Source organism: Psammomys obesus, unplaced genomic scaffold (genome assembly GCF_907164565.1).
Source record: "Psammomys obesus unplaced genomic scaffold, mPsaObe1.curated_primary_1811, whole genome shotgun sequence".
Lineage (NCBI taxonomy): Eukaryota > Metazoa > Chordata > Mammalia > Rodentia > Muridae > Psammomys > Psammomys obesus.
The window spans coordinates 15099605-15152316 of record NW_026596091.1 but is presented as its reverse complement, the minus strand read 5'-3'; the positions used below and the strand labels follow the sequence as shown (position 1 = coordinate 15152316).

At 38.0% G+C, this 52712-nt stretch overlaps 1 pseudogene; it reads right to left on the bottom strand.

Moving 5' to 3' along the window:
- Positions 1–1090: 1090 nt before the first annotated feature.
- On the bottom strand, positions 1091–30327 carry LOC129691654 (60S ribosomal protein L5-like; annotated as a pseudogene).
- Positions 30328–52712: the final 22385 nt, after the last annotated feature.

The window sequence follows — 52712 nt, the reverse complement described above, 5'->3', positions numbered from 1 at the left end:
ATCTATCTATCTATCTATCTATCTATCTATCTATCTATCTATCTATCTATCTATCTATCACAATTTATTCACCTTGTATTCCAGATGCAACCACCTCCCATCTCCTCCCAGTTCCACCCTCCCATCCTCTTCTTCCCCTTTGCTCCTCCCCTAGTCCACGGATAGGGGCAGTCCTCCTCCCCTACTATCTGACCCTAGCCTATCAGGTCTCATCAGAGCTGGCTGCATCATCTTCCTCTGTGGCCTTGCAAAGCTGCACCCCCTAGGGAGAGGTGATCTAAGAGCCAGCCACTGAGTTCATGTCAGAAACAGCCTGTGATGCCCTTACTAGGGAACCCACTTGGAGACTGAGCAGCCTATGGGCTTCATCTGAGCACGGGGTCCAGTTCCTCTCCACACATGGTCCTTGGTTGGAGTATTGGTCTCTGCAGGCCTCCCTGGGCCCAGGTATTTTGGCTCTGTTGGTCATAAAGGACCACAAAATTCACCACAGTTCTGGTAATCAGTTTATACAAGCTGATACTTGATGTCTGTTCCGAAACGCTGCTCTCTTCTATTTGTATTTAAAGTTATGTACACTCTAAGGAACAGAAATCTCATTGCTTAATTGTACTTGCCCATGATTACTTTTTAAAAGAAAAAAAATGGTGAGTTTGTCCTGGTGAGATTGTCCTCATCTTGTTTATCAGGCTTTGCAGAGGGATTAGAGCTTTGTTGCTTTGATTCCATGTTTCTCTCAAATGAATAACCTGACTGGTAGGGGGTTTTGAGTTGACAACTATCAGTGTTATGTAGCATTACTAACTACTTAGATCTGACTTGTTAGTCAGAATGAATTACCTCTGTGACCTTACAGGTGTACTTAAAATTAAACCCCCAGAGCTTTCTGATATGTGAGCTCATTTGATCTGTCTACTCTGATTGCAAATCCCATTCGCTGATACATGTATTTGTGTATATGTATGTGTAATTGCTTTTGTAACTTCATGCTATATCCAAAAAAGTTTCATAATTAACAGCTTAACACAAAAATAGTTGCTTGGCCAAGAAATTTATTGTCTTTATGAAAAAATCTTCATAGAAATTTGCTTTAGGTCTCAACAACATGTCCATGAGCTCTGAGGACGCCTGCCTTCTTTTGAGCAACCTGATCTTCCTTCTGGGCAAGCACTATTTTGGTAAGTTTCCACCTCTCCTTCACTTTTCTCTTGGGCTCCTTCTCACAGACTGGATTATCTCAGATAGCAGCATGAGCCTTCTTGTACATCCTCTACCATGTCTGTGGTCATGTTGTTCTTTATGTACTGAGAAAACTGTTTTTAGGCATCTTCATCTTCCCCCCTTAAGCACCGCATGTAGTCTGCAACATTCTGACCCCTGATGTGCTTCTGATGTGCTTCTGCCTTGAACTCCTTTCTTTTAGAGTCATAGTTAGGGAATCGTTTGAGATAATTTGGGATAGACAAGCCTCCATCCACAGCTTCCTTCTGGGCCTCAAAAACTTTATTGCTAGTTGTGGTTCGGGCAAGACCTGCATCCAAACAGCAAGCAAAGGCACCGGGCTGTCGCTCTCCACATCACCTCCACTAGGCCTTCGTTGATCTTGTCCATGCCGACCTGTTGAGAAACCTTCGGGCCAGCACAATGCAATAAGCTGCAGCATAACTGCTCAGGCCAACTTCCACAATGTCCTTTGGCAGTTCATGCACGCAAGCTGCACAGACTATCATGCCCCCTTCATTACAGGCATACTCAATCTGGCAGGTGATGTCACTGAGGCCCAGGACAAAATAAGTACAACACACCCAAGTATAGGCTGATAAATATTATTAAAAATTATTTGAAAATCTATATGCTCAGTCACTACGCTTAAAAGGCACATTACAAATCAAATAATCCCAAAGAAGGTAAAATTCTAAACTGGAGATCTGAACAATTCTATTATAAGGTAGGCAGAAAAGCAAAATTTAGGTTCAAACTGGCCAGCTCTAACCTTAATCATGTGTCCAGTTTTCTCAGATCCTTATGTTACTACGGTTTTTATATGTCTTATCCTTCTTGATATTTTAATACAAGAATAATAGACCACATTTTACTAGCCAAGGCTTCTCTACTTCAACATGGAACATGAAGTTTCAAAATAAATCTGAGAAAAATATTAAAATTATTGTCTTAATGTTGTATCAGTATTTGGTTTCCTAAGTAAGAATTAGATCAAGTGCATGTTAATATAAAATGAAAAAATTCTAATGTACAACAATTTGACATTTCTTACTGTGGAGTCATGTGAAAAGGAAAAGAGGGGCTTTGCCTGTCATTTAAAATAGAACTCCACTATAAAATGTTGGAGAAAGACAATTTCAGTTTAATTTTTTTTTGTCTTTCAAAACTGGAGAAGAGTAATTTTTTTTCTTTTTTTTAACATTTTATTTTTTATTTTTATTTTTTCTTATCAGTTACATTTTATTAACTCTGTATCCCAGCCGTGTCCTGATCCCTCATTCCCTCCCAGTCCCTCCCTCCCTCCCTCCCTCCTCTCCACCGTGCCCCTTGCCAAGTCCACTAATAGGGGGGACCTCCTCCCCATTCATCTGATCCTGTTTTATCAGGTATCTTCAGGACTGGCTGCAAAGCTCTCCTCTGTGGCCTAACAGGACTGCTCCTCCCTTGGGGGGTGGGGAGGCCAAAGAGCCAGTCATTGAGTTCCTGTTAGAAATAGTCCTTGTTCCCCTCACTATGGGAAACCAATTGGTCACTGAGCTACCACAGGCTACATCTGAGCAGAGGTTCTAGGTTACATTCATACATGGTCCTTGGTTGCATGTCAGTCTCAGAAAAGACCCTGTGCCCAGATATCTTTGGTCCTTGTGGAGCTCCTATCCTTTCTTCATCAGACTAACTCCCCTTCTTTCTTATGATTCCCAGTACTCTGCCAAAGGTTTGGTCATGAGTCTTTGCTTTGAAAACACTGCTACTTAGAGTCTTTCAAATGCGCTCAGTAGACTCCTGTCAATGTTCAATGCGCATCCCATCTGTCTTTCTAAACGAGGATTGATAATCTTACCCCATGTCCGCTCTCTTGATTATCTTTTTTTGGTGTATAGATTTCATTATGTCTATCATATCTTATAGGTCTATATAAGTGAGTATATACCGTGTTTGTCTTTCTCCTTCTGGGATATTTCACTCAGGCTGATCTTTTCTAGATCCCACCATTTGCCTGCAAATTTCATGATTTCCTCCTTTTTGATTGCTGAGTAGTATTCCATTGTGTAAAAATACCACAATTTCTGTATCCATTCCTCCGTTGAGGGACATCTGGGTTGTTTCCAAGTTCTGGCTATTACAAATAATGCTGCTATAAACATGGTTGAGCAAATATCCCTTTTGTGTACTTGAGCAAACTTTGGGTATATACCTAGGAGTGGTATAGCTGGGTTTTGAGGAAGCACTATTCCTAATTGTCTTAGCGCCAGATAGATTTCCAGAGTGGTTGTATCAGTTTACATTCCCATCAGCAGTGGAGGAGGGTTCCCTTTTCTCCACAACCTCTCCAGCATGTGTTGTCCCTTGAGTTTTTCATCTTGGCCATTCTGATGGGTGTAAGGTGATATCTCAGGGTCGTTTTGATTTGCATTTCCCTGATGGCTAATGAGGATGAACATTTCTTTAAGTGTTTCTCTGCCATTCGATATTCCTCTGTCGAGAATTCTCTGTTTAACTCTGCTCTCCATTTTTTAAGTGGATTACTTGGTTTGCTGCTTTTCAGCTTCTTTAGTTCTTTGTATATACTCGATATTAGTCCTCTGTCAGATAAAGGGTTAGTGAAGATTCTTTCCCAATCTGTAGGCAGGCATTTTGTTTTGATGACAGTGTCCTTTGCTTTACAGAAGCTTTTCAGTTTCATGAGGTCCCATTTATTGATTGTTGCTCTTAGAGCCTGTGCTGTTGGTGTTCTGTTCAGGAAGTTGTCTCCTGTGCCAATGAGTTCTAGGCTGTTCCCCACTTTTTCTTCTAACTGATTTAGAGTATCTGGTTTTATGTTGAGGTCTTTGATCCACTTGGACTTTAGTTTTGTGCAGGGTGATAAATATAGATCTATTTTCATTTTTCTGCATGTGGACATCCAGTTGGACCAGCACCATTTGTTGAAGATGCTGTCTTTTTTCCATTGAATGGTTTTGGCTGCTTTGTCAAATATTGAGTATTCATAGGTGTGTGGGTTTATTTCTGGGTCTTCTATGCGGTTCCATTGATCCTCCTTTCTGTTTCTATGCCAATACCATGCAGTTTTTATTACTATTGCTCTGTAGTACAACTTGAGATCGGGGATGGAGATACCTCCAGATGATCTGTTGTTGTACAGGATTGTTTTGGAGATTCTGGGTTTTTTGTTTCTCCATATGAAGCTGAGAATCTTTTTTTCAAGGTCTGTAAAGAATTGAGTTGGTATTTTGATGGGAATTGCATTGAATCTGTAGATTGCTTTTGGCAGGATGGCCATTTTCACAATGTTAATCCTACCAATCCATGAGCACGGGAGATCTTTCCATCTTCTGAGATCTTCTTCAATTTCTTTCTTCAGAGACTTGAAGTTTTTCTCAAACAGGTCTTTCACTTGCTTGGTTAGTGTCACCCCAAGGTACTTTATGTTATTAGTGGCTATTGTGAAGGGTGTTGTTTTCCTAATTTTTTTCTCGGCCTTTTGTCTTTGGTATACAAATAGAAGTAGAGTAATTAATTGAAAAAAAAAAAAACGACTTAAGATATAAGAATAGAACAGATAAATGAATTTCACACATACACACAGAATTAAATATTGGTACCAAATAGCTTTTATTCACCTGGGAACAGCCTCATTTTCAGTATAATATTTGTTGATCATAAAACACAAGTAAACACAATTGTTTACAGAGCTTTCATATTCTCATCTCTTTTCATGTAGAAAAAGTAGTATAATGATATACATACTGCTAAGTTTTGCATGTAATGGAATTTTGGAAGTATATTTTGCTGTAGCCAGGTAGTCTGTTATATTGAAGCAAAGAGGTCTAGCCATAGTTTTGACCTGCAGATTTGTATCCTATGCACTTAAGTGCTATCCTGGAAGTCACCCAAGTAGTATTTTGACAGAGAAATCTGAAATTGAAATTCTCCAGTAAAACTGGATAGAAAGTACTTCTTAATGTTAATTAAGTTTAGTGCTCCTATTGGCTCTAACCACAAAGCAAATTCATTAATGGAGATTTAACAGTCATCTTGACAATGCCAAAATAAGACATAGTCAAGAATAGGTAAGAAATGTCAATGTGTATGAATTATAAAAATAAAATACTCAAAGATAAGTTACAACTTTTTTTCAAGTCCAAGTGTTTTGTGGTGTGCTGAACAGTTGAAAAACAATTTTACTTAAAATTATTATCTTTGGCCAATGTTCTCTTTGTTCATTCCTAATTATTTTCAAGAGACTGTTGTGTGCAGAAGGCTACATGCATCATGTACATGTCAGCATATAACAGATTTGATGGTCAATTTTACCATAACTTGCATGAAGGTATATCATATTTACTTGTGTTGTTGTTTTTGTAATTAGCAATAGTTTAGTGATTTCATAATGTTCTGATTTGCTCTGAAATTTAATACTACACTAACGAACCTGTTTGTTTCTCACAATTACACTAACATACATACAAGTTACAGTGGTATACAGCATATGAGTGTGTTATCAAACAGGGTTACAATGTGATCAGTAGTGTTTACGATATATTAGGAAAGTAAAATAATAGAAAAATCGATGTCCATGCATGTGTCAATTACATGCATTCCCTTCTAGAACAAGCATGTCTCATTTGAATTTCTGGTTTCAGCAAGTGTGATCTTTTTGCATTATAAACTTCTCATTTATATTCTTAAAGAGTCAAGAACTTCATCTACGGAATTTTCTCAGTTTGACACCATCATATTCCTGTAATGATATTTGGAGACCTTTTTATAATGCTATTTATGTATTGTTCCACTTTTCAATCTTTTAAATTATAGTTATTTATTAATTTATTTGTTATATAGACTCATATAAATCACCCTTTATTGAAAACCGATGTTTGTCTTACACAATATATCCTGATTACAGTTTCCTTTTTCCCTCTCAGCTCCTCCTCCCCTCCCATCCCACCTGGATCAACTCCCTCTCTGCCTTTCATTAGAAAACAAACAGCCTGCATACAAATGGAATAAATCGTAATAAATGATAAAAATTAAAACAAAGAGTTCAAAAAAGAAAACGAATAAGCTTCTGAGGGATAAAAATAAAATATATAAGATAGAACAAAACTAACACATCAAAATTGGACAAAACAAATGAACATGAGGAAAAGAATCCAGGAGAAGGCATAAGAATAAGGGACCCACTTTTTCAAATATTTGGGAATCTTAAAAAAAAAACACTAAACTGATGAGAACTGATAGACTAAGTTCAGAAAGAAGGAGAGGAGGACCTCCCCTATCAGTGGACTTGGGGAGGGGCATGCGTGAAGAAGGGGGTGGGAGGTGGGATCGGGAGGGGAGGAGGGAGGGGCTTATGGGGGGATACAAAGTGAATAAAGTGTAATTAATAACAGTTAAATAAAAAATTAATAAAAACCCACTAAACTGGAAATAAGAATGTGTATGCACAGGACCTGGCTTAGACCTCTGCAGGCCCTATACCTGCCACTTCAATCTCTATGAGTTCAGTTGCACTTTGGATGTATTGATTTAGAGGGCCTTATTTTCTTCTTGGGTGCTTCATGCCCTCTGGCTCTTCTGTTTGCTTCCTCTTCAGCAGTGTTCTGTGAGCTCAGAAGAAAAAGATTCGATAGAGACATCTTATTTGAGGCTGAGTGTTCTAAGACCTCTCATTCTCTGCATAATGTCTGGCCATGGGTCTCTGTATTTGTTTACATTTGTTACAGGAAGAGGCTTCTCAGATAATCTCTGAACAAGATACTGTTCTATGAGTATAGCAGAATGTCATTAAAAGTTTTTACTTTATTTTACTATTTAGAACAGTAGTATTATTTTGTTTTTCCTTAGGTGCTCGGGTAACTAGTCATAGTTTCTTGGTTGCCCAGGTAGTGTCAGGAATTATGAGCTCTATTTCAAGGAGTGAGCATTCAGCCAAAGCAGATCTTGGTTGGTTATGTCCACAAGCTTTGGGCCACCATTACCATAACGTATCTTGCAGATAGGACACCATTATAGACCAAAGGCTTGTGTTTGGCTTGGTGTTTATGTTTTTCTTTTGGTAGCATGCAGAATCTTTTTTTGTATCAAAGGTGTAAGAAAATAAGGCTTAAGGATCTATGTAGGCACCAACTTGAATTCTCCATGTTCAGTCAGTTGTGTAAGTGTAGTCTTTGGCAATGGGGCCTTGCGGTCAGTTTGTGGTGAGCCACCTATAGTCTTGCCAACAGCCTGGGTAGTTTGGGAATTTCCATGGCACACCTTTGGCCAACAACTCAATTAGATTTAACCTAATTCCAGAATTGGAAGCTTCATTTGGTGACAAGAGATAACGTATCTTCCTCATTCTACTGTGAACTACTTTGTGCCATGTACTTGGTCTTGTTTTTCTTTATGCCTCCTATTTTTAGAATCTTATTCTTCTAATAGTCATAAAATGTTTAATGACTATTGAACTAACACAGTAATTTACAAAGTTTTGGGGATTACTAATAATGTTTTCTCATTTATTATCTCATTTAATCTTTCAGATAATCTAGTAACTTAGCAGCATGTTAACTAGATATGTGATTAACCAAAACAATGTAGTATTTAATCAAGCATAATAGCACTTTCCAAACTTGGCAATGTATCAAGATCACCAGGAGAGTTTTCTTCCAATTTAAAAGTCAAATTGAGCTAAGTATTTGTATGCTACAAAGTATAGTAGATAGAAAGGTTACTAAGATATATAACATCTTTTAGACCCAGTTAACATTTTGCTTTTTAATGTCACGATTTCATTTAACAGTAGTTTGAAGACAGCTATTAATACCATTCCAAATCCTTTACTCTTTTTAGTGGCTCTTTTTTTATGTCAATATATCATAGGTATTATATTAACTAATTCTGTATTTGATTTTATTTGCTGGAAGTAAATTTTCTGCTTTGTGTTTATTTGTGTCTTTCAAAGTAAACTGAAGTGATAAATTCTGGTATATATGCACATATTTGTTTGTGTGCTCTTAGATATATTTTATATATCTTTATGTATGTTCTACATTTGTCCTAAGGATATTTAGATGCCATATTTCTCTATGTGGATGGTGTATCTCAAAGACATATGGATTTAAATTATTGATGGATATTGCTACCAGCAATATCAAATTTTTATATCAATTTGATCCCACTGCTACTTCTCACCAGATGTAATGTCCAGCTTTATGCCAACTGTGAAATTAGCATCTACTTTTAGTTCTAATTGAAGTTCTTTCATTAATTACAAATTCATTTAAGCCACTCTTCTCATATTTACTGGCCGTTTGTTTATGAGCACATGTGTATGCCAGCTGTTATAAATATATATATTTGGTCCATTTTTTCATTGTTAGATTTTTTAATGTATTTCTATAACAACTCAAGAAAAATAAAAATTAGCAAAATTATTTAAAAAATTAATAAAAATGATTTCCCAACAGCATTTCCAGTTTGTTCCTTGGTGGAATATTTCCACTTAAACACATAGGCATTTGTCTCTTTCCTATATTCTTTAAGATTTTGGTCTTTAGACCCAAGAACTAGGCATCTACAATTTTAGAAAACCTCCGTAGGTGATTTTGTGTAGCTGACCACACATGGAGTTGGAAGGCATTAGCTTCTATAGCAGACATGAACGAGTTAAGTCCAAAAAGCTACATTACTAGAGAAGATATTTTGGATCACCGCTACAGAAGAATCATGGAAACCATGACTCTCCCAACTGGGAATCCTTTTCTCAAGGGTGTTAATCTGGAAGCTATTTTCCTGACAAAAGGATCATGGCTATAAAAACTCTGCTTGGCACCATACTGTGGTAGAAATATAGAAACTTTCCAAGAAATGCAAAGAGCTACAAATGTATTCCTAGGGGAACTTCAGAGGAGAGATTTTTGTGAACGTTTGGAGATGCAAGTGTTCTCTGCAATAGTGTGGGCCAAGTGAAGATGAGATCAAGAGTTACCAGTCAGCTATGAAGACTGTCCAGTAAAACTAATAATAAAAGGGGCATAATCTTGTAGATGGGAAATACAGCCATAAGCTGTGATGATTCCTTCATAATAAAGGCATACTCATCAATATTGTTATACATTATCATAGCTATTGCATACGGTAATAATTATTATAGCCACACTTTAAATACTTTGATAAGTACCTACATAAACGGGCTGCCTATGGAATAGCTACTATCACTTGTTTTGGGGAAATAAATGGGGTTTAAAGGGACTGTGTGATTTTTCTCCCAGACTTCTAGAACAGCAAGAAGGAATAAATATTAAACAGTGTAAAGAACATGTTCACGTAACTTCCAGTACAGTCTGCTAAACCTCAGTGTATTCATTATCTCAAAAATCAAAATAAATTACAGGAAGTTATCCCATATGATGAGTTTAGACTCTTGGAAATAGTACTTCTCCTCTTCATATTTTTTTAAATTCTGACTCATGAATAAAATACAAATCTACTAATATTTTCAGCCAATTTAGACAATTTGAGCATTTATATGAGACGTATTATCTATTTTTCTTCTTGTTCCTCCTCCTAGGAAATAATATTTATCCAAATGTGTCTGTTATATTTTGTGACTCTTAGGTAAGATCTTCCTAAAATTGTTTTCTGTTTTCTTTGTACTGTTTATTTTCTATTTAGCTAAGTAGTAGTTAATGGTGCTTCCTCTCTCTGTGCAGTGATGAGAAAACTTGACTTGGATCTGTTGGATGCAGACTTTTGTTCTATTTATTCTGTATTCTACAACTGTGTCAAGATGGATCGGCAGAGTGGATGTCTAAACTTGAATGCCTTTTTGCAAGTATTTTTCATCTGATCTTCAGTGTTGTCTTCACCAGTCACGTGGTGGTGGTGCATTCATTTAACCCCAGTGCTCAGGAGTCAAGGACAAACATATCTCTATAAATTTAAGGCCAGATTGGTGTACAGAGCTATTTCTTAGACAACCACGGCTGCACAAAGAAACTCTGTCTTGAAACAAAAACATAGTTTTTTTTTTCCTATATTCTCTATTCATTTTTCTCAGTAGCAGTCACATAAGGCACCCCACTGTTGTGCATCTGAATTTTTCAATGGATTAGAAACTGTGGCAAAAAATGAATAACTGGTTAGCGTGATTCCCTTTATAGTGTATGACGGCTCACTAAACGGGCCATTATTTAGACTAGAAAACAGAATGAAGTGTCCCATTGGAAAATGGAGAGACTCTGTTTAGAGATAGTGGCTGGGCTATAGAGCTGCTTCTGGGTTTAATATGTCTGCAGCTTTATAAACTGAGTAGATAACTCAAAGGGTATGGTTTTTAATATGAAATATCAGACAAAAATCCAGGGTATGGTAGCAAGAAGACTCACAAGGGTTAAGAAAGCTTTGCACAGGACTGTACAATGAATGAGATATGGTTTGAGACCAGAAGAAATAGAGACTTATGTACTGAAAGCATAGGTCTCTTGGAAAGGTTAACTTCAAAATGCAAATTCATTTCTATAAAGAAGTTCTAAACTCATTCCTTGGCTTTTAATGATAAGGAGAAATAAAGGGCATGTTTATATGTTCAGTTTATTTATCTCTGTTAATATTCCTGTATCCTATTCACAAAACAGGATGAAAGTAAGAGGTATAATGCAGAGGTGACATTTGAGAATTGCAAAAACAAAACAAAACAAAACAACCCCCCCAAAAAAAACAACAACAAAGATTGGGGGATACTCAAGTTTAGAAGAAATAACTAATGAAGAAGGGAAGGTGTTGAGACCAAGTCATAAAAGGAAGTTTCACTGGTATCAGTAAATATAGATTTTGTTAGTGTTGTTGTGAATAGACGTGCCCCAAAGTTCAGGTGGTGAAAACTTAATCTCTAATAATCTCTAATGCCACAGCATTATAAAGTACAACCTAGTAAGAGGTGATAGGCTCCCAACCTTCCTGAATGGATTAACATATCAGTCTTTGGCTTGTTTAAAATTGAATCTGTTCTCTTTGCTTTCCATATCTTGCATGCATTTTTGCCCTTTGCAATCTTTTCATGACACACTATGAAGACTCTTACAAGTGAATATTCCTAGCCTTTGCGTTTCTTATCCAGAGTTCTTTATATGGTGAACATCTGACTTGGTCAATTTAGGAAGGCTATATTCTGATGACTCTTGCATCTGTTTGCTTAGGTTGCCACTCCTCAGAGTACTTTTGGAGGAAGCTCTGTGGCCATAGATGTGTGCATGGTCTAAAACCTATAACAACTTGTAAAGGGTAGGGATGGTAGAGAAGATACAGATCTCAGAATCTAAGGAATTCAAATTTTCCTTTTATTTTTTTAAGCTTATGCTGCCCTTCTGTTATTTATTTGTAGAGGATCTAGGTTCGGGTGATGCTTGCTCTTTGGTTGGTATTTCAGTCTCTATGAGCCTCCGTGGGCCCAGGTTAGTTTACTCTGTAGGTCTTTTTGTGGTGTCCATGACCCATATGGATCCTTCCATCCTTTCTCCCACTCTTTCACAAAACTTCCCAAGCTTGTCTATTGTTAGGCTGTAGATCCCCGCATTTGTGTTCTTCAGGTGATGGATGAAGCCTCACAGAAGACCGTTGTGCTAAGTCCCTGTCTTCAAATATAACAGACTAGTGTCGGTGGTTGAAGAAAAGACAGAAAAAATATGGTGTACTTATACAATGGAATATTACTCAGCTATTAAAAACAAAGACATCATGCAATTTGCAGGCAAATGGCTGGAACTAGGAAAGGTCATCCTGAGTGAGGAAACCCAGACTTAGAAAGACACACATGATATGTACTCACTTATAAGTGGACATTAGCCATAATGTATAGGATAACCATGCAACAATCCACAGACCCAAATACACTGAGAGCCCAAGGTAGGATGCTTGAATCTCATTAAGAAAAGGCAATAAAATAAACATTAAAGTGAAGGGAGGAAGCAGTGTAGTAGATGGGGTGGGGAGGGTAATAGGGATAGTGATCAAGTGTCATGAGGGCAAGGGAGGAAGAGAAGGAAGGTAAGGACCGGAAGAGAGAACGGAAATTCTCTGCCACAGGGGAGGCCCGCAGGAATCTATGCGTTGATCCTAGCAGAGATTCCAAGTGGTAGGGGATATGGAGTATGAAATTTCCACCTCCTATAGATTAGTGGAACTTCCAGTGGAGGAAGGGGGATGCCTACTGACCCAAAAAGCACTCAATCCAAAGCTTGTTTTCCCTATAGGAAATGCTGGATGAAAATGGAGCAGAGATTGAGGGAATGGCAAACCAATGACTGGCCCAACTTGAGACCTGACTATTGAAGATCCCAGCATACAGTTGTCTATAATACACGAAGATCCAATACTACTACCTGAAACATGGAGGGGTGTACATACAACATGGCTTCCTGCCATGAGTGTGGGAGGCACAGTGTCATAATTTGCATTACTTAAATGTGGTTGAAACCACACTGTATATTATAAACATGTGGCTGAAATAAAGGCATTTTCCCTTCAATGCTTTATTTCTTCATCTATTTCTTGGCTTTGTCTTGCATTGGCTATGTGCTCTATTTCGCTTAGTTCTGGATTTTGAGACCACAGTTCTACTTTGGGCTAACCTGATGGTCTTGATTACTGTTTGTGCACATTTAGCTAAACTCCATGTGAGGCTCCATGTGAGTTTAGCTAAATGATTATACATCTCTTTTGACTCCATCTTTGGAAAAGTGAAGTGTGTGCAAGAGACACAGTGTCATTTTTTTTTTTAACTTTGAAGCTCCAAAGGGTCAGCATGTAGTTCTGGTGGTGAGGATGGGTGTGGAGAACAGCTCCATGATGCAACACTGAAAAATAAAACAGAAAAAGACCTGGATCTATTTTGGAATCCTAAATAAAATTCTTTGGCTAATAGCATGCTTTATCTTTGCTTGGCTCTTTGTGTATATTAATCAAATGGGTGGAACTAAAAACTGAGAGGACATATGAGTCATTCTCAATTAATGCTTTTCACTGTCATTTTAAAGTTGCTGGTTAATGTACTCCTCAAGAGCCAGATGAAAATCATCACATACTGCATGATTCCTTTATGAGAATTCTGTAGAAAAAGCAAATCCCTAGAGACAGAAACATTAATATTCTGGTGCTGAGGATGGGAATGGAGAGTGACTGAAAATGGAATAAGGTTTCCTTGCATAGACATTAAACTAGTCTACAAATAGATGGTGGAAATGGTGACATGGTTGTAAATTCTCTATAACTGAAAATCATTCTTTTTTTTTTCACTGAGACTTTAGGAATAGGAATTTGGGGGGCTGTAGAGATGTCCCAGTTGCTTAAAAAAAACTTGCTAAATAACTGTAGGCATTGGAGATTTAATCTCCAGAACACATGTGAATGCTGAGAAGTTGTAGCCAGCCACTTTTATTTCCAGTGTTTAGAAGGCAGAGATGAAAGAGCCCTGAAATAAGCTGGGGAGCTAGCTGAATCAGCCAGTTACCGGTTCAAGGGAGAGACCCTGTCTCAATATATAAGGTGAAGAATAATCAAGGAAGATATCTACATCAATCTCTGACAGCTACACCCACACACTTGTACTTACACACATACAAATAAGTGTACATACACATACCATGTAGTTTACATTCTATTTTTATACACACAATGTATAATATTTCTTTGTTCTTAAGAAATCACATTATGGTAAGGCTCCGTCCCCAGGCTATTAAAACTAGTAAAGTTCTTGGATTGTTCCAGAATCTCAAATTGGACAGCACTCTGCTACTAAAGCAGTTCTAATGGGTGGCATCAGTCCTATTCGCAAAGCACTCTGTGCAAAGTGATGATTATATCTGCCCAAGTCTGAAGAACAGTGCGATCTGAACTTCTGAAGCACGGTTGGATTGCTTTTTACTAAACGGTTATTTTACGAGCAGGTGAAGTGCATTTGAGTTAGTGAAGTTTCTTCCATGATTCTGAATAACCTTAGCAGCAATGAGCGGGGATGAAGTAAGTCCTTTTACTACATTCTACAGGTAGTAAAGATGCAGAAGTGTCAACCTGTAGAAGGAAAAATCAGGAGTCAGATTTCATGAAGAGACAGAAGGTTTTATTTTTTAGTTTTACTTGAGAGAATGAAATAATGTTTCATTATTTCAGAAACCCAGAATGACCAAGTACATCAAGAATTCAGAGCTTCATCACGGCTCTTAGAAGCAAGTTTGATGGGATGCACACACCATGTGCTTGACTTTTAATGCTAAAGAAATGGTTATTACAACGTATAGCTGAAACAATTAGAGGATGTTTATAAAGAAAGGGAAAAAACTCAAAGTTAAGAAATTTTGTACTGAACATAGACCTACAGCCTGAAAGAGGCTGTCAGTTTGGACTGATGACTTCTAAGATTTCACCAATTCTATAACGCACAAACACACTCTCTTTCTCCCTCTCTTGTGTGTGTAAAGCAATTCATAATATACTGTATTATAACAAAATATAATTATAAGAGTATCTACTTTTCTATCTCTGCCTACTAATTTATTCTTTGTTGCTGTTTTTAACAAGACTTTGAAGTGTGTGTGTGCACTTTTGCACATATATGCATGCATTGTAAATAAGCTGATTAATGCTCATTGTTTTTTTAATATACAGAATTATTATCTATAGTGATACACAGGGCTTCACTGAATATACGGATTTAAATCTTTAATATTTTGTCTAACTTTAAGCCTTACTTTCAAATATTATCAGTTTCTTTTTTTCTAATAAGTTATGTAACACAGTTACAAAACATGGGCTTTTCTAAGAGATTTTCTGATCAGTCTGTGTAACTCAACTATGGTTGGCAAAGGCATCGAATAATGTAATCCTGAGAGAGCTTCCAGTGAAATGCAACCAGAAACATTCTCTGTCTTCTTCACGCTCAAAGAATTTATATGGATGTGCAATGGTGATTTCATTAAGATGTTCATTGGAAATGCACACAATAATTGTTATGTTTGGTTTGCACATGCTTTGGTCATTTTGCAGAGTGCTAGCAAGCACCTACAAGGTGGAGTGTGGATTTATTATCAGGGAAACATAAGTTTGACTTTTGTCAAACTAGAAAATTTGAGAAGTGTATATTTTGCTGGTGCTAACTTTCTTTCTTTTCATTTTTTTACCTTTATTAATTATACTTTATTCAATTTGTATTCCTGCATAAGCCCCTCCCTCCTCCTCTCCCAATCCCGCCTTCTCTCCCCGTTCTTCACTCATGCCCCTCCCCAAGTCCATGGATAGGGGAGGTCCCTCTCCATCCTTCTGATCATAGTCTATCAGATCTCATCAGAAGTGGCTGTGTTGTCATCTTCTGTGGCCTGGTAAGGCTGCTCCCCCCTCAGGGGGAGGTGATCAAAGGGCAGGCCAATCAGATTATGTCAGAGGCAGTCCCTCTTCCCATAACCATGGAACCTACTTGGACTCTAAATTGGCATGGGCTACATCTGTGCAGGGGTTCTAGATTATCTCCATGCATGATACTTGGTTGGAGTATGAGTCTCTGGGAAGACCCTTGTGTTTAAATTTTCTGGTTCTGTTGCTCTCCTTGTGGAGTTCCTGTCCTCTCCAGATCTTACCATTTCCCACTTCTTACATAAGATTCCATGCACTCTGCCAGACAGTTGGCCATAAGTCTCAGCATCTGCTTTGATAGTCTTGCAGGGCAGAGCCTTTCAGAGGCCCTCTGTGGCAGGTTCCTAACTTGTTTCCTGTATTCTTCTTCTGGTGTCCATTCTCTTTGCCTTTCAGAATGGGGATTGAGCATTTTAGTCAGAGTCCTCTCTCTTGATTAGTTTCTTTAGATGTACAGATTTTAGTAGGTTTATCCTATATTATATGTCTCTATGAGTGAGTATATACCATGTGTGTCTTTCTGCTTCTAAGACAGCTCACTCAGGATGATCCTTTCCAGGTCCCACCATTTACCTGCAAATTTCATTGTTTCCTTATTTTTCATTGCTGAGTAATATTCCATTGTGTAGATGTACCACAATTTCTGCATCCATTTTTCAGTTGAGGGGCATCTGGGCTGTTTCCAGCTTCTGGCTATTACAAATAAAGCTGCTACAAACATGGTTGAGCAAATGTCCTTACTGTGTACTTGAGCCTCTTTTGGATATATGCCTAGGATTGGCATGGCTGAATCTTGAGGAAGCGCTATTCCTAGTTGTCTTGAGAAAGCGCCAGATTGATTTCCAGAGTGGTTGTACAAGTTTACATTCCCACCAGCAGTGGAGAAGGGTTCCCCTTTCTCCACAACCTCTCCAGCATGTGATGTCACTTGAGTTTTTCATCTTGGCCAATCTGATGGGTGTAAAGTGAAATCTCATGGTCATTTTGCTTTGCATTTCCCTAATGGCTAATGATGTTGAACATTTCTTTAAGTGTTTCTCTGCCATTAGATATTCCTCTACAGAGAGTTGTCTGTTTAGCTCTGTTCCCCATTTTTTAAGTGGATTACTTGGTTTATTGCTTTTCAGCTTGTTTAGTTCTTTATATATACTGGATATTAGTCCTCTGTCACATAAAGGGTTGGTGAAGATTTTTTTCCCAATCTGTAGGCAGTCGTTTTGTTTTGATGATGGTGTCCTTGGCTTTACAGAAGCTTTTCAGTTTCATGAGGTCCCATTTATTGATTGCTGCTCTTAGAGACTGTGCTGTTGGTGTTCTCTTTAGGAAGTTTTCTCCTGTACCAATGAGTTCTAGGGTATTCCGTCTTTTTTTTTTCTAGCCGATTTAATGTGTCTGGTTTTATGTTGAGGTCTTCGATCCACTTGGACTTCAGTTTTGTGCAGAGTGATAGGTTTGGATCTATTTTCATTTTTCTACATGTAGACATCCAGTGGACCAGCACCATTTGTTGAAGATACTATTTTTTTTTCCATTGTATGGTTTTAGCATCTTTGTCAAAGATCAGGTGTCCGTAAGTGTGTGGGTTTATTTCTGGGTCTTCTGTTCGATTCCATTGATCCACCATTCTGTTTCTATGCCAGTACCATGCAGTTTTTATAACTGTTGCTCTATAGTACAGCTTGAGATCAGGGATGGAGATACCTCCAGAAGATCTTTTATTGTAGAGGATTGTTTTAGCAATTCTGGAATTCTTGTTGTTCCATATGAAGTTGAGAATTTTTCTTTCTAGGTCTGTAAAGAATTGTGTTGGTAATTTGATGGGAATTGCATTAAATCTGTAGATTGCTTTTGGTAAGATGGCCATTAATACTATGTTAATCCTTCCAAGCCATGAGTATGGGAGATCTTTCCATCTTCTGATATCTTCTTCTAATTCTTTCTTCAGAGACTTGAAATTTTTTTTCATACAAGTCTTTGATTTGCTTGGTTAGGGTTACTCCAAGGTACTTTATGTCATTTGTGGCTATTGTGAATGGTTTTGTTTCTCTAATTTCTCTCTCACCCCTTTTGTCTTTTGTATACAGGAAGGCTACTGATTTTTTTTTTTGAGTTAATTTTATATACGGCCACTTTGCTGAAAGTGTTTATCAGCTGTAGGAGTTCCCTGGTTTGGGGTCACTCACGTGTACTATCATATCATCTGCAAATAGTGATACTTTGACTTCTTCCTTTCCCATCTGTATCCCCTTGATCTCCTTCAATTGTCTTATTGCTCTAGCAAGGACTTTCAGAACTATATTGAAGAGACATGGAGAGAGTGGGCAGCCTTGCCTTTTCCCTGATTTTGGTGGAAGTGCTTTATGTTTTTCTCTGTTTAGTTTGATGTTGGCTGTAAGATTGCTGTATATCGCCTTTACTATGTTTAGATATGTGCCTTGTATCCCTGATCTCTCCAAGACTTTAAACATGAATGGATGTTGGATTTTGTCAAATGCTTTTTCAGTATCTAAGGAGATTAATAATAATTTTTTTTCTTTCAGTTTGTTAATATGGTGGATCACATTGATGGATTTCCATATATTGAACCACTCCTGCATGCCTGGGATGAAGCCTACTTGGTCATAGTGGATGATATCTTTGATGTGATCTTGTATTCGGTTTGCAAGTATTTTGTTGAATATTTTTGCATCAATGTTCATAAGGGAGATTGGCCTGAAATTCTCTTTCTTTTTTGGGTCTTTGTGAGTTTCAGGTACCAAGGTGACTGTGGCTTCATACAATGAGTTTGGTAGTGTTCCTTCTGTTTCTGTTTTGTGGAATAGTTTGAAGAGAACTGGAGTTAGCTTTCTTTGAAGGTCTGGTAGAATTCTGCGCTGAAACCATCGGGTCCTGGGCTTATTTTGGATGTGAGAATTTCGATGACCACTTCTATTTCCTTGGGGGATATAGGACTATTTAATTGATTTACCTGGTCTTGATTCAGTTTTGGTAATTGGATTTGAAAAAGTGAATGGAATTTTATGTAAGAAGTGGGAAATAGCAAGAGCTGGAGAGGATAGGAACTCCACAAGGAGAGCAACAGAGCAAGAAAATTTGAACACAGGGAACTTCCCAGAGACACATACTCCAAACAAGGACTATTCATGGAGATAACCTAGAACCCCTGCACAGATGTAGCCCATGGCAGTTCAGTGTCCAAGTGGGTTACATAGTAATGGGAAGAGGGACTGCCTCTGACATAATCTGATTGGCCTGCTCTTTGATCACCCCCCCCTGAGGGGGGAGCAGCCTTACCAGGCCACAGAAGATGACAATGAAGCCACTTCTTATGAGAACTGATAGTCTACGATCAGAAAGAAAGAGAGGAAGACCTCCCCTATCAGTGGACTTGGGGAGGGGCATGCATGCAGAAAGGGGAGGAAGGGTGGGATCGGGAGCGAAGGAGGGAGGGTCTTATGGGGGGATACAAAATGAATAAAGTGTAATTAATAATAATAAAAAATTAAAAAAAGAAAATTGTCCATTTCATTTAGATTTTCAAATTTTGTGGCCTATAGACTTTTGAAGTAAGTCCTAATGATTGTTTGGATTTCCTCAGTGTCTGTAGTTATGTCCCCCTTTTCATTTCTGATTTTGTTGATTTGAATGGTGTCACTATGCCTTTTAGTTAATTTGGCTAAGGGTTTGTCTATCTTGTTGATTTTCTTAAAAAACCAGCTCTTGGTTTCATTGATTCTTTAAATTGTTTTATTTGCTTTTAATTGATTGATTTCAGCCCTGAGTTTGATTATTTCCAGCCATCTACTCCTTTTTGATGTGTTTGCTTCTTCTTTTTCTAGGTTTTTTAGGTGAGCCATTAAGTTGCTTGAATGAGCTGTCTCGAATTTCATCTAGAAGGCACTTTGTGCTATGAACTTTCCTCTTAGCACTGCTTTCATTGTGTTCCACAAGTTTGGGTATGTTGTGCCTTCATTTTCATTGAATTCTAGGAAGACTTTAATTTCTTTCTTTATTTCTTCCTTGACCCACCTGTCGTTTAGTAGGAAGTTGTTCAGTTTCCATGTGGGTTCAAGCTTTTGCTAATTCTGTTGTTGTTGAGGTACAGCTTTATTCCATGGTGATCAGATAGGATACAAGGGATTATTTCAATCTTCTTGTATCTGTTGAGTTTCGCTTTGTGACCAACTATATGGTCTATTTTGGAGAAGGTTCCATGAGGTGCTGAGAAGAAGGTAAATTCTTTTGTGTTTGGGTGTAAGGTTCTGTAAATGTCTGTTACATCCATTTGATTCATGACCTCTTAGAGACATTGTTTCTTTGTTTAATTTCTGTTTTGTTGACTTGTCCTTTTTTGAGAGTGGGGTGTTGAAGTCTACCACTATTAATGTGTGGGGATCTATGTGTGGTTTAAGTTTTATCACTGTTTCTTTTACAAATGTGTGTGCTCTTGTATTTGGGGCATAGATGTTCGGGACTGTGATGACTTCCTGGTGGAATTTTCCCTTGATGGGTATTAAGTGTCCTTCCCCATCTCTTTTGATTAATTTTGGTTGAAAGTTCTATTTTATCTGATATTAGAATGGCTACTCCTTCTTGTTTCTTGGGTCCATTTGCTTGGAAAGCCGTCTTCCATCCCTTTATCCTCAGGTAATGTCTATCTTTGTTACTTAGGTGTGTTTCTTGTATGCAACAGATTGCTGGGTCCTGTTTACATATCCATTCTGTTAATCTGTGTCTTTTTATTGGAGAATTGAGTCCATTGATGTTGAGAGAGATTAATGACCAGTGGCTGTTAGATCCTGTGATTTTTGATGTTGGCTGTGGTCATAAGTTTGTGTGCTTGGTTGCTTTTTGTTTTACTGTAGTGAGGATAATTGTTTCCTTGAAATTATCTAATTTTCTTGGGTTGTATTTTCCCTTCCAGTGTTTTCTGTAATGCTGGATTTGAGTGTAGGTATTGTTGTATATATATATATATTTTTTGTCATTGAATATCTTGTTTTCTCTGTCTATGTGGACTGAGAGTTTTGCTGGTTATAGTAGCCTGTACTGAACTCTGTGTTCTTTTAGGGCCTGCATGATTTCATAGTCTCTGTTGAGAAGTCAAGTGTGATTCTGATGGGTTTGCCATTATATGTTACTTGTCCTTTTTCCCTGGCAGCTTTTAGTATTTTTTCTTTGTTCTGTATACTTACTGTTTTGATTATTATGTGGCGGGAGGATTTTCTTTTCTGGTCTAATTTATTGGGTGTTCTGTAGGCCTCTTCTATTGGCCTCTCCTTTAATTTGGGGAAATTCTCTTCAATGATTTTGTTGAAAATATTTTCTGGGCCTTGGAAGAGGGAATCTTCTTATTCCTCTATTCCTATTATTCTTAGGTTTTTTCTTTTTATATTGTCTTGAATTTCTTGGACGATCTGTGTCAGGAATTTTTTAGATTTAACATTTTCTTTGACAGATACATCGATTTCTTCCATTGCATTTTCCACACCTGAGATTTTACCTTCCATCTCTTGTAGTCTCTTGGTTATGCTTACCTCTGTAGTTTCTGTTTTCTTCCCTAAGTTCTTCCCATGATTTACTCCATTTGCGTTTTCTTTAATTTTTCCAATTCTATCTTCAAATCTTGAGCCGTTTTGATGATTTCCTTCACCTGTCTGACTGTATTTTCCTGTTTTTCCTTCAATTCTTTCAGCTGTTTGTTTGAACAATTCTCTGTTTCTTTCATTTCTTTCAGTGATTTAAGTATTTCCTCTCTGAAGGCAGCAAACTGTTTGGCTGCAAATTCCTGTATTTCTTCATGGATGGCCATAATCTGTTTTTCTTTATTTTCTTCTATTTCTTTACAGATGGCCATAATCTGTTTGTTTTTATCTTCCTCTAGGTATTTACAGATTTTATTTGTTTCCTCTGTTATCCTCTTCATGAGCATAGATGTTAGGTCATCTTCTTGAATTTCAATTATGCTGGGGTGTCTAGGGCTACTTGCCCTTGGATAACCGGGATCTGGAGATGCCATATTGCTCTGTCTTTTGTTGGTTGAGCTTCTACACTGTCCTCTACCCATTGAGCTATCTTAGGCGTTTGGAGTTTGTTTCTGATGGTTCCTGGGATCCTGTGGTGGAGAGAATCCTCTTGGCAGGAAGATGATTTTTTCTTAAGGAAGCCTACTCAGCTTTTTGGGTATAGTCATTGTATGGCAGGTGTTTTTCAGGAGTTGCCACAGTTCACCTCAGGCATAGAGATCTGAGTGGTAACTGTGGTCCTTGTTAGCTCGAGAGGGCTCTTCTCTCACCCGGAAAAGTCCTGGAGGCAGCTGTCCTGCTTCTGCGTTTCTTGCTGTAAATTTAGTGAGCTGCTGCTGTAACCTGTGTGTCCCTTGGTTTGGTCAGTTTTGTTAGGGATAACTGGTTGCCCCTTAGAGCAGTATCTGGGGGTTGATCTCAGGGTTCTGGGACTTTTGTAGGTCTGAGGTTGGGGCTTTGTGCCCCAGTACCGAAGTGGTATTCTGTGGTGGGTGAGTACCGCTCTTCTGGTAACAGCAGGCTATCTGGTGTACAGCAGGTCCCTGGGTTGGGCCAGTCTGTGGGACCTTTTCCAGGGATATACTGGGTGGCCTAAGTCTGTCCCTTTTGCTTCATTCCCTGTGGGAATTTCTCCCAACAGTGACTCCAAGTCTCTGATGCCCTGGGGCGCACAGTTCTGTCTGTGAGGAATAGTTGGTATGGTGCAGATCTCTGGGCTGGTGGCGAGCCCATCTGCTAGTATGCGGGATCTTTTCCAGGGGTATACTGGATGACCTAATTCGGGTCCCCATTTTCTTCCTTCCCTGTAGGGTTTACTCCTGACAGGGACTCCCAGTCTGTGTTGCCCTGGGGTACACAGCTCTGTCTGTGCCAAAGAGCTGGGTGTGCAACAACTCTCTAAGGCTTGTGGCTTGGGCCCAGATCAGTGATGGCAGCTCAAACCCACAGGTCTGTGAGACCTTCCCCAGGCAAAGCCTGGGTGACCCAAGTCAGCACCGTTTCCTTCCTTCCCTGTGGGGCCCTCTTCCAAAAGGGATTCCCAGTCTCTGTTGCACTGGGGTGCACAGCTCTGTCTGTGCCTGAGAGCCAGGCTCGCAGCAACTCTCCGGGCTTGCAGCTTGAGCCCAGTTCAGTGATGGCGGCTTGTACCAGCCAGTCTGTGAGACCTTTTCCAGGGAAAGACTGGATGACCCGTGGCCAGTCCTGCTGTCTTCCTTCCCTGTGGATTTTTCTTGCTACTGGGACTCCCAGTCTCTGGTGTTTTGGTGCCCACCATTCAGCCTGTGAAGGTGATCCGGACACGCACGCGTGTGGTTCTGGTCTGGCAACCTAGTGCCTGTGCGACCCGGGATCTCTTCCGGGTTCTGGCTGGGTGACCTGAGAGTGGATTAGACTGATTCCCATGCTGTGGGGGTTTCCTCTCACCTGGGAAACATGACTGCTGTTGTTTTAGGGCCCAGAATTCAGTCTTTTGGTCGCTGTACAGAAAATGTTGTCAAGCTCCTCAGATGCAGTGTTCTCCTGGAGCTGCCATCTTGTCCCCCATCCTGGTGTTATCTTTCTAGATGTCATATAACTAATGTGCCTAAAATTTTCTTCATAGAGTTCAAAGCAACTTTAAAACTTTAATGGATTTGTCTTCAGGTCTCACACTTTGAGACTCAGGAAATTTTGACGGTTTGGCCCTTCTACTCTATTTGTAGTAAGATTAACCAGATAAACTTAACCAATAGAATTTCACTTCTGTTTCTCTGCCTCTGTCTTTTTCTCTTTCTCTTCAAATTCCCATATTCCTAGCTTGCTTTTAATATGACAGATGATAATAATAACATCCATGTCCTAGTAAACTTTCTTGTTAAATTTATTTTATACTCTATGAATTGTACAAGGTCTGTTATGTATGTGTCTGCAATGAATACAAGTGTATGATTATGTATGTGTGTAGCTATAATTGGACTTGTGGTCATTAAAGACAGATGTTAAAACAGTACTACCTTAATGGTTTTTAGCGGTAGAGCTAGTAAAACCAACAACATGGCTCAATGAAAAGAACTATAAGCCTCAAAAAAGTAAATTTGTACATTCCTGACATGCCGACTGAAAGCATGAATGCTGCTAGAATGGTAGTTCTCAACCTTCCTAAGGAAGTAACCCTTTAAGTTAGTTTCTGATTTTGTGTTGACCCCCAACCACAAAATTATTATTATTATTATTATTATTATTATCATTATTATTATTATTACTATTTTATAACTGCAACTTTGCTACTGTCATGAATCTAATGTAATGTTTTCCGATGGTCTTAGGCTATCTCTAAGAAAAGATCATTTGATCCCCAAAGGGGTTGCAACCCATAGGTTGAAATTAACTTTGTTAAAGGGTACTTGTACAAGTCCCTGATCATTAAAACTGAAGGCTCTATAATGTGAGGTCAAGGGCGGCAACAAGAAAATGATGGAGATAATGGGGAATATATAGAATTTTTTCTTTCTATTTTTTTGTCTACCTGATAGGCCCAGCTAACTGGATGGTTCACTTCCTCACTCAATTCAGTGGTCTGCATGCCAATCTTATCTGGAAACATCTTTATAAGAACATTGGATGCAATGCTTTGCCAGCTCTTTGGACATCTTTGCAGTTAGTCTATAAACAAAATAATCATTGACACCTTCATCCTAAATCCACTTGTATTCCGTACTTGTTTTACCATTACTACGTTGGTAGTTTAGCTGGATTTTGTAGTTATGCTTCATTTCCAGTTTTACCTGTGTATATCATATTAGAATTTTCTGTTATTGTCATCTTAACTTGGGAGATTCCAAACAAGTATGGGAGCCCATTTCATCTCCAAGAAGCTCATATAGTTCCAGCACTGTAGATTTGACCTAGTACATAAAAGAGCTTTTTTAAGATTTAACACAGATACAGGGCCACATAGTAGAGAAAACAATGAGCCTAGATGCATAGAAATCTACACAATGAATGAAATCACTGGCCAGAGATACTGGCCTCTCCACAGACCCTGATAGAATAACATGACAAGTAGGACATACTATGATAGTCAACTTAGTTGATTATATTCTAGGCAGTCACTTAAGGTTCAGCAGCAAGATGTTGCAAATAAAGGTCAGGATGCACTTAAAAAATCATATGAAAGTGCTCTCAGAATTATTTCTCTTCATGATAAACACACTATAAGACTATTAATGCACAAGCAGTTTGATGCATTTTAAGAAACCAGATGGTTGAAGAAATTTGCATGGTAAACTTCTGCTTCTAAGAAGAGTAGATATGTGAAGCGAGAAGAGAAAGCTAGGATTTTCTTTTACATAGAGATAGAACAAAGTGATTGGAAATGTGTCAACTTAACAAAATAGACTTTATTCTTAATTTTAGAATGTGAAACAGAATATGAAAATTAATAAATGTTGACAATTCCTTATAGCCACTTTTCAGCATCCAGGAACTTCCTGTGAAGTCATACAAACTTAAATAAACCCCAAACAACTTTTCTCAGTTAATCCCTCTTCTCTGACCACTCTGTCACTCCTTTGGTGATGACTTCTTTGGGGTCCAGGTTCTTGTTAATACTTGGACTAGCTTCTGTAACATCTCTTCAGATCTACTACCTTGGCTTCTGGACTTGGGTCTTGGTCATGAGATTTTCTTGGCTTTGATGTTATTTTTCATATTTAGGCTTTTATGAGGAGTGATGTACTGTTGCTCCTAATCCATCTCAATTGTAGTCATAGCTAAAATAGTTGTCCCTGTATTGTCCCTCAAGTTAAAAATGTTTGTCTGGAATTGACTGGACTGCCATATAACAATAATACCTAATGCTTATTTATGAAGTGTTGGTTTCATTCCGATATAATTTTATACAATCTTTATAGTAGCAATGAATTCTGTTACATGGACATTTTGGATCTGAGTTATATGGCAATAATATTTCTGGAAATGAGGTATTCATAGAGTGTAAAATGGAATAAAGAAGTTGTTTTCTAGGACCAAATATATCTGGGCACAGAGGTCTTTTCTGAAACTGACTCTCCAACCAAGGACCATGAATGGGTATAACCTAGAACCTTTGCTCAGACATTTCCCATGCCATCTCTGTATCCAAGGGGGTTTCCCTAGTAAGTGGAACAGGCACTGTCTCTGGCATGAACTCAGTGGCTGGCTCTTTGACCTCCCTCCCCACCCCCGAGGAAGGAGTAGCCTTGCTAGGCCCCAGAAGAGGACATTGTGCCCAGTCCTGATGAGACCTGATAAACTAGGGTCGGATGGAAGGGAAGGAGGACCTCCCCTACCAGAGGACTTAGAGAGGGGCAAGGAAGAAATAAGGGAAGGCAGGTGGGATTAGGAGGGAATGAAGGAGGGGGCTATGGCTGGGATACAAAGTAAATAACCTGTGATTAATATACAAAATAAAAATTATTAAAAAAATTTGAGAAAAAAAAGTTTTTTTCTGGTATATACCTGGGATCTTTAGAATATTTAATGTTGGGGAAATGTTGCTAATGTCATAGCATGTCAGATGTAGCATATATTATATCAATAATTTCTTCTGTAACTACCTTCTTAGGAAAAGGAATGTTTAATATTGTTAAGGGTATTTATATCTAATTTGGCAATCATGTGATTCTGTCTTTGTGTCTACTATTGTGTTGAATCACTTCTTGATTTGCATGTGTTGCAAATACTGTATCCTTGGAATGAAAGCACATTGTTATATTGAAAATTTTAGCATCAATGTTCATCATGGAAATTGGTCCATAAGTTATCTTCTGATTTGTTGTATCTTTTCTGGTTTTGGTAACACAACGATATTGGCTTCATAAAATAATAGGATACTGATCCTTCTTTTATGCTTTATTGAATATTTTTTTTAATTTTTAAATTTTTTAATATTAGTTACAGTATATTAATTTGGTATCCCAGCTGTATCCTGCTCCCTCCCAATCCCACCCTTCCTCCTTCATCTCCTCCCTGCCCCTTTCCAAGTCCACTGATAGGGGAGGTCCTTCTCCCCTTTCATCTGACCCTGGTTTATCAGGTATCTTCAGGACTGGCTGCAAAGTCCTCCTCTGTGGCCTAGCAGGGCTGCTCCTCCCTTGGGGGAAGAGAGGAAGAAGTCAAAGAGCCCATAATTAAGTTCATGTCAAAAATAGTCCCTGTTTCCCTTACTAGGGTACCCACTTGGATACTGAGCTACTGTGGGCTACATTTGAGCAGAGGTTCTAGGTTATATCCATACATGGTCCTTCATTGGAATAACAGTCTTGTAAAAGCCCGCTGTGCCCAGATATATTTGGTCCTTGTGGAGCTCCTGTCCTCTCCAGGTCATATTACCTCCCCCTTCTTTCTTATGATTCCCTGTACTCTGCAGAAGGTTTGGTTATGAGTCTTAGTATCTGTTTTGATACACTGCTACACTGCTAGATAGAGTCTTTCATAGGCCCTCTGTGGTAGGCTCCTGTCCTGTTACTTGTTTTCTCCTATATCTAATGTCCATCCCATTTGTATTTTTAAGTGAGGATTGATCATCTTACCCTGGGTCCTCTTCCTTGTTTATCTTCTTTAGGTATATAAATTTCAGTATGTTTATTCTATCTTCTAGGTCTATATAAATATATACCATGTGTGTCTTTATTGAATAATTTAAGAAAAAATTATATTATTTCTCTTGTAAAATTTTTAAAGAATTTGATATTGAATGTTTCTAGTCATATCTAGGGTTTTTGAATGAGACAATTACTGCTTCAATCTCATTATTTAGTATCATCTTTTAAACTTGTTTATATCCTTTGATTTAATTTTGATATGCCATGCATATATACATGCTAAGTTTATCCTATTATGATCTGATAAGATGGAAGAAATTTCAATATTTTTCTGATAGTAAAACTCAACATGTGACCTAAAGTTAACCTATTTCAGATAAGTTTCTCTAGGGTACTTAAATCAGTGCTTACTTCACAGCTGTTAGGTGGATGTTCCAATAGTATCTATAAATATCATTTGATCTGTAGTTTTGGTCTATACATTCTTTATTGATTATTTGTCTGTATGACAAATGAATTTGTGAGTATTGAATTCAACCACCATTACTACAATAGACCACTTACTGTGAGAAGTTGATGGAACACAAAGAAAACAGCAAGGCATCAAAGAAAATATCAGAATTAACGATGGATTTTCAGGGAAGCTTCACTTATGAACAGGGGATACAAAAAAAGGAGCAAGCAGACTATGGCTATTACAAGTTTTATTGTTATTAACAAAGACAAATATCAATGCTGAAATTGTAAATTTGTAAATTCTCACCCTGTTAGATATGATTTCTAGAATACTCAACATATATATATAACACACATATATTATTATATATTTATATATTATATATATATAACATATATATATATATAATCAACATATATATTTATTTCTCAATGATAGGATCAAAGTGAAGTATTATGTAGAAATGTGAGACTATCTGAATACCAGTTTTTAATGAATTATATTATTTTTACGTTGTTTTAGTTCAAGGTTTTTAAATTTTCCATTTGCACTTGACCTTCCTCTGGTAATAAATGCAAGTTTCAGGAATTTGGAACCACAGAAATATATCATACGCTATTTTATGACGGAGGAGAAAAGTTAGAAATAGTCAAAGTTTTCAGTGATGTTCTATGGCAATCAAGCTAAAATGCCAAGGCCAACCAAAATTATGGAAACCAGTTGTTAAACTATGATAACTATGATAAGAACAAACTGCTTTTACATGCATGGCTTTAAAGCAAGTGGCTTAAACGTCTTCTTAGATGTTAAGACAAGGAAATGTAACTGTGGAGACTGTGAAATGAGCTGATATTTTGAGCAAGCCCTCAAGCCTCTCTTCTGCCCTGTGCTGAGGGATGTGGGTTATCAAAACACAGACTTATATTTATCAGTGCAAGTGCAAACTGTTGTAAAAATATTCAGAACAGAAAATTCACAAGAAGCAGTTGACTGAGAATCAGTGGGTGAAGATTGTAATCCAGTATCTGCCTTTTACTAACTCTGTTTGTAAAAGCCAAATTATTACACTGAGTCTCAACATTTTTCTTTCAATGGAGATTCTATGCCAAGTGATTTGGATAATGACCCCATAGTCTAGTTTAAGAATAAAGTGAGTTAAATAAAAGCAATTTGTAAAGTTGTCCATTTAGATTGTTTTACTACTAATCATAATAACTTAGCGGTATGAGATTCAACAACACATAGCCATAAGGTATCTTTTAAACCTTGCTTTATAATTAAATCAGTATTAAAATGTTTGCATCTGGTGAGGTGGCTATGTCAGTAAGATGGTTGTTATGTCGTTTTATGTCTATCATTAATGTAAAATGTCAAGTAGAGTTGGAGACCCCAGTGTTAGGGACATGGAAACAAGAAGTTCTCTGGAAATTGTTGGCAAGCCAGTCCAGTAGAATCAGAGTGTTTCATTTTCAGTCAGAGATCCTACCTCAAAATCTAAGGTAGCACAATGGCCTAGTAGGTGTGAGTGCTAATCATGGTTATGGTTAATTCTACCAGATAAAAGGCAAGCCTCTGAGATATTTATGAGGGACGTTGTTCATTTTTTGATTTTAAGAATATGGACATTTTGTTTTATGTATGTGTGCAATACCTATGTGCCTGTCACACAGAGCTCAGAAGAGTGTATTTCATTGTATTTCATTGCTTCATGGACTTGAAGTTATGTATTGATGATTGTAAGCTTCCGCTTGAGTACTGGATATTGAATCCAGGTGATTTGTGAGGGCAACAAGGACTCTGAACCACTGAGCCACCTTTCCATACTTCTGATAAAAAAAAAAGATTCTCCTCTTCTTTTATAGTGAGATGTATTAAAAGCATAATAGAGTAGCCTGCTCCGTGAGATTTTTCTAATTACTTTAGGAGTTTGTTTTCTCAAAATATAAGAATATCATTTCTATTTCATGCTGTGTTTAGTGATGGAAATAAAGGCAACATATAATGTGTAATCTGAACTGTTTTGGTGCTGCTCATATATGCTGCCCTGCATCCTGCATGGATCTGGCCTTCTCTCAGAACCAAATAACGTAATTCTTATTCTTCCACTTACTTAGTAAGTGCCTCGAGGACAGAATAGCAAAAACTTTAAAAAGACTATGAGACGACAGACTGCATATAGAGTATATTTTTGCAAGTTATTGTCAATTTATGTTATTAAAGAAAAATACTGAACCTACCAAACTCACTATAAGAGTTATGGGGATATTTGCATGTCCCCTGGAAACAAACAAACAAACAAACAAAAAAAACGTTTTCTTTATTTTTTTTGTAAGAACTTATAAGAACGGAAAGAATATCAGACTAAAAAAGTCATTCTCACGAGGGCATGATAAATGAACAACGTGTCATGGAGGTAAAATCCTCTGATTTTACAGGGGCATTTTCCATTTACATGTGTGTTATTTCTTATTTATTTATGTCATTGTTATCTTCTGGGTATCCCATCTGAGAGTTTACTGTGTAAAGAAGTGCAATTTGTCAGGCTTGTACATCTCTGATATTTGAGAGCAACAGTGCACATTCGGCAGCCCCACAGGAGACTCCAACCCCTGTCCTTCAGCCGCTGGGACCAAAGCTCTGCTTTCATCTGAGCAGATGCGACAGTCATGTCTAGATCCCTGAACTGGAGTTAATATGTGCAGCTAGAGAAAGCATCCCCAGAAGGTTGAAGAGCCACTTTCTTCCCAGTTCTAGAACTTGCTAGAGTAGAATTTGGAAAGACTGGGTACTGTTTATAGCCTTTAAAATAATCTGTAAACTTGGGAAACTTATTATCTTGGCCTTAGTATGTTTATTGATTATGAACAGACACTGGATTATTTGATTATCAATTCTGTTAGGGGGGTAAAGCCTAGCTAGTAGTAGTAGGACTACAGCATTTACTACAGTCACTCTTGTCCCTTGCTTCTTCTTGAAGACAAGCAGCTCAGCCATTTTTTCTCCGTTGGTGGAGCTTCACTGTGCAAAAGGTATTTGCTCAGTTTTGTTGAATTTGCTTTTCTTTTTAGACGCTGTATCATCAGGTGAAAATATATTGTTCTCTCTAGCTGTCTGAATCTCCATTATACATTCAAGATGTAAGCATTTTGAATGGTATTTGGATAACATTTAATTTTTAAATAATATTTATTTATTTATTAAAATGTATTCCCTTTGTATCACCACTGCAGCCCCCTCCCTTGTCTCCTCCCAGTCCCACTTACCATCTCTCTTATCCTTCTATGCCCTTTCCCTAGTCCCCTGAGAGGGGAGGACGTCCTTTCTTTCTTTCTGACCCTAGCTTATCAGGTCTCATCAAGTCTTGCTTCATCCTTCTCCTCTTTGGCCTGGCAAGGCTGCACCCCCCAGGGAGAAGTGATCAGAGAGCCTGCCACCGAGTTAATGCCAGAGATAGCCCTTGTACCCCTTACTACGGAGCCCACTGGAAATTGGGCTTTCTTTGAACAGGGAGGTCTAGGTCTTCTCCATGCGTGGTCCTCAGTTGGAATTTTTTGAAGTTTTCTATCAATATCTATGCCCGTAAGTTGCTTCATATGACATCCATTTCTTTCAATCATTCCATTTTAATTTTTTCACATTGCTTTACTTTTTTGGCTTCTTAGTATGGAGTGATAGATATTCAAGCATGTGACTTTGTTCTAAACAACTCCATCTTTTATCATTAATCAGCTATCAACAAAACAAATGTTTTCCAAAGTGGTTTCGTTGCACATTCTCCTCCTCTGCATTGCTCAACTATTTTCATAGCAGCTTTATTTGTAATAGCTTAAATCTGGAAACAACCTAGATGTTCCTCAAGGGAGGACTGGATACAGAAATTGTAATGCATTTACACAATGCAATACTGCTCAGCTATTAAAATCAGGGAAATCATGAAATTTGCAGGCAAATGGATAGAACTAGAAGCGATCATCCTGAGTGAGGCAACCCAGAAACAGAAAGACTGGCATGGTATACATTCACTAATAAGTGGATACTATCCATATAACATAGGATAACCATCACAGACCTAAAGTAGCTAAACACTACGGAGGACCCTAGGGAGGATGCTGAAATCTCATTCAGAATGGCAAACAGGACAGACACCAGAAGACATGGAAAAGAAGAAACAGGACGGGAGCCTACTATAGAGGGTCCTCTGAAAGGATTTACCCAACAGGAGATCTTAGCAGATGCTGAGACTCAGGGCCAAACTTTGGACAGAGCACAGGGAGTTTTATGGAGGAAGTGAGGGGTATGATTAGAGCACTGATTTGAACTATTATGAAGATTAGAAACTGTTTTATGTAAGATTCAATAAATATTATATAATAAAATATATAGTACATACATTCATAAACAAAGTTTTCTGTTGTATTTACAGGATGAACAGGAAATGTTGAATGGAAATTGGAGATGTGTTTCCATGTTCAAGTATTTACTAAGTAAGGTAAGACCCTGAATCCCATTTGTGGAAGCTTAAATGCAACATAAAGCTTCTCCTCACTAAATGAAACCCATAAATTATACTTGAGATAAGCAGATAACTTTTGTACTTTGTGATGTTTTAAAATTCTGAGGTGTCAATTTGCAAAACGTATAAATTGAATAAATTCACATTTCATTGCAGAGGTTCTAAGGGAATTAGCTGTAGGCACAACACATTTCATAGAGGAGGAGAATGGTAACAGCAATTATTGTTACTGGCAATAGAGTAGTACCTTGACCATATTAGGCATACATATATGCATAGCCATATATATACATATATAAGCCTAATATATATGATATACATATACATGATATACATGAATATTCATACACACATCTATATGTACATACATACATAAATATATACATATATGCCCACATGTATGAAACACCATGAACAAGACACCTTGGTGAGGGGAAGGGTTTATTTCAGGTTACTCTTCTAGGTGACAGTCTATCACTAAGGGAAGTCAGGGCAAGAACTTAAACAAAGCAGAAACCTGGAGGCAGAAACTGTGGATAGGTCACAGAGGGGTGCTGCTTACTGGTTTGCTCCCCATGGCTTGCTCAGCCTATTTCATATAGAACCGAGGACCACCAGCCCATACGTGGCACCACCAACAATGGGCTGGGCCCTCTACATCAGTGACTAATTAAGAAAATGTGTTATAGCTGGACCTTATGCAAGCATTTTTTTTTAATTGAAGTTCCCTCCTGTGAAATAACTAGCTTATATCAAGTTGACATAAACATGCCTGCATATTAAAATATACATATATGTTATATGTCTGTAATAAATATAGTAATACATAAGTAAATAATTAATGCTATTCTTTTTCATTCATTAAGCAATTTATTCACTTTACATCCAGACAGTAGCCCTCTCAATCCTCTCTTCCCTCCTTCTCCCATTCCCCCATCAACCCACCCCAGCACATCAAGTCCCATTAGGACTAAGTACATCCTCTTCACCTGTGGCCTGGCAAGGCAGCCCAACCAGGTAGTAGTAATAATAAAAAAAATCATGCAACAGAGAACTTGTCGGAGACAGAGACAGCCCCTGCTCCCCTTACTAGTGTTCCCACATGAAGCGGGAGCTGCACATTAGCTACATCTGTGTGGGGAGCCTAGGTCCATGCAAAGTCCTTGATTGATGCTTCAGTCTCTGCTAGCCACTTTGGGCCCTGATTATTTTGCTCTGTTGGTCTTGTTGTGGAGCTCCTATTTCATCCAGGTCTTTTTATCCATCCCTTCACTTTTCCACAAGACTCCCAGTGTTTGGCCATGAGTGTCAGCATCTGTTTCACTCCACTGCTTGGTGGAGCCTTTCAGAGGACAGCTCTGCTAGGCTCCCATCTGTAAGCATAGCAGAGTATTAGTTATAGTGTCAAAGGTTGGTTCTCTCCCATAGGGTGGGTCTCTATGCATTGATTGGACATTCCCTCAGTTCTGTTCTATTTTTATTCCTGTACATCTTGTAGGCAGGGTAAATTTTGGGTCAAAGTTTTTAGGGGTGGGTTGGTGTTCCCCTCCCTAAATTTAAGAGTCCTGTCTAGTTAGATGGTGTCCTCCTCAGTCTCCATGGCTTTTGCTGTTAAGAGTATCAGCTAGAGTCACCCACATATCCCCCCAGAAGCGTATGCTGTTGTAGGCCTCCAGCTTGTCACAGAGATTCCTCTCTCCTCTTTTCTCCGCAAGCCCTCTGCTCTCCTGCCCTGACTCTCCCCAGATCTGAGCTCCATCCTCATTTCTCCCCAGACTTCTTCTCCTTCCATGTCCTCTCGCTTCAACCACTTCTTCTGTCTATTCTATTTCCCCTTCTGAGTGAGATTTAAGTATCCTCCCTTGACTTTTCCTTCTTACTTATCTTCTGGGGGTATGTGAATTACAGTATATTTATCCTGTACTTTATGGCTAAAATTCACTTATAAGTGAGAACATAATGTGTGTCTTTCTGGGTCACCTAACTCATAATGATCTTTTCTAGTTCTATCGATTTGCCTGCAAATTTTATATTTTCCTTGTTTAATAGTGAAATAGTATTCCATTGTATAAATGTGCCACAGTTTCTTTATCCACTCTTCAGTTGAGGGATATTTAGGTTGTTTCTAGATTCTGGCTATTATGAATAAAGCTTCTATGAACAGAGTTAAGCAACTGTCCTTGTTGTATGGTAGAAATTCTTTTGGGTATATACCCAGGAGTGGTATAGTTGAGGTCTTGAGGTAGAGCTATTCCCAATTTTCTAGGAAAGTGCCAGATTGATTTCTAAAGTAGTTGCACAAGTTTGCACTACCACAAGTAATGGAGGAGGGTTCCCCTTTCTCCACATCCTCTCCAGCATGTGCTGTCACTTGAGTTTTTCATCTTAGCCATTCTGATGGGTATAAGATAGAATCTCAGGGTTGTTTTGATTTGCATTTCCCTGATGACTAAGGGAGTTGAGCATTTGTTTAAGTGTTTCTTAGCTATTTGAGATTCCTCTGTTGAGAAATTTCGGTTTAGCTCTGTACCCCATTGTTTAATTGGATTATTTGGTTTGTTGAGTTCTTTATTTCTTAAGTTCTTTATAGATTTTGAATATAAGACCTTTGTTGGATGTTTGGTTGGTGAAAATCTTTTGTTCTATTTACAGTGTCCTTTGCCTTACAGAAACTTTTCAGTTTCAAGAGGTCCCAAGTATTAAATGTTGATCTCGGTGCCTGAGCTTTTGGTGTTCTGTTCAGGAAATTATCTTGTATGCTAATGAGTTCAATGATCCCCATTTTCTTTTCTAATGGCTAGATATTATACAGGCATTTTCCCAATTGAGGTTCCCTTCTTTTATATAACTCTAGCTTGTATCATGTTGACATAAGACTCACTATATTAATACATATTTGTATGTTATATATGTGCAATAAAATAGCAATACACATAATATATATAATATATATATATATATTGCTATTCTTTAAATAGCTAGTATGCAACTAATAATTCTAAAGTTAAAACTTTGGGGAATTTCATGTAAAATCAGTACCAACTAAACAATTTGGTCATATACATTCATATATTTGAATGTATATGGTATACTGGAATAGTTTTGTCAAAAAGATAATCATGGCCTTGAGAGTTAGAGTCCATTAACCAGATGGTAGCAAACTCTTCACTAGACTTGCAATCATATAAAACTGAACAGAGTAACAAAACCTTAAGAGACAGAGGTGATTTATGTTACTAAAATGCATTATTTGGTTTAAAACGTTTTATTTAACAGAGACAATTTGAAGTTCTGTATCTATTAAAGAAAAATTTCCCCTGTGTAAATGTATGAAAGAAGGTGAAATATTCTATTGTACAGTAAGCGTTTTCACCTGCTGAGCTACTGAGTGGGCCTGAGCTTGTGCAATTTTACTGGTGGGTGTTATAAACATCCAAATGAGAATAGACAAGTTCACATCCTCATCTCTTATATAACACTCTGAATATAGGATACTCAGCTCAAACATGGGCAACAGCAAGAAAAATGTAGCTGTTCAAGAAATAAATAGATGGTTTTAACTTATTTTCTCAAAACTTAAGAAATTGGTGTACACAGTGGTGGATTCTTATTGCCAAATATTGTTATGTGAATGCATGAAAGTAGCAGAATGTCATTCTTTAAAGGGCTAGCAAGCACCGATGATTCTAAAGACATAGTTTGTGGCATTGCTTTTAAATCAGTACCAACTAGACAAACTGGTGAGCTAAATTAGGCTTATAAGTGATGGAGTTGCAAAGGACTGTAGATGACTATAGATGACTTTGCTGGCCACCTTGTCTCATGTGTTCAAAAGAACACTTAGATGGAATATATAAGATCTTTGGTACCAAAATAATCCTACTAGCTATTGATCCTCCTTTTTCTTAGGGGAAATCCAAGTTAAACATCTTTTGCTTAACCTTTGCTCGAGTCTTTTAGGGGTTTATTTGTGATAGCCCAATATTGTTTCCACATCCATGGAAGCTTTCTGTGACCGAATGATGCCATGTTCTTTGTGGCATTTCTGTATGCAGCAGCTTCTATATTAACAAGAAAAGAGGGAGAAAACAGGGAACAGGAAAGGAGCCTACCACAGAGGGCCTTTGAAAAACTACCCAGTAGGGTATCGAAGCAGATGCTGAAACTCATAGCTAAAGTTTGGACAGAGTTCAGGGAATCTTATGAAAGGAGGAGGAGATAGAAAGACTTGGAGGTGAGAAGAGCTTCAAAAGGACAGCAACAGAACCAAAAAATCTGGCCCAGGGATCTTTTCTGAGACTGATATTCCAACCAAGTCCCAGGCATGGTGATAAGCTAGAACCCCTGCTCAGATGTAGCCCATGGCAGCTCAGTCTCCAAGTGGGTTCCCTAATAATGGGAACAGCAACGGTCTCTGATATGAACTCCATGGCTGGCTCTTTGATCACCTCCCCCCTGATGAAGAGCAGCCTTACCAGGCCACAGAGGAAGACAATGCAGCCAGTCCTGATAGACCTGATAGGCTAGGGTCAGAGGGAAGGGGAGGAGTCCCTATCAGTGAACTTGGGGAGGAGCATGGGAGCAGATAAGGGAGGGAGAATGGAATTGGGAGAGGACACAGGAGGGGGCTAGAGCTGGGATACAAAGTAAATGAACTATAATTAAAAATAAATAAGTAAGTAAGTAAGTAAGTAAGTAAGTAAGTAAGTAAGTAAATAAATAAATAAATAAATACAAGTCACATTGGGCATTAATAAGGTTAGGACACACAAATTTTTTTTTTAATTTTAATTTTTATTAATTACAATTTATTTACTTTGTATCTCCCTGTAGCTCTCATCCTCCTCCCCCACAAAAATATTTTTGATTCAAATGGAGTCCAAGGAGAGTATTGAATGGATACAGCCATACCAGACAAAATAGATGTCAAATTAAAAATAGTAATAAAAACAAATAAAGATACTGAACGTAAAGAAGATTAAGTGCAACAACAGAACACTCATTTTTCTTGTGTATCCATAGGATGTTTCCCAAGATATGTTCATATCTTATATAAACAATAGGTTTTAAGTTAAATAACAAGTAGGTTCTAAGTTAAGTTTTGGTGATTTACAAAAGACTCAAATTTCTCACACATAGTCTCTCTTTTTTTCTGATTTCAATGAATGAAAGTATAGTTAATTATTAATAATCTCACAGTGGATCCAAATTGGTGGTGCCAATCATGCAGGGTATCTGAATAGCAGCTCAGCAGTGAGAGAATTGTGACCAGCAAGCCGCAATGTTAACCACAAAACCTTTACTTCTCTGTTTCTCAGGTGAGAGGAGAACCCAAACATGAGGGTCCTTCTTCAGGACACCTGCTAATACTGAAAAAAAATTCTCAAGGTCCTTCCCAGCACCGCCACAGCCCTAGACCAACTGCCCAATCATAGCATCTGTGGTTACCTTCCTGGTACCTGCGACTTGACACCCCAATATCGGGCACACACTCTAATGTCTATGGAGTGGATAACTTCTAATACAGAAGTGAAGCCCCAACCTGTGTGCCCCCTCTCACCATCTTGGAGACCTCTGAGCTCACAAGATTTTTTTTTTTTAAAGTCTGTACCCTGCAAACACTGTGTCTGAGCAAAGTGCCTCTCGGCTCACTAACCTCAGATAGAGAAAGCAGATGGCCCGGCAGCAAACTCCAGGACTTCCCTTTGAAAAAGTAGGATCCCTGAGTTCCTGAGGAATCTACATGTTCCACAAGATCAGACATCTTAAGAGACCCACAGGAAATTCCCAGACTGGAGAACTACCTCCAGTCTGAGATCATACTTACTGATCTGAGAACGGCTCTTACAGAAACATTCAGCTTCCTGCAGAGGGCTCTTCCCCCATCCTCAAGAACTCCTATAGGCAACAGGCTCTAATATCCCAATGTCAGTGACAACAAGATAGCTAAAGGTCACCATAAAAACACAAATACAAAAGCCAAAGCAACAAGGAAATCCCAGAATCTAGGTGTCTAAAGTCAAGCAGCCCTGGATGACATAACAGAACTGAAACACAAGAGAATGACCTTAAATCTATGTTTATGATGATAACAGAGGAAATGAACAAAATCACTAAAGAAATATGGGAATATACAGTCAAAAAGACTGAGACCTTTAGAGAGGAAATAATTACATTACTGAAGGAAATACAGGAAAGTTCAAACAAACAGATGAAGGGATTAGACAAATCATATAATGAAAGGCAAGAAAATACAAACAGGTCAAAGAAATCAACAAAATGGTTCAAGATCTGAAGAACAGAATGGAAACATTAAAGAAAGCACAAATTGAAGAAATCCTGGGGAGGGAGAACTTAGAAAAGAAGAAACAAAAGAGGTAAGCATCACCAACAGAATACAGGTGATGAAGGAAAGAACCAGAGGTGTAGAAGACACAATGGAAGAAATCGAGGCATCCATCAAAGAAAATGTTAAATAAAAAAAAAAAATCCTGATACCAAACAACCAACAAATCAAGGACACCATAAAAAGAAAACTAAAAATAATAGGAATAGAAGAAAGAGAAGATGCCTCATTCAAAAGTACCAGAAAATATTTTCAACAAAATCATAGAAGAAAATTTCCCTTGTCTAAGAGAGGCCTATAAGCATACAAGAGGCCTAAAGAACACAACATAGGTAAGAACAGAAAAGAAAATCCTCCTATCACATAATAATCAAAACACTAAATGTAGAGAACATAGAAAAAATATTAAAAGTTTCAAAGTAGAAAGGTCAATCAGACACAACCAAGAAGAGTGGATGGCTGGAAATAATCAAAAATTGGGCTGAAATCAATAAATTAGAGACAAATAAACAATTCAAAGAATCAATGTATCCAAGAGAAAATCAACAAGATAGACAAAGCCTTAGTCAAACTAATTGAACAAGTGAGAGACACTATCCAAGAAAATCAGAAGTAAAAAGGGAGACATAACAACAGACAGTGAGGGAATCCAAAGAATCATTTGGTCTTACTTCAAAAGCCTATATAACACAAAATTTAAAAATCTAAATAAAATGAAACAATTTCTTGATAGATTCCACTTAACAAAGTTAAATATCAGGTAAATAAATTAAATACTACTAAATCCCCTAAGGAAATAGAGGTAGTCAAGTTCTAAATCCCCTAAGGAAATAGAAGCAGTCACTAAAAGTCTCCATCCAACAAAACAAAACAAAACAAAAGTCCAAGGACAGAAAATTTTAGCACAGAATTCTACCATCCCTTCAAACTATTCTACAAAGTAGAAACAGAAGGAACATTACCAAACTCATTACATAAAAACTCAGTCACCTTGATACCTAAACTGCACAAAGACCCAAAACAGAAAGAGAATTTCATCCAATCTCTTTTATGAAATACTTAATGCAGCAGACTCTTAATGCAAAATACTCTTAACGCAAAATACTTGGTAAAATGCTCACAAACCAAATCCAAGAACACATCAAAAATATCATTCACCATGACCAAGTAGGCTCCATCCCAGGATACAGGGATGGTTCAATATAGGGAAATCCATCAGTGTAATCCACCATATAAACAAACTGAAAGAAAAATCCAACATGATCATCTCTTTAGATGCTAAAGAAGCATTTGACAAAATCCAACACCCTTTCATGTTTAAAGTATTGGAGAGATCAGAGATACAAGGCATAAACCTAAACATAGGAAAGGCAAAATATAGCAAGCCCATACCAAACATCACACTAAATGGACAGAAACTTAAATCAATCCCCTTGAAATCAGGGACAAGGCAAGGGTGTCCACTCTTTCTGTATCTGTTCAACATAGCACTTGAAGTCCTAACTAAAGCAACAAGACAACTAAAGGAGAAAAAGGGGATACAAATAATAAAGGAAGAAGTGAAAGTATCACAATTCATAGATGATATGTCCTGGTCTAAGTGGATGTCCACATGTAGAAAAAGGCAAATAAACCCATATCTATCACCCTGCACAAAATTAAAGTCTAAGTGGGTCAAAGATCTCAATATAAACCCAGACACACTAAATCTGTTATAAGAAAATATGGGTAAGAGCCCTTGATCTCCATTGCTGGTGGGAATGTAAACTTGTACAACCACTTTGGCAATCAATAGGGTACTTTTTCAGAAAATTGGAAATAGCACCACTTCAAGATCCATCTATGCTACTGAAATGCTCCACCAAAAAGGACAGTTGCTCAACTATGATTGTAGCAGTTTTATTCATAAAAGCCAGAATCTGGAAACAACCTAGATATCCCTCAACTGAAGAATAGATATAGAAATTCTGGTACATTTATACAATGGAATACTACTCAGCTATTAAAATCAAGGAAACCATGAAATTTGCAGGCAGATGGATGGAACTAGAAAAGATTATCCTAAGGTAGGTAACCCAGAACCGGAAAGACATGCATGGCATATAACTCATTTATAAGCAGATATTAGCCTTATAATGTAGGACAAATATATTAAAATCTACATTCCTAAAGAAGCTAAACATTTAGAAGGACACTAGGGAGAATGCCTAATTCTCATTCAAAAGGCAAACAGGCTAGACATTCTAAGAGGAGGAAGAGAGGAAACAGGACGGGAACCTACCATAGATGTCCTCTGAAACATTTACTCAGCAAGGGAATGAATCAGATCCAGAGAGTCACAACCAAACATTGGGTAGAGGGCAGGGAACCTTATGGAAGAAGGAAAAGCTAGAAGGACCTGGAGAGAACAGGAATTCCACAAGGAGATTAACAAAGCCAAAAAATTGGGGGCCAGCATAGCCTGTTGAGACTGATCCATCAACCAAGGACCACACACAGAAAGGACCTAGACACCCTGTTCAAATATAAGCCATAGGCAACTCAGTCTCCATGTGGGTGTCTAGTAAGGGGAGCAGGGAGTGTCTCTGACATGAACTCGGTTGCCTTCTCTTTGATCACTTCTCCCTGGCATGGTGACCTTTCTAGCCTACAGAGGAAGAGGATGTAGGCAGTCCTGATAAGACTTGATAGACTAGGGGAAGAGGACTCTCCCTTTCAGTGGACTAGGTGAGGTGGATGGGGGCAAAGGAGGAGAGAGGATGGGACTGGGAGGAGATGTGGGGCTACAATAGGGATATAAAATGAATAAATTGTAAAAAGAATAATAAAATAAAATAATATATATAAATAATCTCATGGATACTGGAATGTAAAAATTAGACACAGTACTCAACTTCTGAATCAAAGAAAAGAGAAGTCAGATAATAGTAACAAAACAATGAAAAAGGAAATATAATATAATACCCTTTATAGGACTGGTGACAATGGTTACAGGAGGGGCTTTTACGATGGTAAACATAATCACTGAAGCAGAGGAATATCAGGTAAGCAAGCTAAGCCTCCTGTTCAGGAAACTACAAGATGAACCTACTGACTCTAAAGCTAACAAATGTGAGGAATTAGTAAAGAGCATTGCGGTCACCAGGGACAACTTACAGAAACAGGAAAATCACAAAGTTCAGTGAAGGTTTCTGGAAACTCCATGAATTAAAAAAAAAAAAAAAAAAAAAAAAAAAAAAAAAAAAAAAAAAAAAAAACCTCTTAGCTAAATTACAATAAAAGTTGGATTCAAATACCTGTAATCAGAAACGAGAGAGAAAACATTGCATATAATGTTGAAATTACCAAGAAGTATTTGAGAATGAAGTACAGCTGTACACTTACAAATTGGGCAGTCTAGAAAAAAATGGATAAAGCTTTAAAGAAATGGAAAAACAGCCAAAACTGATGCAAGAAGGGATAGAAAATCTGACAACAGTGGTTTTGCTTTTCCTCTTATTTGTGTCACATTTTTTGTTGTGAGACATACATTTGTGTACTTTCCTTTTGAACCACACAAATACCTTTGAGTGAAAAGACATTTCAAAATTTTATTATCTTATAACATCTCTTATTGTACTGTATTTCTCCAAGTAAGTAATATCATAAAACTTAGTATTTAAAGTCTAAACAGTACCATATTCTTTGACTTTTGTAGAAATAACTCACTAGGAAATGTCTATTACTTTGACTGAGATTTAGAAATTTGCCAATAGGAACACGTGTAAGGAAGAAACATTTACCGTCCATTGTAATAAACTGGATCATCATGAGATACTTAAAAATTAAGTAGTTTATCTGGGATAATCTTCTTATCCATCTCTTGAGTAGAAAATATTTTCTAGCATATTTCTTAAAATTTACTTTTAGGTCAGCTAATTAATATCTCATTTGTAGAAAGTAAACAACATACAGCCTAAGGTAAAATGAAAAGCTTACAAAAATGCTGTTTATGTGAGCATTCATGTGGAAATGTAAAAATTATTTGAATACTGCTTGCCACTTGCGGAGTTAAAGTGAGCAAAGGCATCATGACCCATCTATCACTATTCATAATGACTAATACCATGTTTCAGGTATTATATATATAGCAATTACCATGCAATTAGCTGTGCTCTCTTTCATTCAGCTGGTACCCTCCTGTGTTAAAGGAACTTTGTTCTTCACATTATTGTCAAAGATCCATTAGAGTTTCTGATTAAAAAGCTCCTCCTCGTTGAAACATGGTAGTTAAGCTTTCAGCTTGAGATAATTTTCTTTCTTTGATTCTTTTAAACCTCAGCAATACAAATTATGTAGCTTTAAAATTATGTATATGAGTTCAAACACATTTCAGAAGTCATTAATAAGCTCCAAAATGAAAATAGCTTGTTTCTCAGCACAAAATTGGCAAGTTTATTAGATAATTTTGTACAGTGTAGCAAGAACAAATTTTGTCCAAACACGGGGCCATTTATCTTTTAAAATTCTGAGTTCAAAGATATCAAAAAGTGTTAGTATTTTTCTCCTTTCTGTGGAAATAATGTTCACTTTTCCAACTAGCAGTGGCCTTAGATCAGAACCCTTGGCATCAGATAGGTTTGCATCAGCCTTACAGTGAGTGGCAGGAACATACACACTGGAAGGCCCATTTCAGGAGCAGGAACAACTCTTCCCTCTCTCTGCTTAAAAGATATTTAGCTATTTGTTTGATACAGTGTTTTTGTTTTTAGTTTTTGTTTTTAAATTCCTTCTCAAAAAATAGCTCATTATATGACTTTTTCCATGTCTGGAAAATTGTGGAAATAAAAGTGCAGCTTCAACCAACTGTTGGGACCACGTAGAAGGAACTTTTAAAAAAAATATTTATTTATTATTAATTACGGTTTATTTACTTTGTATCCCAGCTGTAGCCCCCCCCCAACCCTCCAAATCCCACCTTTCCTCCCTCATTTTCTCCCATGCTCCTCCCCCAGTCCACTGATAGGGAAGGTCCTTCCCCCCTTCCCTCTGATCCTAGCCTATCAGGTCTCATCAGAAGTGGCTGCATTGTCTTCAACTGTGGCCAGGCAAGGCTGCTCCCCCATAAGGGGGAGGTGATCATAGAGCAGACTAATCAGTTCATGTCAGAGACAGTCTCTGTTCCCATTGTTAGAGAACACACTTGGAGACTGAGCTGCCATGGGCTACATCTGAGCAGGAGTTCTAGCTTATCTCCATTCATGGTCCTTTATTGGAGTATCAGTCTCAGAAAAGACCCCTGGGCTCAGATTTTTTGGTTCTGTTGCTCTCCTTGTGGAGCTCCTGTCCCTTCTAGGTCTTTCTATCCCCTCTTCTTTCATAAGATTCCCTGCACTCTGCCCAAAGTTTGGCTATGATTCTCAGCATCTGCTTTGATACCTTGCTGGGTAGAGTCTTTCAGAGGCCCTCTGTGGAAGCCTGCTGTTGTGTTCCCTGTTTTCTCCCTCTTCTGATGCTTATCCCATTTGCCTTTTTTGAATGAGGGTTGATTATTTTACCCAGGATGCTCCTTCTTGCTTAGTTTCTTTAGGTGTACAGATTTTAGTATGTTTATCCTATATTATATGTCTAATATCCACTTATAAGTGAGTATATACCATGTGTGTTTTTCTGCTTCTGGGATACCTCACTCAGGATGATCTTTTCTATTTCCCACCATTTGTCTGCAAATTTTAGGATTGCCTCGTTTTTAATTGCTGAGTAGTATTCCAGTGTGTAAATGTACTTGTTTTTAAATTTTACATCTTAGAATCATGAATTAAAAAAGGACTACAGAGTATTACTTCCTACTTTTAAGTAGAAAAATTCTTTTATAATTTTTATTTATTTATTATAATTTATTTACTTTGTATCCTGGCTGTACCCCCTCCCTCATCTCTACTGAGTCCCATCAACCTCCCTCCTTCCCCTATGATCTTCCCCTAGTGCACTGATAGGGGAGGACCTCCTCCCATTCTATCTGACCCTAGCCAATCAGGGTCCATCAAAACATTTTTCTGTTTCTTCATGTAGGTTTTATATAATTTCTGTAAAATATATGCTTAGCTTACCCATCCTTGAAGTCTTCATTACTTGATTTTTTTCTGGGAGGTTATGGCTAATGCAAAGACAGCTAATGATTCTCATATATATATATATATATATATATATATATATATATATTTGAGTATTTATGATATAATTAGTTACTGTAAATGTTTTTTTTCTTCTAATCTGTCAGTTGATTTAGGTTTTCTGAGCACAAAGTTATAACATTGAAAGTAATATTATAATGTAATCGTCAATATCTAATTTACCAAGAGCTCTTAAAAAATTAAAAAAGGAATTTGAGTTTTATTTTATGCTCTTTTAGAATCCTTAAAGATTATTATAAATATTCTTTCTTAATTAAATTATTAATGTCAAGAAAAACATTAACGGTTTTTATAACATTGAACCACCCTCACATTTCTGGAATAAACTTTGCTTACCATGATATACAGTTTTAATATGTCAAATAACTTGCTTATTATTTATAAGAAAATCTGCATTCATGCATGGATGTAGACTATGGGCTATTCTTTTATTACCTACCTCAATGATATTTTAGTGTCCTTCAAGCAGAATTCGTGAACACTGTAGGTCAGCCTAAAACAAAAGCCCCTCATTTCGTGGGGCCAGAGAAGCAGAGAGGTCCTAAGGTTGAGGGGTCTATAAGCCCAAGAGAAGATCTGCCAAGGGTGGTCATATTTGTCCAATGAGCTCGTGAGTTTATATATCACAAAGATAAGCTATGCTTCGGCAGTCTCTGTGAAATGCCAGTCTTTCCGAATCACCATTTTTAGTTATATATTATCTCTCATTATTTTCATATTATTCAAACATTGAGGAACACACAGGTATTTTTTTTTCTTTTTCTGCATGGTCTTCATTTACCGTTATAGCTTTATTAGTTTGTCCATATTTGTAATTTATGATAATCCTATTTTCTAGATCTGTTCATCTGTATACCTCCCTCAGTTTTATCCTTATCACATCATCATAAGATAGGAATTAAAAGACCTCATTTTCACTTCTGTGAAATATGACTTACGTTTAACTATTCCATCGATGTTCTAGCTCTTCACAGAATTGTACATTTTTTTAGTCTTATATTCTCTGATGGGTTCCAGGGGATTACAGATACCTGATAATTCCTTGTGGAACTGGACACTCTACTTGTGCCTCACTTGCCTTTTCAGGAACTCCTGGGGAAGGAAGTGTTGCTGCATTGTTTGTGTGATAATAATTTCATGAAGATAAAAGAAGCATAGCCTTTTTCTCTCTTTTTTTAAAATTAATTATTTCTACTTACATCTCAGTCATAGATATCCCTCATCTCTTTCCAGTATCACCTTCCCTGACATAATGCATGGTCTGGACCTAGATTCTCTACGTATAAGTAACCAATGGGCATCTTAGGCTTCATGCAGGCCCACTAGTTAGGGAAGTGAGGGGTATCTCTGACATGGACTATGTTGCCTGCTTTTTTATCACTTCACCCTGATGGGACTGCCCTACTAGGCCACAGGGGAGGAAGACAAACTCAGTCCTCATGTGAACAAGCATAGTCTTAACACACAAGTTCTGAAAATTGAAAGATGCACAGGCAGTCTTTCTATCTTTATAGTCAAGTTTAGAAAATTGCAACACACACAGGCTGTCCATTTCTCTCGGTTAGTTAACTTTATGAAGGCATAATCTGAAAGACTTGCAGTACAACATGTCTATTTTTAGTGTAAGATTAGTTTTGACAAATATATAATGCAGTATAATCACAACTGAAATCAAGATACACAACATTTCCATCACACAAGTAAATTCCCAGGGGCCACTTTGCAATCAATCTCCCTTTCATCCTTGTCACTAAACAATCACTGAAATGATCCTGTCACAGTGAGTTAGCTTCAGAATGTCATCTGAAGGAAGTCCTAGAGAAGTCTACATTTATATGTGGATGCTTCCAGTGAATGCTTGATCTCCATGCAATTTGCTTTCTGTAATTAATTGATAGATATCTGGCCAACGTGTATGTATAGACTACAACTATCTTTAATAGTGTCATACATTGCTATAGATTTGTGTTCATTCTACTTTTTGACAATGGTAAATAAATAAAATTGTTAATAAGTTAATTCAAGGCTTTATTGTCTGCCTATTTTATTTTTATTGAGTAAATACTGTGGAGTAGAATTGCTTTGTTTCTTTTTCTGTAGAGAAAATATGAAAGAGTCTCTCAGTAAACCTGCTTGATGGAGGCTTGCTTATATGATTTAAAATTTTCTGAAGCTCCATTGTATTTCCATTTTTCTAAAGATTTTCTTTGTGTATAAGTATAATACAGGATACTGAATCCCCTTTCACTTACTTGCCAGGCAAGCACTTTAGTAATGAGCCTACATAAGCTGCTTTTTTGTTTAATTTTATTTTGAAATAAGATTTCACAAAGCTGCCTTTGGGTTCATGTACCTCCTGCTTTGGCCTCTTGAATATCTGGGATATTCAAGATGGCTCATAACTTCTGGCTACGTGTTGATTTTTTTTAAGTTTTTTTTTTTTTTAATATGAGTTACAGTTTATTAACTTTGTATCCCAGCTGTATCCTCTTCCCTCATTCTCTCCCAATCCCACCCACCTTCATCTCCTCCCTGCACCTTTCCAAGTCCACTGATAGGGGAGGTCCTTCTCCCCTTTTGTCTGACCCTAGCTTATCAGGTATCTTCAGGACTGGCTGCAAAATCCTCCTAGCAGGGCTGATCCTCCCTCAGGGAGGGGGGGAGGTCAAAGAGCCAGCCATTGAGTTCATGTCAGAAATAGTCCCTGTTCCCCTTACTAGGGAAACCTACTTGGATACTGAGCTACCATGGGCTACATCCGAGCAGGGATTCTAGATTATATCCATACATGGTCCTTGGTTGAAGATACAGTCTCATAAGAGACCCCTGTGCCCAGATATATTTAGTCCTTGTGGAGCTCCCTGTTCCCCTTACTAGGGAAACCCATTTGGATACTGAGATACCATGGGCTACATCCAAGCAGGGGTTCTAGGTTATATCCATACATGGTCCTTGGTTGAAGATACAGTCTCATAAGAGACCTCTGTGCCCAGATATATTGGTTTCTTGTGGAGCTCCTGTCCTCTCCAGGTCATATGGTACTGATTTTTGAAACTCATTCCTTTTGCTCATTTATGATATAACCAAATAAATTTTAACTTCTCTTCTTTTAAAACTAACATGTATCTTATTTATTTATTATGTATGTGTGTCTCGTGTGCACGCAAGTGAATGGAGGAAAGAAGAGGGCATTGGATCCCTGGATTTGGATTACAGGGTCTGAGGGGCTTCGAAGTTTATTACAGGAGTATTGAGACTAGAACTAGTGCTACAGCAAGAACTCTTAGTCATGGTGCCATCTCCCCAGTCATCTTATATTCTTATTATAATAATGTATGTTGATGCTGCCTTGCTTCCTTAAACCACACCTTATCCTAATATCTTTATTCCCATTGATTTCAGTTGCTCCCATGGCAACAAAATCCATACTTACCTCCTGGCCCATTCACCCTTTGCCCCTTGCTTGACTTCCCTTGTCATCTTATGACCGTATAGTCAATGTGTGAAGATTCAGGCTGATCACCTTGTCTTTTCACTAATGCTTCGATGGGAGTCATTTCAAGCCACTGTGTGCTGTAGAATCTTATTTAATGTTTATATTAATATTATGCCTAATTATTTTCTATGCAGCTCTTTACTGTATAAAGGCACTGCCATTCTTTTAAACACTCTCATACTGATGGACACATGAGCACTATTCACTCTCTCTTCAGCAGATATTAGCTTTAGCTGCTCCACGTTTCATTAGTCATTGGCAGTCCTTGTCATTTTGGTTATCTCAATAGATCATTGGTCATATACGGTCAGTGCTGTAAATCACATTAAGCTTGTAACTAGTGACATTTAACATCTTTGTATCATTATATGCTACCAATAACATTTTGGTGATAAATATTTATCACCAGTTTTATTATTTTGCATGTTGACTCTTTATTGTATATTAAATATATGCAACTTTTATGCAATTTTTATGTTGATCTTTCAAAGCATAATTTTTGGTTTTGGTGAAATCTGAATTATCAAGCTATTGGGATTTTTTTTCTTTTGTAGGTCATACTTAGTGTTTTTGTTAATGTTATTGTTGCTGTGGCAAAATACATGTGTAGACACATATTAAGGGATGAACATTTTTTTCAGCATTAAGTCCCAGGGGATAAAGACTGTCACCACTAGAAAGTCATGGCTGTAAAGCTCAAGACAGCTGGTAACATTGTGTTCACAAGCAGAGAATGATTAATGTATTTGTGCAGATCCATTATACTTGTTTGTTATTATCATTATTAACTTGTTTATTTTATGTTCTGATCACAGCTTTCCTTCCCTCCTCTCTCTCCAATCCTTCTTTCTCACCTCAGTTTACCATCATCTTCCTGTTCTCCCCTTTCCCTCAGAAAAGGCTCAAAAAACAAAGAAGGCCTCCCCGTGGCTATCAACCCACATTGGAACATCAAGTTGAAGTTGGACTAGATTCATCTTCTCTTCTTGTAGCTAGTCACAGCAGCCCAGTGAGAGGAAAGGGATTCCAAGGCGGGCAACAGATACAGTTCTCAGTTCCTGCTGTTAGGAGTCCCGCACATAGATTAAGCTTCTCAGTTCCTGCTGTTAGGAGTCCCGCACGTAGATTAAGCTGCACCACTGTTACATGTGCAGTGGGCCTACGTCTAAGTGTACTCTCTGTTTGGTGGTTCAGTTTCTGTGGGCCTCTACATGCTCAGGTTAGTTGATTCTGTGTGTTTTCTTATAGTGTCCTTGACACCACTGGCTTCTTCAATCCTTTGTCTCTGCCTCTTCCATAAAGTTCACCAAGCTCTGCCAAATGTTTGGATGTGGGTCTCTGCATCTGTTCCCACCAGTTGCTAGTTGAATCTTCTCAGATGACAATCATGCTAGATAACTATCTGGAAGTATAGCAGAATATCACTAATAGGTGGGCTCTTTGTCTCTCATGTATCAAGGTGGGCCAATAATTGGTTACCATTTTCTCAAATTCTGCTCCACGTTTACTACTGCATGTATTGTTGACAGGAGAAATTGTGGTTCTAGGGTTTTATGGTTGGGATGGTGTCTCAGTCCCTCCATCGGGAGAATTTTTCTGGTTATATTTCAGGCACCATATTCCCTATTACTAGGAGTCTTAGCTAGAGTCACCTTCATAGATTCCTGGAAGTTTCCATTGTCCAAGGTTTTTAGCTCAACCAAGAAATGACCCCCAAACCAGTTCTTTCTCTCAGTACTATTTCCCAGGTTCCCCACCTTGATCTTTCCTGCTTTCCTCCCTACTCCCTTTTCCAATTGGTTATCTCTTCATCAACCCCCCCATGTCTATTCTAGTTCCCCTTCTAAGTGAGGCTCAAGCTTCCCCACTTAGATCCTCTTTGTTACATTGCTTTTTTGGATCTGTGGATAATAGCATGTTTACCGTGTACTTTATGGGCTACTATCCACTTATAAGTGATTGCATACCATATTTATCTTTCTGAGTCTGGGTTACCTTGCTCAGGATCATCTTTTCTACTTCCATCCACTTTCCTGCAAATTTCATAGTGTCAGTATTTTTAATAGCTGAGTAATATTCTATTGTATAAATGTAAAATATTTTCTTTATCATTATTCAGTTGAGAGATATCTATGTTATTTTCAGTTTCTGGATATTAACAATAAAGCTTCTATGAACATATTTGAGCAAGTGTACTTGTGGTATGGTGGAGCATCTTTTAGGTATATGCCAAGGAGTGGTATAGCTGGTAGCACTATTCCCAATTTTCTGAAAAAGTGCCAGATTGATTTCCAGTCTGATTGTACAAGTTTGTATTCTAACCAGCAATGGATTAGTTTTGGGTCTTAGTCATTTTAATAGGTGAAAGATTGAATCACAGAGTAGTTTTGATTTGTATTTTCCTGATGGCTAATGATGTTTAGCATTTCTTTTTTTTTAACTTTGTAACTTTTTTATTTAATTATTTTTATTTTTATTAATTACAGTTTATTTACTTTGTATCCCCCCTGTACCTTCCTCTCTCCTCCCCTCTCAACCCTACCTTCCCTCTTCCCCACCTGTGTCCCTCTCCCAGTCCACTGAAAGGGGAGGTCCTCCTCCCCTTCCCTCTTATCCTAATCTATCAGGTCTCATCAGGAGTGGCTGTATTATCTTCTTCTGTGGCCTGGTAAGGCTCCTCCCTACCCCCTGGTGGGGAGGTGATCAAAGAGCAGGCTAATAAGTTCATGTCAGAGACAGTCCCTATCCCCATTACTATGGAACCCACTTGGATACTGAACTGCCATAGGCTACTTCTGTGCAGAGGTTCTAGGTCATCTCCATGAGTACTCCAGTCCTTGGCTGGAGTATCAGTTTTTGAAAAGACTCCTGTGCCCAGACTTTTTGGATCCATCACTGTCCTTGTGGAGTTCCTGTCCTCTCCAGGACTTACTATCTCCCACTTCTTTCATAAGATTCCCTGTACTCTGCCCAAAGTTTGGTTATGAGTCTCAGCATCTGCCTCTATACCCTGCAGGGTAGAGCCTTTCAGAGTTCCTTTGTGGTAGGCTCCTGACTTGTTCCCTGTTTTCTCCCTCCTCCGATGTCCAATCTCTTTGCCTTTCTGAATGGAGATGGAGCATCTTAGCCAGAGTCCTCCTTCCTGATTAGCTTCCTTAGGTGTATATATTTTAGTATGTTCATCATATATTATATGTCTAGTATCCACTTATGAGTGAGTACATACCCTGTGTGTCGTTCTGCTTCTGGGATACCTCATTCAGAATCTTTTCCAGTTGCCATGATTTACCTACAAATTTCATGATTTCCTTGCTTTTTATCACTGAGAAATGTTCCATTGTGTAGATGTACCATAATTTCTGTATCCATTCCTCAACTGAGGGGCATCTGGGCCCCTTTGGAAATTAATCTGCGCTTTCTCAGACAATTAGGAATAGCGCTTCCTCAAGATCCAGCTATACCACTCCTAGGCATATATCCAAAAGACACTTAAATATACAACAAAGACATCTGCTCAAACATGTTTGTAGCAGCTTTATTTGTAAGAGCCAGAAGCTGGAAACATCCCAGGTGCCCCTCAGTTGAGGAATGGATACAGAAATTGTGGTTTAGTATTTCTTTTCTTTTCTTTTTCTTTTTTAAAAAAGATTTTTATTATTTATTATGTATACAATGTTTTGTCTGCATGTACACCTGTGTACAAGATGAGAGCACCAGATCTCATTATAGATGGTTGTGAGCCACCATGTGGTTGCTGCGAATTGAACTCAGGACCTCTGGAAGAGCAGCCAGTGCATTTAATTTCTGAGCCATCTCATTTCTTAAAGTGTTCCTTGGCCATTAGGGATTTCTCTGTTGAAAAATCTCTGTTTAGATCTGTACCCCACTTTATTTTTATTTTTATATTTATTTATTTTTATTTATTACAATTTATTCACTTTGTATCCTAGCTGTAGCCCCATCCCTCATTCCTTCCCAATCTCTCCTTCTTCCCTCTTCTCCTCCAATGACCCTCCCTCAGTCCACTGATAGGGGAGGTCTTCCTCCCCCTCCATCTGACCTTAGCCTATCAGGTCTCATCAAGACTGGCTGCATTGTAGGGAACCCACTTGGAGCTTGAGCTGCCATGGGCTACATCTGGGCAGAGGTTCGAGGTTACCTCTATGCATGCTCCTCCGTTAGAGTATCAGTCTCAGAAAAGACCCCTGGGCCCAGATTTTTTGGTTCTGTTGGTCTCCTTGTGGAGCTCTTGTCCCCTCCAGGTCTTTCATCTTTCCCTTCTTTCATAAGATTCCCTGCACTCTACCTAAAGTTTGGCTATGAGTCTCAGCATCTGCTTTGATACACTGCTGGGTAGAATCTTTCAGACACCCTCTGTGGTGGCTCCTGTCCTGTTTCCTGTTTTCTCTCTCTTCAGATGCCCAAGACATTTCTCTTTCTGGATCAGGACTTATCATCTTCCCCACTGTCCTCCTTTATCTTAGCTTCTTTAGGAGTGCAGATTTTACTATGTTTACTATGTTTA